Source organism: Marmota flaviventris, unplaced genomic scaffold (assembly GCF_047511675.1).
Source record: "Marmota flaviventris isolate mMarFla1 unplaced genomic scaffold, mMarFla1.hap1 Scaffold_45, whole genome shotgun sequence".
NCBI classification, from domain to species: Eukaryota; Metazoa; Chordata; class Mammalia; order Rodentia; family Sciuridae; genus Marmota; species Marmota flaviventris.
Genome location: NW_027288277.1, coordinates 28,814 through 100,902, shown reverse-complemented (window position 1 = coordinate 100,902; position 72,089 = coordinate 28,814).

Genomic DNA, 72,089 nt, shown 5'->3' with positions numbered 1-72,089 from the left:
CAGGTATTAAAGAAGCAATGGTGAAATGAGCAATCATAGTAGCTATTTTCAGGAATATCCCAGTTTAGTCAAATTGGAAAGACAAATAAATAAAACCATGTTATACCAGTTGAAATGGGTTTCAAATAAGAAGTATACAAGTGACACTGGAGAATAGAGAGTAATTGAGTTTAATTATTTACTTAGCAGAGAAGTGATAGCCAATTAAATCTTCAAAATATGAATAGATATACACATGGTAGGGGAAATATGCTGTGTTCTGAATAACAACACAGGATGATGGCTGGGGTTCTGGCTCAGTGGTAGAGTGCTTGCCTAGCATATGTGAGGCCCTGAGTTTGATCTCCAGCACCACATAAAAATAAATAAACAAAATAAAGGTATTGTGTCCATCTACAACTAAAAATATATTTTAAAAAAACCCAAAACACCAGTTGATTTTCAAATGCTGATTAGCCTTAATACCTATACTCAATAAATTTTTTAAAATAGTACCTGTTTGCAATATACTATGGCATATTTTAAAATGATTATTTTTAGGGGAATATTTTGAGACTATGAAATAAGTACTATTTTATAGTGTTATCAAAGCTAGTAAATACTTGATTACCATGTTGGTACTACTACCTACATTGCACATGAATGTACAGTAGAATAAAAGGATAAGTGTTCTTATCTTACCTTAGATAATTGTCCTTGTAAATCTCCATGCCCCTGTAAAGTTTTCCATGCCCTAACCGCATCTACAGCAATTTGTGCGTATACGCCAGGATCATATTCAATTTGTTGCCACTGACCCTCATAAGGACCTTTTCCTAAATAACATATCTAGATTTCTTTGAGGGTAACCAGCTGCTGCATTTCGCCTAGCTGTCTCCATGCAAAATTCCTCATTGGCAACCTTCCATAACAACTATTGTCCTCCATTTAGCACAGATCGACACATTAGCCCAATCTGCTGGCGTCATGTCTAAGTTGGTGGATTCGACCATGCTCACAGTGAAGGGTGCTTGCAGCCCATAGGTTGTTACAGCCTCCTTTAATTGCTTTACTGTTTTGAAATCTAAAGCATGGTGAATTCGTTGCCCTCCTGCCTGCTCAAGTACAGGACATGCTAATCTTTGGGGTCCTGCCTCAGGATTCCGTCCATCAACTACCGGAGTTGAGGGCCACTCAGCTGTAGATGGAGCTGTTGGTTGAATTATGCCCTCTGGTGATAGAACAGAGTTAGTAGCAGCCTCCTGTTGTAATTCCCCACCTGATGGTTGTTTTTCCTCTAAGCTTTCTTTCTTCAAATTTTCCTCTGTCTGACTAGCTCGAGAGACCTTCTCTTTTGCTTGACCTAACATGTTTTCTACCATAGTCTGGACCTCTAACAATTTACTTAACAGTCTTTCGGTTTGTTTTTTACTAGTTTCTAATCTACTATAAAGGTAACACAACCCAATAAGATAGCATAAAACAAAACCAAAACAGAATGAAACAAAAACGGAACAAAGAATAGTTGTATCAATTTTCTCTTTCTCAGGGCCGAACAACTTCAAACCTTGAGCCAACCATTTTTCCCAGTTTGCCTGAGAAAATTCTAGGGATAGGCAGCTTGAAACAAAAACAAAATAAATCAAAACAAGAACACATTGTTTTTTGAAATGGTTACCCATTTTGTCGCCTTCCCTCAGGGGCAAGCAATTTTACTCACCTCCAAGCTTCAGGTGTTCCCCGTACGGGCCACCAAATGCCGCAGTCTGGCTAGGCACAAAATCACGAGCCACTCAAGCAGAAACAAACTTTATTTTTTGAAACTGCCGCCAATGTTCTGTACGCCCCTGGGAAGATCGCAGATCTACCCACGCAGCATTCTCCCGGAACCCCCAGAGAAAGTTCCTCCCCCAGAACTCCCTCCTACTGTACTTCCCCAACCAATGGGAACTCTCCAGGAGTCCCGTAGCAAGCAGAGGTGAATAGCAGGAGTCCAATATCCATATGAATGCAAATCTTAACATAATCATATCATCTCAATGGCTAGCTGGCGTCACCTTTCAACCAAAAATGCCATGCATCATATACTTGGCTGACTCTTAGCATGCAGTCAAGGGGAGAAATAAAGAATGTCCACGTGCTTCTGCCCCTTTCAATGCTTTCTTCACTCAAATTACTCAATATAATCTCACAATTATATTGACAAGAAAATGACAATCCTTAATGCTAGGCACTCCAATAGACATAATCAATACACAGAAAAAATTCTAGATTAATTAATTCACAACAAACAATTCTAGATTAATTCTAAGCACTGCAAAACACACTTAATCATGACAGGTTAGTGACAGACATTCCCTCTTTGTGCTAAGTTCAAAGGTCTTAAGTCTTAGGCTTTGAGTGCAGCAGATACACATTCACTCAGACCACGGTGACCAGGTGATCAGGTCTGGAACCAAGGCAGGATTTTCCTGGCATGGAGTGGATGATCCCTTGAGTTGTAGGGAGAAGATTGGTCATAGGCAGAAATTTCCTCTCTCACCAAGGTCCAGAGGAGATGGCAGAGTTTGAGAGTGGTGAGGATCATGCAGAGGCTCAGGAAGGATGACATGTGATGGGATGTCAGGTCCTCACCAGGCTCTCCAGCTTGAGTGCTTCCTTGTTTTGGCTGGCTGAATCCCTGTTCATTTGCTCTATCATTTATACTAGATTTTGGGGGGTTTTGACCCCCCTTTGAATCCTAATCAGCTACCACCGGATTTCTCAGTGACATCATTTACCCTGGAGTCAGAAACAACTGGTCTGGTGGTCTCCACCCTGATCTTCTTCCTTTCCCCTCCTATCAGGTGTGGAGGCCATACTGGAGGGCTCTATGGGTGTGCCTTGTGAAACTGCAGGTTTCAAGCTGGAGTTTTCTAAAATGGAGTTGCTTAGACTCAGGCCTAAGGCCTTCCTAACATAAAAAAAAAGCCAACTATAGAGCTGGGATTGTAGCTCAGTGGTATAGTGCTTGCCTAGCCTGTGTGAGGCACTTAGTTTGATTCTCAGCACTGCACATAGATAAAAATCCATTGACAATTAAAATAATATTTTTAAAAGCTGTTTTCAAGCCAAGATAGGCTTTCAAGAAAAGCAGATCATACCAGCACCTTGATCTTGAACTTTTAGACTCCAAAACTGTCAAAAAATAAATGCATGTCATTTAAATAAACCAGTCTATGGTATTTTGTTCAAGTAGCCTGAACTGACAAAGAAATAGTATAAACCAACAATTTCACTATGCTAACCAATTCCTGGTTATGCTACAAGAGAAATGAGTGCTTACCTTCAAAACAACAGCTGTAGCAGAAGATCCACTTCAAATTTATTTATAATACTTAACAACTAGAAAGGATGAAAAATATAAGAAAGTTAGAATGAGTGAACACTTTGTGCTGGATTCATGTGATAAAATACTACTGGCCAATGAACAAGAACAGAGTGCTGTGTCACATGAAAACACAGATGGATCTCCTGGACTGAGGATCTGTCCAGAGAAAGATCCAGACTCTGAAGACAACCTGGAATCTCCCCCCCCCCCATTGATATGAAGGGGAAATCAAGCAAACTAGTGCATCATGACAGAGTTCAGTATTGTGGGTAATTTGGGAAGTGACTATTTAAAAAGGCACAAGGACCATTCCAAAGTTCTGGAAATATTCCATACTTTCTAGCAGGCACATCACATATACACGCACAATTACATGTATGTTCATTCCGAAGGTGTGTGAAATCCAATGAAAAGAAAAATAACAGGAAGGAAGGACTCTATGCTCTATCATCCCCAAGCCAGTGACTCGATCCATATTAACAAGTACTATATTCCCACAATGACCCAAGGGAATGAGTTTGTGTATGCTGGGCACCCAGGAGAGCACTTATTCTAGAGAAAGGGGTCTCAATAGTTATTACATGCGCTCAGCATTCCAGCTTTGCCTCCTGAGCCTTGGTGCTTTCCATCCCCCACCCCCACAGTGCCCTGTGACTTCAGCTATTGTGATGCAAACACCAAGGGAGTGGGAAGCAGCCTGAGAGCCAAGGAGACAGCACCTAGGAGAGGTCACTCACTGGTCAGCAGGCCATCTCCACATTCAGGGGCAGGAGGGGGGACTTGGAGGAGGAGGCAGGGGAACCTGTCTTGGGTTGGTGTGGTGCTGGCAACAGCTGGCCCTCTTAGAAGAGCTCCCTCCATGGGGACATTGTAAGCTGCCCTCAAGAGGCTCCTAAGGCCAGCCTTCTTTGTCTCCACAGCCTCCCATGCCCTTCTCCTACATATTGACTGGTTTTATTTTGTCTGTAGTAGAGAGAGGAGGCAGGGAGCCTGGAATGAAAAGACCTCTGAAGAATATCTAGTAAATCGGCATCAGGTAGGAAGGGGTCCCATTACTTCAAGACACCCTCAGGGGTAGCTGTGCTCCCTTGGGCAGCAGGCGTCAGTTTATCCTGGGGGTTGAGGGTCTGGTGTGAATGCCCCCAAGAACACTGTCTTGAGTGGATCATCCCTCCCAAGACACTGACCGCCAGTTAGTTGGGCTGTTTGCTCTGGTGTCTGAGAGAGGATGGAGCACCCCCTGGATCCTCTCCTCTCCTGTGTCCAGGTTCCTGCAGAGAGTCACAGACTTCTTTCTGGGTCTGGAGCTGGAGCGGTGATGTCCAGGACAGAAGCTACAAGGTAAGGGGCACAGAAGCCTGTTGTGGGAGGGTCTGATGCTTTATATTTTCCTCTTAGGGTCCAAGGCAACGTATCAGCCTACAGCAGGTAAAGGGGAGACCTGCTTATGGTCACACCCAGGTAGAGGGATGGAAGGTGTTTGGGGAGGGCTAGGCAGGGCTCTTGTCTCCAGAAGCTGAGTAGGAGGACCCTGGCCTCCTGACCTCTCTCCGCAGCAGGCTGAGTGCACTTCATCCCCTGCTTCCTGGTTCATTCTGTGGCTCAGAGGCCAGGTAAGTGGCTCTGGAAGAGGAAGTCCCAGGAGTGATAAGGAGGATGTTGCTTGGAGGTCTTTCTCTCCCAGAAGAATCACAACACAGGCTGCTTACAAGGAACTGGACATCTTACCCTCCCGGAAAACCAGGAGGTAAGGAGCTTAGTCCTGTCTTCCCAGATGTACTCAGGTCAGTTGAGGAGACACTCCCTCTGGGAGAAGAAGGAGGGCAGTGGTGTTGGTCTGTCCAGGTGTTTGGAGAAAGTGATGGCCACTCTCAGGCTGAAAGCACCTCCTCGCACACAGGTCTTTGATGTCAATATGTGAGCAAGTGTGAACACATGCCCAGGATGCACAGTTGGTGAGAAGTGACCACTATGGCCATTGTGTTTGTTTCTTTCCCTCTACCTGCTATGGGAAGGAATGTAGGGAGGTGAGGCCGCTCAGACCTGGAGGGCATGGTAAGGGCTATTTCAACTGTTAATTTTTCCATTGATTCTGTGTGTGATTCTTTATGGGAGCTAGGAAGAGCCTGAGACAGAAGATGCAAGAGGGGAGGACCTTGGAGCATCTGGGGGATGGCAGGCCTTGCTCTCTTTGCCACAGGAAGTGCACCGTCCCTCCCTGGGTTTGGAATGGACAAGAGCCTGCTGTCCTCACCTGGAGGAGTCTTCCTACTGCATAGCAGGTTGGAGCTCTTTATGCATTTTTCCTGCAATTTCAGCAGCTCTCCACCACTTCAACCCAGCCTCATGGAAATTTGGCTGTGACCTGCAGACAGGAGATGGCTTTTCTCCATCTCTTCACACACCTAGTCATGCCCCACACGTGCTTACTGCCCATCCACCTGTGGCCAGATTTGGTGAGCTCCCTGCCTTCTCCAGGTTTAGCTGACCTGCTTGGGTTGTGCTGCTACTATCTGGCAGCCCAGGGACTCTGACCAAGCCCCTGTCCCTAGGGTCTGCTTTCTCAGAAACAACTCTGCTTCCTCTCTGTAGGAGACTTGGCACAGGAGAGGGAGATGCAGAGGCTGGACCTATCAGGCCAGGGAGCTACCTTCTGGAGACTTCAATCAGAAGGGGTAGGGAGTTTTCAACTCTAGATTTCCAAAAGTGTTCTGCTTGGGTCCCTTTGGTGACCACGGGGACTTGAAAACCCTCATCAGTCCTGGGGGATGTTCTGGTTACTCCAAAGAACTGTGAAGGTCATTGGGTGCCACAAAATATTTGTCATCAGGACCAAAAGGCCTCAAAAGCTCAGTGTGACTGTTGTGTGTCCACCAGGTTCACTGGAAACATGGCTCCTCTCAGCCCCTTTGCTGATTCTGGGTTGAAGGTATTTAATTCCTCCCTCTCTCCAGGTACAGTTTACAAACAGGCATGGAGAACCCAGCAGCAAGAAGATTTCCCTGATATTATTTTTGGGTGCAGGCACAGGACTGGGGATGGAACCCAGCGATGCTTTACCTCTGATCTACATTCCTCGTCCTTTTCACTTTTTATGGAGACAGGGTCTTGCTAAGTTGCTAAGGCTGGTCTGGAACTTGCAATCTGCCTTCTTCAGCCTCCTGAGAAGCTGAGATTACAGGCGTGTGTCACCAAGCCCATCGGGAAGTTGGCTCTGAAAGCCATAAAGGGCTGTTGATCCTCAGGGAGTTGGGATGCAGGTGAGAGCATGAAAACTTGGATGAACAGCTTCCCTTTCTACAGACGCAGACGGTCAGTCTTCATAAAGTAATAAGAACACATGTCATTTTGTGCTACTAATAAATGCCTCATTTGTCCACCATGGCTAATATTTAGGAATTCTTATTACTTAGTCTGGGGACTACACTCTGGACATTTCTGGTGTCCTTCATTTTGTGCCTTGAGGAAAAGTTTCCCTCTGAGTTGATACTCTGACTACTACTGCTGCACACACACACACACACACACACACACACACATACACACACACACACAGAGAGAGAGAGAGAGAGAGAGAGAGGGAGAGGGAGAGATTGATTTTGTTGTAGTTGTTGCTCTGTGGTGGGGGGGATCAAACCCAGGGCCATGTAGGTGCCAGGCCTCACTCTGCCACAGCTACTCTGTGCTGGTGCACTTATTTTTAAAATTTCTAGGTCTTGATTATCCCCACAGGCTTTACTTGCATGTTTGCTGTGACAACGGATGGTCCTACCAGCAGGAGGCAAGGAACACAGGTGAGTCTGTCTACAGGTTGCAAAAGGTCCATGTAAGATCTTTCATGTTTGTAAGGAACACTGAGAACGTGTGTCCACGTGCAGCTCTGAAAGGGATGGGGAACGTGTTGTGTTCCTTTTGGGTACCATGGATCACTCACAGGAATTTGATGCAGGCCTATATGTTGCAGGATTTGTCCCCATGACCCAGATGTAAATCTGATGAAAACAGATCTTCCCTCAAGTCACCTGGAGTCAGGTAGGGGAGAGAAAGGCTGGAATAAAGAGGTGAAATGAAAGGAGCAGGTGGCAGAGACAGAGGTAAGTGTCCCTCTCTTCCCACCCCCAAGGGTATGTGAGAACTTCCGACCTGGCTTCCTAACCAGTTATAGGGAGGCCATTACCTCCCTGACAGGTCACCCAGTTCCACTTGGGCAATGTAGGGAGGTCTTTCTGGTCTTCACACTGGTAGAACAGAGTAGAAATAGGGCTTATCTCATCAGTCTAATGTGGTAATTAGGGTGTTAGATCAGGATGTTTGCCATGAGAAATGGGTGTCCCTGTCAGCTCTGAGAGGGACCGTGGCCTTTCCTGCACCGACATGTGAAGTGCATCTCAGGAATAAACAAGGAAAGTCAGAGAGACCGATGGGAACAAGATGGAAGGACGTTTGGGGGAGACGACTTCTCTGGAGGAGAGGAGCTGGTGGGTGATGGTTCTGGCCACCCATTTTCCTGATGCTCACTTCTTCCCCTTCAGGTTCCTAGAGTTTCACCTCCCAACCCCCATGAAGAATCACAGGTATTCCCTGGTGGGGAAAGAGGTTCTGGATCCTCCACACATCCACTTGATTTTCTGAGGCACTTGGTGAGGGTGGAGCCAGGGAGTGGGAAGAGATGGAGGCACAGGCCACCCTCTGCCTCCTTGTGTCCCCATGAGGTGTCAGGCAAGCAGTGAGGGTGGCCATTGTGTGGGCTGGGGTGTGATGCCCCTAGGGTCCTGCAACCTCCCGGTTCCAATGACTGTAGTATGGCAACAGCTTGTGTGGATTCCTCCTTCTTCACTCCGTCTCTGCTCCCCAAAATCCCCTCTGATGCAGGGACAGGGAGAAGATGTGAGACCTGCCAGGTAGGTGCTGCAGGGCTCAAATCTGCCAGCTCACATTCCTGTCCTGCGACCTCCCGCCTGCCCATCTAGTCAGCAGATGGAAGCCTGCCATTTGTGAATTCTGTGAGCCCTGGTTGTTTTTTTCTTCTCTTTCCCAGTAAGGGTGGCTGAAGTTAGGGTGCTAGGACTAGATGATCTTTAGGACAAGTAGCCCTCTCCCTTGACCCACAGTGGCAACACGTAGAGAAACATCAGTGTTTCAAGCAGTCGGCTGGAAAGCACACTGGGAACTTAGCAATATTTGGTCAGCAAACACCCAAGGCTCCTTTCAACCCTAAGAAGGTGAGTGGAAGTTTAGTCCAACCCCGAGCATTCAAATAAATGCAGAAAGAGCAACCTGTGGCTCACAGCTATAATTGTGAAGGTCATCTGTTCCTGGGTAAAATCGATTCTGAATTATCTTAGATCTTTGCTACACCTAGCCTTTCAGCACTGTGAACTGTGAGGCTTCCCTTTCAATGTCCTGAGAAGGGCATGGAAACTAAAGTCACAACACTGAAGGGCAGTTGGTGGGCTGCAGTAACTGTGGTTCCGACTGCACCTGTATACCTGTGAGCACACCTTTGGCAATGGGCCTTTTTCTCCTCCTCCAGTCAGGCCTGGAATTCATTTCCCCACGTACTGACCCTGAGTGGCTCTATGTGACTCCTTTTGGAATAGTGTGTTTGAGGCATGTCATTGGTCACCTTCCTAGGGCCTGCCAGGGAAGATGGCTTTTCTTAGTTTCTGCCCTTGTTCTGTCAGCACGTGGAGCTCTCTGTGCTATGAAGAATTCCAGAGTGAAAGTTCAAGTGCAGGGAGAGACCCGCCAGCCTGGCTGTTCCTGCCTTTCCTTCTGGGATCTGATATTCTAATGAGATGGGCTTCTGAGTCCAGCCCACATTCCCTGACTGCAATGGCATGAGAGAGCTCAGGTTGGTCCAGCAGGGCTTTGTGTGATCCTCAGGTGAGCACAGGTAGCCCACTTGTGGTCCTCAGGTGAGACTACTTGTTTTCTTCAATGTGCTCAATTACATTTCACTTCTCTCAGCTTTTGTTATTCATCTACAAATGTGATAAAGCAAAGATGACCCAAATAGACTACTTAAAATAGAGGAATAAGAGAATTTGCAGAAATATGCATCAGCTCTAGGTTCATACCTGGTATATCATCAACTCTACTTCATTTATTTAGCTTAGGAAAGTTACATGGCCAAGGCCAGCATTAAAGAATGTAAAAGTGGTTCTGCTTAGAATGAAAGAACACTGTAAATTTCCACACAGTGCTGGGACTGGGGTTGTGGCTCAGTAGTAGAGAACTTGCATAGCATTTTTGAGGCACTGGGTTCAGTCCTCAGCACCACGTAAAAATAAATAAATAAAATAAAGATATTGTGTCCATCTACAACTAAAAGATTATTTTTTAAAAATTCCACAAACTGATAAGATAATTGAGTGAGGAATGAAATATTGGTGACAGGAATATTATATGAGCATTGCCAGTACTTGTCTTATGAAAAATAGACAACTGTTTTAAATTATTAAAATTCATTTTTATACATACACCTTTTAGGTTAAAATACCATTATTAATATTGCATCTATACTTTAAACATGTGCTGTATGTTAAACAATGCATTCATTACCTCAATTAACACAGTAACATTCTGAAGAAGGTTTTACTACTCTTATTTAAGAAAAAAATGAAAAGGATATATAATTAACAATTACGTTTTTAAAATTTTATTCTAAGCTATGTCTGGCTACATTCAAACCTGATGTTTTTCAAAAAAGGATAAACTGGCTAGATGTGGTGGTGCATGTTTGCAATCCTAGCAGCTTGGGAGGCTGAGGCAGGAGGATTGCAAGTTCAAGGCCAGTCTCAGTAATGTAGTAAGGCCCCAAACAACTTAGCAAGACCTGTCTCAAGATAAAAAAAAATTAAAAGGACTGAGTATGTGGCTCATAACTCCTGGGCTCATTTCCCAGTATCTAAACAACCAACCAACCAAAAAGCAAAAGAATAAATGGTTATTAAGCCAATTTTACTTAGTTTATTCTTTTTTGAAAATATGTTAGATTCTCTACATCATATTTTCTTTGATCCTATGGAAGTTCAAATATGCAAAATAATGACAGTCATCATTCAGATTCACATTCAACTTTATTGATGACTTTCCGTTCTCACTGCATATGTTGCAGGCGTTTTCATTCTGGGAATGACATTATTTGTAGAGGAAAGAATTACTAACAACTGCAAAGCTATTGAGTATTTCTCATGTGTCCCTCTGGTCTCATTCCTATTTAGATGTGTGTAGGGACTATAGAATCAGAGCTATCTCTACCCCCATTATTTCAGGTACGTGTGGGAAAATAATGGGCTTTGTGCATGTGAATCCCACATGCAATTTTGAAAAATTACTCCCTTGTTCATATTTCTGCAAGACTAAAATGAGATGCCCAAGGTACATGTTCACAGTGTTTAACATCTGGTCAGTTTCTTGTGCTGCCTCTTATTTCAATAAAATACTTGGAATCTTTCCAATTGCAGTCACATCAATTCCCAGAATCCTTGTAAAAGTTTACTTATAAGTGTAGGATTGAAAGATTAAAATGAAATGCAGTATGTAAGCAAAACATTATTACAGTGGTGGCTGGTGGCAAGCATTTGTGGCAACTTAAACTAGTCTGCTGTTCTAATCACAGTGTAGCCATTTATTTAATTTCCCTTTTCCTGTGAGGAAATATACTCCAACCCACTTATTGATGCTTATGCCATGTTAGTCATTATGTTAGGCAATGGAAGAAAAGATGAATAAGAATTGATCCTTGCCCTTGAGGAACTCATAAACAGAGACAGCCACTGTGGAAACTTTTACAAGGATAACTATGATCAGAGCTATAACAGAGATATAAAAATACTTCTATGAATACCTAAAGAAGCAAGACATGAAGAGATGTAATGAGTTAGGTTTTGAAGCCTGAATAGTATTTTTATATAATACAGAAAATGATCATTCATGAGCAACAAATGAAATTATATTAGGCAAAAATGTTAAGGGGAAAAAATGTGTGGGCACAGGAGCATGGACCAATCCAAGGGACAAGGAGTACTTGCAGGGATGAAGTAGAGATTAATAAATAGGTTTGTAGTGGTTCAGTAGTGGGGGGATTAAGCACCTTATTAGTGAATGTGAACTCTTTTATTATATTAATTTTTTTTATTTGTTCACATACACCTAACAGTTAAAATAATTGAACTATAATCCCAGTTCCAATATATGCATACATATTGATACACTACAGTTAGCCATCATTATTCATGGAGATTGGTTCCAGGATCCCTGTGTATGCCAAAACATGTGGATAATCAAGTCCTTTGTTTATAATGATACAGTACTTAAATTGTCTTATTAAATATGTAGAGAAATGGACTGTGAACTGAAGAAATAATAAACCATTTGAAAGCTATTAATCTGTCAAAATATTTATCTTGAAATTATTGAGAAACTATAATTAATAGACTTCATTGTTATAACTTTTCTGAATCATTGTAGAATGATCTATAATACGGCAATTCAAAAGACTAGTAAAAGTTCATTTCTATATGTTTGTTTTAAGTGCTGATACGCCTGAAGAAAGAATTCAGAGATATATGGAGCTCTATTAAAAAAAGCATGTCATGGAATACATTTTTTATTACAAAATACCAGTTGTATAAATTGTGCAAATTGTTTTTGCTGACAATTACCAAATTGATGCTTGAAATACTATTGCTGAAAATAATATTAATTAGAAAAGCTACATTATTATATTTTAAGACTTTATTTGAAAACCATTGCAGCTATTTGCTTAGAATATACAACTATTTAATTTTTTAATGTATAGAGATAAGTTATATAAGCAGCATATTTATATTGTTTTGACAAAATGAAAGATAAATCACATGAATATTTCAAACATCCATTTTTGGAATGTTCTTTCAATAACATAAGTTTCCTTTAAAAGGACTTTATAATTTACTCATTAAAATGTTAACAAGTCACTATTTGGAAATTCAGATGGGTATAAGGTTCTCACAGGAAAGAATTATCAGTTTTGATATTTTGATGTTTTAAATTTGTGCTTCAATATCATTATTATCTATGATCTGTGGTCTATTTCCATTAATATCTTTATGTCCTTTTTCTACTTTGTGACATGTTAATTCTTATTAGATAAAATAATCTTAAAGTATAGTCAACAGAACATAAGTAAACACAATGGGTAGCATGTGATGACTGAGAATAAAGTTTATGGAACCACCCACTTTTCCCTTAGGTTATCTTGACATTCACAAACAGAAGGAAGTTATTTGTATGTCATTGTAGACTATTACCAATGAATGGATTAATTAAAAGCAATGCTTTTTTTAGTTTTCCTTAAATAAGATTTCTGGATAATATTCTAATATTTTGTAATAGACTACCTTTGTGCTGTATGAACAAGTGCTATTTGATCCACAAAGCTCAAGATCCCACAATTGAAAATGATTTATAAAGTAAGATCAAAAACATGTACACTGCAGGATTTACCAAAGCATTGGCATTGTCACTTTCTGAAGAAGCTGCCACAGTTTTGTCAGAAGAAAAAGGACAACTTGTTAATACCTATCTAAATCGTGAGTCCAGAGTTTCTTGCATCCATTATTAAGTGGGCCTAGTCTCTCTTGGATAAATTGGAAAATAATGGGTTATAGGAGAAAGAAAAAAGTACCTTAAGTCAGGGATCATTGATTACCTAGCCGTCAGCAAAAGAGTTAATACAATGAAAGTAGGAGGAAGCACATTCTGTGAAGCTTGGTAACAATAACCATCAGTAATACTACAGAAAAGGAGTTTAGTACCATGAATGCCAGGACTCAATCATATTTTTAGATATATGTTTTTCAAAGAAAGGCAAAGTACCTGTGTTTGAGTGTGAATCAAAAAGTTAAAATTGTAACTAATTGTTGCAGGCCCAAATGGAAATAGCATAATTCCTAAACATGCCTTTGTGAAGTAAGGGGTCAATTATAGGTGTTGTTTGGCCAGGTAATCCAGAAATATTTGGAGTCTTCCAGTGGATTAAGAAACAAACAAACAAACAAGAAGAATATTTCTTTCTGTCCTTCAGGTGATTATTGTTTAGTGGGGCTAAAAACTTGCACACATTGTTACAAATATTGAATGTCTCACCTCTAACTGGTGGGAAAGTGATTTCAGATAAATCTTGAAAAATGAAGTGGTGTGGATCTTAAAAAACAAACAAACAAACAAAGAAAAAAAAACTTACACAGTAGACATGAAGGGGGGGAAGTATATGCTTGTTTCACCCATTTAAAAACACAGTGTGTTTAGAAAATGGTGAAATATGTTGTGTGGTTGAAATGTAAGCATGTTTTTATAAATAAGTATGGAAAGATGCTACTAAAATATGGTTTTGTAGGCTAGACTATGGATACCCTTGTATATTCAACTGACACTTAATTATCCTACCTTATTCTATAGCCTTCTTCTAGGAAAAGACCCTGACTTATAACAGGTGATATATGTAATGTTCAACAATACTGCCAGGTGTGGAGGCAATGCCTATAATCCCAGTCTTTCATGAGGCTGAGGCAGGAGGATTGCAAGTTCCAGGTCAGCCTCAGCAATTTAGCAAGGCCCTAAGCAACTCTTTGACTCTAAATAAAAAAATAAAAAGGACTGGGGATGTGGCTCAGTTGTTAAGTATCCCTGGGTTCAATCCCGGGGAGGGGGGGGACAAAACAAAACAAACAAACAAAAATAGTGTTCATCAAATGAAAGGTACTGCCTTTAATTAGTATAATGATTTTGATTAACATTCTACTCAGTCATTTAATTGGATTCTATTTTATCTAGTCATGACTATTAGATAAATGGTCTATGAGAATATATAGATTTTGAAACAGCAAAAATTCAGTTATATTGGCTTCCTCAAGCATCACTCCTAGTCTTCTGCCTCTAGGACTTTCTAGGACATTGTATAGCAACATATTATTGACTATCATCTGTCATTAACAACAGACATCAAAATCAGACAGATTTATTAACATTTTTTTTCCTTTTACTTACTACCAGCATTAAAGAACTTATTTTCTTATGCAATTAATCATAATACTGATATTATACTATAGCCTGCTTGGTTACTTCTTCTGTGATTGAAAAGTGATTTTATGACCTAACACACTACTCCACCTTTCTCAGTGGGCCAACTTTGTATAATAATTACATGTCATACTCAGCACCTATTATATTTTGTTATAACTATTAAAGAGTTTTCCCTTATATGAAGCCTTGTCATCTTTTCAAGGGTGAGTTAAAGGTAAATCCACCCAACATGAACCAGGCCTCTGGCCATAAATGATTAGATCAAGTATAAGTAGCTAGCTAAATATATTCTTGTGAATTTGAAATATAGTGTAAAATTTAGTTTCTCTTGAGGAAGATGAAAAAATCACCTGATTACTTGTGAGTAGCTTATCACTATATTTTATGTCCAGTGTCTTTACTGTTTCAAAACAGAAATAACCTGCTTGCCACTAGAGTTTATATAACACACACACACACACACACACACACACACACACACACACTCATTGTACATAGAGATAAGACTAGAAAGGCAATTTTGAAAATCTAGAGGGCATTTCAATTTGTTTCCAGTCCTTGAAACTTAACTCTATTCAAGAACCTTGAGATCCACAAATTCATTCCATAGCCTTATATTTCATATCCCTATTTAGCTCAAATCAATGCAAAAAAGCTTCTGTTATTTACTACATAAATACTAGATAGTATCAATTTGTTTATACTTCTTATCAGGGACCTTAATTAAATGTCTACTTTTTCAATTTTAGTTTTAACTGATCCATAATAGCATAGAATTATACATATTAATAGGGCAAACATATAATGTTTGGTGATACATGTATACATTTGGTAATATTTAAGTCAGGTTAAACATATCTATCTCTTTAAACATTTATCACTTATTTTGAGTGAAAATGTTCAAAGTCCCTTCTTCTATTGTTTTGAAATATATACTGCGTTACTACTATACATAGTCACTCTACTGTGCCATAACACATGAGAACTTCTTGCTACCAATTCTAACTTCACAATCATTATAAGCTCTACTTTTTATACAGTCTTGTAATCTAGATGCAGGATATCACTTAAACTAACACCAGTAACCATTTATAGAAGTAATATTTTTAGTATAGTGATCATGTTTCCCTGAATTACAAACATTATGTATTTAATATATATCAAAGTCAAATATTATGGTTTGAACATTCATAGGATATATTTTTAAACTAACCATGAAGTGAAATAATCCAGACTCATAAAGTCAAGGGTTGAATATTTTTTCTCATATGTATATTCTAGACAGAAGAAAAAGGAAAAAAAATAATTTCATGAAAATATAAAGATCAATAGAGTAGAGGAAGGGGATCCACAGGGAAGTAATAGAGGAGGGCATAGGGAAATACTGGGGGAATTATGCTTGTACATAGATATAAAATTATAATGCACTAATTGAAATAATACTAAAAACAACAATAGTAGTATACATGAGATCAGTAGAGTAAAACAAGTGGATAGGGGAAGGATCAGGGGAGAGGAAGGGGTAGTACTGCGGAATGAGATTGATCATGTTATGTTATGTGGACTTTAAAATGTGGCACAACAAATTTTACTATTATGTATAATTATAATGCAATAATAAAATAACTAAAATATAATAAACTTTTTAGCCATGAGCACTTGAAATCTAATTTTTACACATTTCAATTAGTGAACTACTTTCCTCGACTGACATGGATAGTGTTGATTGTTTTACCAGGAATTCTAGTAAGAATATCCACATTTCTGAAACTCCATGTTCTGAATGCATTTTCTTTGCTTTCAATTCCAGTTATAATGGCATTATAGCAAGGCTAAAAAATAGTGCCATCCATGATTTCTTTGCTTACATAAATTATTAAGAAAGGTACTGGCAATATTTTATCTGAATACTTGGCTACATAACAGAAACACTTGGACTAAACTACAATGTTGAGCAAAGTTCACTCCCTCAACACCATTTCTCCTCCACATTCTTACACATAGAGTTAAAATAATGAAAAAGGAAAACAAAAACAATACTTTAAAGTACAGATTAAATGTCAAACTATGTATTCACTATGAATTTTTTAAAAGAAACAGATTATATTTCATAGCTATATTGTCTGAGACATCAGATTGCTGTTGTAGATCACACTTGATTTTTCTGGCTTTTGATCTTTACCATCTACCAGCTGGACTCTAACAATTTTGTATCCTACTGTGTAGAATTTGATTGCCCACAGATCTATAAAATTGCAGTGTTATTAGGTAGCAAGCAAAACTATTTTCTTGTGATGACCAACAGAGGAAAGGTTTAAAAAACAACCTTTAGCTATGGCCTCTGCTGAAATGAATGGATTTTATATTGTACATATACAGGGAGACCCTTTATCAACCTTGATGAATTTGGATGGAGGATCACAAGCCTCCATCCTTTGTGGTATACCACTAAATATTTCCAACTGTATTATGGAACAAATTGCCCCCATAATATTTATCTCAACTTAAGTTCTCAAAGTAAAGTTTATTTTATTTTAATAAAATGTTAAAGCTATCTATTTATTTTACAGGAGTACAGGGGATTGAACCCAGAGGTACTTTACCACTGAGACACATCCCCAGCTTTTTTTTAAATTTGAGACAGAACCTTGCTAAGAATTGGTGAGGCTCATCTGGAAAAAACTAAGGATTGATACACAAGTATTTGTGTTTTATTTCCTTGAGTAGTTGACATTTAAATAGAGATGAAGGGGAAGAGTAGGGGTAAAGGGTAAGCCAAAGTAAATAAGTATTATATAAGGATGTATATTATTAGGAATTAAAGAAGATGATGACAAAGCAAAGAAAGTCATGAAAAGGAAGGTGGTATGAAGGACATTCTAGATGGAAAAGTGTGAGTGAAACCAGGGAATCTGAATATCATAGTGTATATTGCACAACAGAAAGTAAGTTGATCTAGTTTGTGCTTAAGGCATAAGAGGAATCAGGGCTGGTCTAAAGAACTTACCCATTAGTACATGAGGATGAATTAGAAGGAATACTACTTACATATGATGTGTCTAACACACTGCATATGAGGCCCAAAGTCACAGACATTTTTGTGTGTACACAGACACACACACACACACACACACACACACACAGTAGCTTATGGATGTTCCTGGAATATTATTGTAGACAATACAAACTGCCCCCATTGCAGTTTTTCATTCAGACAAGTTCCTAGGGACATGAATCATTCTAGGGAGTCAGTCTCCTGTTTTAGCATGTAAAACAACAGTTGTGTTCCCAAAATGCAGCAACATTTCAAACAAGTGTCTTTTAATTATATGGAAGAGGGGGCCTAGCTTGATCAGCATTCCGTTCTTCCTAGGATTCAAATATGCTTAGGCACATCTGGAGGACAGGTGAGGCAAGCCCACAGGGTCTATATGTAGGATAGACGGAATCACTTTTTGGAAAAGAAAGTTTGTTTTGAATGAAGAGGATGTCAAATCTACATGGTTTTAGTACCTTTTTCTTTAGTCATCCAACAGAGGATACTTCTGAGTATAGTTTAGTCTCTATTTTTCATTCTCAGGACTCAGCTTCACATGTTTTCTTATGATCTGCTTCCTAGTGAGGCAGGCGGTCTGCAATTAAAACAGAAAATCTGTCTAATTTAACCCTCTATAATGTTACAGTGCAAGGCTGAACTACTATGGGATATTATGACTCAAAATAATAAGAAAAAGGGCCTTATCGATGGATATTCCTTATGATATTAAAATGATACAAATCATAAAGTCATGAGATGTCAAACAATGCTCTAATGTTTTGAAGGGACTTCAGAAATATGCAACCTGTGTTTCTCAAATTTACACAATTATAGTATTACTATATGTCAAGATTTTGCAAATTGGGGTCTATGGAATCCTGGAAATCCACAGATATATTCTTAATGGGCTACCAGTTTTCTACAATAAGTTTTTATTTGTTGTCTTTCCAATTTATGTATAAACTGTAAAAATAATGTCATCATATTCCAGACCACCTGGATAAAATGAACTAAGCATTGTCATATAATTTTATTAACTACATGTTTTAATTGTAGGCTAATGAAAATGTGAGATAGATTAAATATGCAAACAATGTATTTGAAACTGATGAGAGCAATACTATTATATCACACAGTCCACATGAAAATTTCACACTAATTTAAATGGAGAAAACTTGTAAAAATTGAGTTGCCCCAAGACACAAGGTGAGATAGCCATGTTGAATACTCATGAAGAAATTGTAGTGTAGCAGTAGTCATTACTATGTTCAATTGGTAAGGACTGATGTATTCATTAGGATGTATAACCTTTTACATAAATTTAATATTATAAATTTGCATTTTGGTGCATGAATGTTTTTATTTACTTGGTAAATATGTTCAAATTGTATAGGTATATAAGACCTATGAGGATGTGTTTATTAGATTTCCGATAGTGCACATTTAACTAGTCATTACAAAAATTTTAAGAGTCAACACCTGAAATGTTTTTCACTCATTTATATCCAAATATTTTTCAGTTTTGGGAAAAACCAAAACAAAAGTGTTTTGTACTCTTCTGAGAGATATATTAAGTATTTCAGAACCATCTAAGGCATGGCCAATGTCTTGGCACCACTAACTCCAGAGTAAGACTAGACAAACTTTATGTTCTCTAATTATGCCACTGTAATTAAAAAAAAAAAATTAAGAGACATGAGTGAATAATGCCAACTAATTTAAAATTGAGATTGAACTGAGGAATTTTCATAAGAACAACTTTTAATGTTGTTTTAATTTCTTTTTGGATCATATTCAGATATAACACATATCTATAAATAAGGCCTTGTGCTATATGCTGTCAAACCTAAGAGAAAGATGTATTCTTGCTTTGTATATGACTAAAAGAAGGATCAGAGGAATTAAGTCATCCAAGGGTCATAGAGTAAGGGGTATGATTGACACTTATTTACAAGTCTTCTGACCCCAAGTCCCTTGATCTTTCCACTTATCATACCAGATCCTTCTGAATTTACTTCTTTGTTCTATCTAAAATTCACTTTTTTATAAACAAGTGAACTTTGCCCATATTCTTAGTAAAGAATATGATCTTTAATTAGACGTCAGTGACCTACTGCATGACTTGAGCTTTGAGATATTCTAGTTTCTCAAATAAGTTCACATTTATCTTGACTTTTTAAACTTTTATTATTAAATGTACATAGTTCAAATACTATAAGATAGTTAAAATATGCACCTTCCAAGTTTAAGTACAGAAATATTTTAGTCAGCTTTTATGAATTTTACATGCTTTTTTTTTGTACTGGCTAATTGAACCCAGGGGTGCTTAAACAGTGAGCAACACCCTCAGCCCTTTTTATTTTTTATTTGGAGACAGGATCTCACTAAGTTGCTTACGGCTTCACTATATTGCTGAGGCTGGTTTTGAACTTGTGATCCTCCTGCCTCAGCCTACAGAGCCACTGGTATTTTAGGCAAGCACCACTGTGTCAAGCTCTCCAATTCTCTGGGGTCTTTTAAAAGGATGGCTTACTTGAGTTGCAAATTACCAGACTTTTTCAAGATGGTAACAGAGTTTATATTTTTTTCCTTATTTTGTCATTGATTGAAATAATTTATGTAACAATGTCAACAGATCTGACAAGTTTAACTGGAAATTGCAATCAAAATCGTGCCTAAAATATTAAAATTGTCAACTTTTATACAATAAACTGTCACAATTCAGTAAGATGGAAGGAAAGGCAAATACTTTCTTGAGGAGAAAATCAAGGCTAAAAAGATTAAAGAATAAGAAATTACTCTGAATTTTCAAACATTTATAGAAGTAACTTCTTATCAAGGCCCCCATCCCTCCTATGTAATTTTAATTGAAACCCTTCATCTTAGACCTATTTTAGCCCAGTATTTGAAATTCTAAAGTGAAAGATCCTAAACTTTTTATTTCCATCAAAGATATCTCATGGAGGGTATGGGCAATTGAACTAAGAGGTGCTTGACCACTGAGCCACATCCCCAGCCTTATTTTGTATTTTACTTTGAGAGACAGACAGGGTCTCACTGAGTTGCTTAGTGCCTCACTAAATTGCTGAGGCTGGCTTTGAACTTGTGATCCTCCTGCCTCAGCCTTCCAAGCCCCTGGGAAGCAAAGACTTTTTTAAAAATGTCATTTGTTTCTATTACTTGAATTTTAGGGATGTGAATATCTTATAAAATTAATGTTGAGTTGTCATCCTTCATAATATAAAATATATGCAGCATGTTATAGAAATAATTCTGAGGAAAATAATATGGAGATGAATAGAAACTTTTAATTCATAATCCTACATTTAAAGAGAAAATATATTAAACATATTGAGTGAATTTTTAATAGGCACACTTCTTTTGAGTGAGTGTGAGACAATATGATTAATTAGAATACTTTAATACAGAGAGCAACAAAGACACAGGTATCCTTTTTTTAAAGCAAAGTTAAACATTTTCAAAATATCTCTGATATCATTTGCTAAAGCTATATATCATGTGAGGGAAGAAACAGGTTGTGATGAATTTCAAACATTTTAGTGAACTTGTACATTTTTAAGTGGGCCATGAACTTGAAATACATCACTTTTAAAAAATCACTTTGTGGGACCACTCTGAAAAAGTAGAATAAAACCACTCCATGTATAAGATAATAAACTGCATTTTTCTCTTTTTATATGTGTTGAGGAGTTAACAGCCTCCAACTCCTGCCACATATTCATGCCCTGCTGCATATGAATGGGGAAATAAGCACTCCCACAGATACTTACAGGAATGTAAATTGACACAACATTTTGGATAGTAATATGGAATACCTCTTACATGTGGCAAAAATTTACACATGGCCACTCATCTATGAAACTTACTCTAAACTATAGGAACAATGGATAGAAAAAAATGGCAAGGGGGCATTTGTTAAATATGCATACTCAAAGAAACCAAATATTGCCCAAGGCTTAAAAAACTATTTCAGGTAAGCTAAGATTGTTTATGGCTAAATGGTAAAACTTTCTATGTTTATTATACTTCCACTTCTCCTTTCCATGGATGAAAATTTTTTTAATATCTTTTATTTTTATTTTTACGTGGTGCTGAGGATCGATCCCAGTGCCTCATGCATGGTAGGCAAGTGCTCTACCTCTGAGCCACAACCCCAGCCTCATGGATAAAATCTTAACATAAAAAATTATGTAGCATTATGGATGCAGAGGAAGGGAATCTGGATCAAAAGTTATCTTGTTCTATGGGCACCTACCAGCCCCTTTATAAGATATAGCTCACTTCTGGTTTAGGGGCATGACACTCTGTTAGCAGCTGTTGAAATGCCTATAGTTAATATATAACCTACAGTGTTTTCTCTTGGTAGAGTAATGTGCAGGGGTTTCTAGAAGAATATCTAGCCAATTATTTTGCTGACGAGGCTTCTCTTCATGATTCGTTGGTGTTGCTTATACTGTGAATTATTCCATATATTTCATCTACTCTTTAGCTTTGGGATATTAATCTTGAAGTCTTTGCAATTTTGATCCCAAGGAACAATACTAACTTAATTCTAATATGCTGCCAGGGCATGATAGTGCATGCCTTCAATCCCAGCCACTCAGGAGGATGAGGCAGGAGGATCACAAGTTCAAAGCCAGCCTCAGCAATATAGCAAGACTCTGTCTCAAAAGGGGGGAAAAAAAAGACTGGATTGTAGCTCAATGGTAAAGCATCCTTGAGTCCAATCCCCAATAACAATAAACAAACAAACAATCCTTATTAGGCTATTTTCTTTCCCCAGTTCCTGATGGGAGCCTCTAGACCTGTTTCATATCTGATGAAAATTGTGACAAACCCTCTCCATTATCAAATATATAATATCACAATTCCTACTCTACTACAACCACTCCAAGTTTGTTTGGGGAGCTACTTTTTTCAAATTGCTATAGGGGAAAGTATATATATTTAAAAAGCCCTATGCTTTAAGCTTCTCTTTCTTTTAGAAATTTATCAGTAATGCTGTTTTGTCTCCCTCTTTTCATCCCACCCCCTCTGCTTAATCCCAGGACAAGGATTTCTGGGATGGGAACACTGATCATTATTTAGATGATGTAGGCACTGTTTTTATCCTCTTTGGCTCCTGTCATATTTCTCCCAGCATAGAGAAGTTTTATTCCCATTCCTCTATAACAGGAACTTTCCTTAAGTCACAATCACTGTCCTCTCTACATTGCAGATTATGGTAAATATCTGTGCTCAAATGGAAGGTGTGTTCTTCATATGTACAGGAAAGTTTTCAATTTTACAAAGCCTTTTTCTTTCTCAAAAAAAATCATGGTAAGAGCTGGGGCTGTAATTCAGTGGTTGAACACTCACCTAGTACATGTGAGGCACTGGCTTTGATCATTAGTCATTAGAAATATTTAATTATATATCTAGTCACAGATAAAAATGTCCAAAATAGTGTTAATACAAAAAGCAGTTTCAGGAACTGGAGCTGTGGGTCAGTGTTAGCAATGTGTGAGGCACTGGATTCGATCCTCAGCACCACATAAACAAAGTAAAAATTCATTGGCAACTAAAACATATTTTTTAAAAAGCAATTTTCATACAATGAATATAATATTCATTAGACTACATATCTTTTTGGATACTATTATCGGGGATTTTCAGTTTTCTTATCATATTTCTTATAATCATTGCATTTTTTTAAATTTTTTATTGTTGGCTGTTCAAAACATTACATAGTTCTTGATATATCATATTTCACACTTTGATTCAAGTGGGTTATGAGCTCCCATTTTTACCCCATATACAGATTGCAGAATTACATCAGTTACACATCCATTGATTTACATATTGCCATACTAGTGTCTGTTGTGTTCTGCTGCCTTTCCTAACCTCTACTACCCCCCTCCCCTCCCCTCCCCTCCCCTCTTCTCTCTCTGCCCCCTCTACTGACATTCATTTGTCCCCCTTGTATTATTTTTCCCTTTCCCCTCACTTCCTCTTGTATGTACTTTTGTATAACTCTGAGGGTCTCCTTCCATTTCCATGCAATTTCCCTTCTCTCTCCCTTTCCCTCCCACCTCTCATCCCTGTTTAATATTAACCTTCTTCTCATGCTCTTCGACCCTACTCTGTTCTTAGTTACTCTCCTTATACCAAAGAAGACATTTGGCATTTGTTTTTTAGGGATTGGCTAGCTTCACTTAGCATAATCTGCTCTAATGCCATCCATTTCCCTGTAAATTCTATGATTTTGTCATTTTTTAATGCAGAGTAATACTCCATTGTGTATAAATGCCACATTTTTTTATCCATTCATCTATTGAAGGGCAGTTCTAAGAGGAAAATTCATTGCTTGGAGTTCATTCCTTAAAAAAAGAAAATACCAACAAATAAATGATCTCATACTTCATCTCAAAATCCTAGAAAAAGAAGAGCAAAACAACAGCAAAAGAAGTAGAAGGCAAGAAATAATTAAAATCAGAGCTGAAATTAATGAAATCGAAACAAAAGAAACAATTGAAAAAATTGACAAAACTAAAAGTTGGTTCTTTGAAAAAATAAACAAAATTGACAGACCCTTAGCCATGCTAGCAAAGAGAAGAAGAGAGAGAACTCAAATTACCAGCATACGGGATGAAAAAGGCAATATCACAACAGACACTTCAGATATACAGAAGATAATCAAAAATTATTTTGAATCCTTATACTCCAATAAATTAGAAGATAGTGAAGGCATCAATAAATTTCTTAAGTCATATGATCTGCCCAGATTGAGTCAGGAGGATATAGACAACCTAAACAGACCAATATCAATTGAGGAAATAGAAGAAACCATCAAAAGACTACCAACTAAGAAAAGCCCAGGACCGGATGGGTATACAGCAGAGTTTTACAAAACCTTTAAAGAGGAACTAATACCAATACTTTTCAAGCTACTTCGGGAAATAGAAAAAGAGGGAGAACTTCCAAATTCATTCTACGAGGCCAACATCACCCTGATACCTAAACCAGACAAAGACACTTCAAAGAAAGAAAACTACAGACCAATATCTCTAATGAACCTAGATGCAAAAATCCTCAATAAAATTCTGGCGAATCGGATAATCATTGCATTTTTAATAAAGAAAAAATATAGATACAAAGATGTAACTAAATATATCTTAAACCAACAAGCAGTGTCTCACCAGTAAAATACTAGTGATATTCTTATTAAAAAAGAAAAAGAATGAAAAATTGTAAGGCTCATATTTACTTTAATATCATTCAGAATGCATTAGATGTTGCAGTGAGAAATGCAATGAAATTAGAAGACAGAATTACTATAAAGGTAGAAAATAAATTATTAGTATTGATAAATGACACATTTGGTTATAATTCTATATAACAGACAAACTGTTATAACTAAAAAGATTTCAAAAATGTGATGTTTTAAAACAAGAATATAAAAATCATTGGCTATCCAGTAAAATAGTAAGCAATTATCAAACAAATAAGTCACTCATATATCAATAGAATATACAAACAACCAAGTAATAAAGTTAGGAAAAAATGAAAAAGCTTTAGGATAGAAAATGATGTTTTACAGAGAAATATAAATGGTTGAAGACAAAAATATAAAACCTTTTTTATGACCAGATGAGAATTTGTTGTTGGAAAGATGTCAGTTTAAAAATTAAAGAACATTTGAATTGTTTCCAAATGACTTTAAAGATTAAATGTGCTTTGTATGGGCTGGGGATATGGCTCAAGCGGTAGTGTGCTCGCCTGGCATGCGTGCGGCCCGGGTTGGATCCTCAGCACCACATAAAAACAAAGATGTTGTGTCCGCCGAAAACTAAAAAATAAATATTAAAAAAATTCTCTCTCTCTCTTAAAAAAATTAAATGTGCTTGCAAATAAAATCAGAGTTTCATATATGAACATATAAAAAAATAAATCAACCTTGAAATTATGTCAAGTCTTTTTAGGTATACATGTTCTTGTGCTTGAATGTGTCTCATTAAATCTCAGGTTTACCAATGTGACAGAATAAAAGATGGAATCTTTAAGAGGTGATTAGTCAATGAGGGCTCCTTCCTCACTAAAAGAATTAATGACCTTGTACAGTAGAATCATACAGCATGTGGCTAGCTTTTTCTTCAGCTTTTCTGCCATGTGTTCACATAGAGGTCCACCCCTCTGTAAGAGGAAACATCACCATACAACAAAAGCCAAAGTTGCCTTGAGCTTGGAATTTACAGTCTTCTGAAAAATGAGAAATTAATCTTCCTTAAAAATTACCCCATCTCAGGTGCTTTGTTAGTGCAGCACAAAAGGAACTGAAACATATTTTCTCAAAGTATACAGAAAGGGTCTGGGCAACATTCTAGGGCTGTATATGTACATATTTGAGTCAACAGGAAGAGCAAGGAAATTTAATTAAGCCAAAGTTGCTTAATATTATGGCATAAAACATAAAATACCATGAAGTCCTATAGATTTACTAAGCAATGTTTTTTTGAGTTTTATTTTTATTTGTTTTAATTGTGCATGACAGTACAATGATCTTGACATATCATACATTTGAATCAAATGGGGTATAATTTCTCATTTTTCTGAGTGTACAGGTTGCAGAATCACATTGGTCATGCAGTCACATATATACATACAGCAATACTAGTGTCTATTTTATTCTGCTGTCCTTCCTATTCCCCCCTTCCCCCCCCTCCCATCACTTCTCTCTATCCAATCTAATGTGACACACTACTTTTTTTTTTCCCTCACATTTTCATACATGTATTTTGTATAGTGATGAGGGTCTCCTTCCATTTCCATGCAATTCCCCTTCTCCCTCCCTTTCCCTCCCACCTCTCTTCCCTATTTATTGGTAATCTTCTTCTCATGCTTTTCCTCCCTATCCCATTCTGAGTCACCCCCCCCCATTATATCAGAGAAGACATTCGGCCTTTGATTTTTAGGGATTGGCTAACTTCACTTAGCATAATCTGCTCTAATGCCATCCATTTCCCTGCAAATGCCATGATCTTGTTAATTTTTAGTGCTGAGTAATATTCCATTGTGTATAAATGCCACATTTTTTTAATCCATTCACCCATTGAAGGGCATATAGATTGGTTCCATAGTCTAGCTATTGTGAATTATGCTGCTATAAACATTGATGTGGCTGTGTCCCTGTAGTATGCTCTTTTTAGGTCTTTTGGGTATAATTCAAAACAAATATTTCCACTCATTTCTCACAAAATGCACCTTATAACTATAAAGAATAAAATTTATAATTTGGTACTTCAGATGTCAAAGACAAAGCTAGCATTAAAAAATGCCCAATTCTATGTATTAGAAACTAAATGAAATGCAAAAATAAAGGGGAGGAGAAAATAGGGGAAGTAAAATATTTTTACGTAAAATGTTACATTTATTTAAATAAATATTGCTTGATGAAAGATCTAGAATTATATTCTTATAGACACAAAGAATTGGTTAGTATTTATGTAACAGACTTTAGGAAAAAACTTAGGACTGAAAGAACTTCAAGCAACAGAGACTCAAAAATAAGTAATTAAAAAAGAATAAATATGAATGATAAATGCTAAATAAAGTATTTTAATATGTATTAAATAAAGTATTAAATGATTTATTTAATTGAAGTAAAGTATTATTAAATTATGTGATATAGGTTTATAAAACAAAAGACTAAATCTTTCATGAAAAAGAAAGAAATTATGTCAATAATTCTTAGGGGGCTGAAACTCTAAACAAGGTCTTTACAGGTTTGGCCCTATATAACTTAATTCAACTCCTTTTCTCTCATCTCTCCTTTACACACAGGCACAGTGAAGTTGATTATCAAGTAACAAAATTCCACAGCTATGGAGGGCCTAGTATTCATTTGTAACATAAATAATAAAATTAAGTTCTGTGGGATGCCATTTACATCTATTATCTCATTTGACTTACACAAAAATCTTATTACAAGAAAAATATTGATTATCTTAATTATTTATTACTAATTTATCTGTCTTAATTTTCTATCTGATTTCAATGCTTCAAATATTAATCACTATTTTCTATTTTATTTTTAAAATCAAAATTTAATATGGTCTTTTATATTGGTATATTTCATAAAATCATGGTCCTATTATATGATTAACTATTACAAACCTGTAAAATAATATTTATGAATATATATATTACATAAGAATTCTTATCATGTTGATCTATTAAAATAAGAGGAAACCTATTTTATGAAAAGCTCTTTCTATACATATGATTAGAAGTAATTATATCAAAAGTCAACATATATTTCAATATTTTTCCTATGACTATGAAATTATTTAAAAATTTTAAGTATTCACTATTTCTACTTGAAATGCAGAAATAAAACACATCCCCAAATTAGCAATTTCACTTAAGAAAAATCTATAGAAACCCAACATGTGGGATATTTTATTAAATAATAGGGTGTTAAAATTTCTGCTTTCACCCATTAGGTACTAAGAGAAGCAGGAATTCCCCTCTTTCTATGGAAAACTAGAAAACCAGACAAAATACATGAATCAAAGGTTTTAAGAAACTGCTCATCAAGTGGAGCACGGGACTATGATCCCTGACCAGGATTAAAAAAAAAAAAAGTGACCCATTCTATGGGCCTAGCCTGGTTTCTAAAGGCATGTGCTATCATAACACACAGACAAAAGTAAGAAGCTAGAGTATTGTGGCTTTCCTAAATTAAGAGGACAACTACTGGGGCCAGGGTTGAGGCTCAGTGGTAGAGCGCTTGCGTAGCATGTGAGGCACTGGATTAAATTCTCACAACTAAATAATAATAATTTAATAATAATAATATCAATAACAATAATAGGTGGCTAGAATTTATGGATGGAATATTGGAGAGAAAGGAGCTACACAGAGGGAAACCATAGAAATCTGCAGAAAAGACTCCTTGATTTTATGGTTAAGTGATAATCTGCCTATGTGTAGCAGGAAAATTCAAAAGGCAATATAAAATACTACTGATAAAGAGTAGACTGGATCATTTCACAGGCTCATTGATGGTGGAACCTTATTTGATTTCCCATTAACCAGAGTGGAGAAAACTTGCAATATGTCAGACATAAGAAGGATCTTAACAAGTGTCACATGTTAAGAGTAAGGATATTTAGTCTAAGAACAAAGGCAGTATATTAGACCTTGCATAACAAAAATTAAAACCAAGCCCTAAATGAATCAAATTGAACCGCAAGTAATTTAACACCCAACAAAAACCCAGTACTCTTTAAAGGAATATGACAAAATAAATAAACTAACAACATAAAATCTGCAATGTATGTTATTTAATAAAATTGATTAGTTAGGCATGGTGGCACAAAACTGTAGTCTCAGCAACTCAGGAGGCTGAGGCAGGAGAATCATAGGTTCAAAACCAGCCTCAGCAATTTATCGAGGCTGTAAGCAACCTATCGAGACTCTGTTTCAAAATGAAAAAAATAAAATATAAAAGGAGTGAAGATGCGGCTCAGTGGTTAATCACCCTTGGGTTTAATCCTTGATACAAAAAAGAAAAAAAAAAATCTGACTAGAAACTAGTAGAAAAATCAAATAATAGAAAGAGAGAGAAAAATGCAATTAGTGAATAACACTTTAAAACAGCCATTATAAATCTCATTAATGTACACAAATGTATAAAAGAAAGAATGAGTAGAAAAATATAGGATGTAATAAAACAGCCAAATGGAACTTCTAGAGACAAATGCAATAGATGATATTAAACATCACTGTATGCAATTAATAGTAGATTAGATACTCCAGAAGAATGGTGAACTTGAAGAAATAGATACTCTTTAAAATAAAGAAACAAGAGAAAAGAAAGCTGAAATAATATCAGCTGGTGTCAAATAAGGTAAGGGGAGGCAGAAAGAAAAATATTTTTAAAAATAATAGGTGAGTCAGAGGTCTCAGTATGTATCCTAAAGATATCAAAAGTATAATAAGGAATATTTATGAACTAGCTTTACCAGTTTATTGGAAAATATAAATAAAATGAACAAACTATTTGAAAGACAGAAATGACCAAAGCTCACTGAAGAATAAATAAAACAATATGACTAATCTTTACCTATTACAAATCTATATTTCCTAGTTTTAAATCTTGACCCAATACGAAATCTACATCCAGATATTTTCATTGGTGAAAGATATTCCATGCTTAATTCTTGGTCCTGGTACAGAAGATAATATTGCTATGAATCAAATATATATATATATATATATATATATATATATATATATATATATATATATATATATGGCAATTCTTTTCAAAATCCTAATAGAGATTGATTTCGATATTAACAAGCTATTTTTAAATTATACATATTTAATATATTATACAACATATTATACATATTATATATAAACAGATTACCTGATTTCAAGTCTTATCATTCCATATGCAAACATTAATTTCCTATCAATCATACTCATTATATTTCAAACCTAAAACTAAGAGATCTGGGGTGTAGATCTGTGGGAGGCTGTGGAAAGAAAGCTTTGTGCTTAGTCCTTAGGCACTGCAAGATAAAAAAAACAAAGCAAAAAAAGACCTGAAACTGATAAGCTATCAAGTTAAAAAAGATAAATTGTATTTTATCACATAATTGTTTTAATCAAGCTCTACTGTTAAAACAATTTAAAAGACAGAAAATGTTTGAAAAATATATATCTGATAAAAATGTGTAGTCAAGATACATAAAGCACTCTTGAAACTCAACAAGACAAAGATAATCTACTTGCTTTTTAAACATGAATTTATTTTATTAGACACTTCACAAGAAAATATACATGAATGGCTATTCAGTACAAGCAAAAATGATCACCACCTATATTCATAGAGAAAATATGTTATAAAGCTACAATAAGATAGTAATATACATATGAGAATTGCTAATATAAAAAAGCCTGACTATACCAAATATTCTTAGAATAAGAAGGATCTGAAAATTTTATACATCTCTAGTGAGAATGTAGAACTATGTGGCAACTTTTTAGTAAGTTAAATAGTTATAATATGAAATTCATTTAAGAGAAATGAAGTTATTTTAATACAAAGATTTGTTCATATTATTTATTCATAATAGCCTCAAATTGAAAACAACCCCAATGCCCATAAAAGATAAATAGATAAAGTGATTTATCCCTATATAGATATACTAATCAGCAATAAAAAGAAAAGTATTATTGATACATATAATCATGGATAATACTCAAATGCAGTATGATGAATAAAAATTCCAGGCAGGGGACTATATACTATTCATTAGAAAATCAGAAAGAGGAAAACTTATTAACAGAGATAAGATCATTGATGGTCAGTTGTTGAAGGTGGAGATAGAGATCAAGTGCAAAGCTGTATAAACAATACCTTGGGAACATGAAAATAGTTATTTTGATTGATTGTGGTAATGGTAAAAAGGATTGTATTTGCAGAAATGCAACCACTGTTAATTAAAATGGATGCAATTATTATGTGTAAGTAGAACTCAATAAAACTGATTCAAAAATGAATTATATACACATAGATTGTGTATATAATTAAATACACATAGATTGTGCCAATTCTATGTGTATTTCAAAGTATCATTAAAATGAAAATAACTTCTTATAAAAACTTTGAAAACTTTCTTATAGTCCCCATGCAGGAAAATTTTATTTTTAAAAATGAGGTTAGAATATAATTCAAAAAATTCCTTAAATTTTGTTTCTTGTTGTGTATGTGTCCAACATTTTCCATGTAATTAGAAAAGTTGTAAAAAATATTTGATTTACTTTATAATGGGACTCAAGTCCATATTCTACCACTTCTGTGGGTTGGGAAACAATTATAAATCTGGATTTCACATTCCTTTTCTGCAAAGCAATATTATTGTTTCAGTACTGGCAAAAGAATTTCTAGTTTGGTCATTGACTCTAGCTTCTCTGGGAATTTACAATGACAGAGTGATTTTGAATGTAAACAAATTGGATTAGAGTTAACAATTGTGCATTTGTAATTAGCACAGTGAAAAATCCATATACAGGTAATTGGGTCATGACTACATTTAAAATGTCAATGGCTAATGGTATTTGACGAAAGATACTGTCTCCTCCAGTATATGTTCCCTTGACCTCTTTTCTGGCCAATTTCCATTCTACTGATAGAAATGAGGGCTAGAGAAAATTCAAAACCATTATTATAGAAGATATTTTTTTCTGAGAATGCACATCTTTGAAAGATATGGTAGTATAAAAAAAGATAATAGTGGGCTGGGGATGTGGCTCAAGTGGTAGCGCACTCGCCTGGCATGCGTGCGGCCCGGGTTTGATCCTCAGCACCACATACAAACAAAGATATTGTGTCTGCTGAAAACTAAAAAATAAATATTAAAAAAATATCTCTCTCTCAAAAAAAAAAGATAATAGCAATTACTTTGGTAGTAAAAATTGACTAGGAGCTCTTTCTAGAATCCAAGAGGATATTACAAAATTATTTTGTCAAATCATTTTCTAGAAATAGTTTTTTCAAAACTGAGATTATGATTTCTTAGCATTCAGATGTTAGTTGTTTTCTTAGGGTGGTATGAAAAGTGTCATGGAAAACTTGAAATTTTCCCTGATCCTGCCTGTATAATTCTTTCTGCTTCTAATCGTATCTCAAACACCAGCTTCTCCATGAAGTTGTTCCTTAGACTATAAGCAGGTAAAGTCTATTTTCCTCCCTAAAATCCTTAGAAGTCACTATCTCTGTATGTTGTGCAATGCTGACTATTTTACCTAAAGTCGAGTTGTTTGTGTAATTTTTTATTTCATTGCAAGCTCCTTGATGACAAATAATGATTCACCCAACCCTCTATTAGCCAAATGACCAAAGAAGGATGATGTAAAATTATAAGACAGTACAGTTATTATCAATACAGGAACTGAGTTCTACCTACTTGGAATTTTGCCCTGGGTAAAACATTTCACCTTTCTGTTCTTCAGATATTTTTAATTCATAAAATTGAAACTCTATCAAAATATTGGTAAACTTTATGAAACATTATTTTTCATATCAGGTTTCGCTAATTGAATGTAAGTTCCCTGAAGGCAGGAACTCATTTTTTTCACCTCTGTATACACTGTGCCCAGAACTGTGGCTGGCATATAGCAGATTTGTAATTATTTATTGAATTATTTAATAAACAAGGATATTAAAACACTGTGAGTGGGCTGGGGCTGTAGTTCAGTGGTAGAGTGCTTGCCTAGCACATGCGAGGCCCTGGGTTTGATCCTCAGCACCACATAAAAATAAATAAAATAAAGGTATTGTGTCCATCTACAACTAAAAAATAAATATTAAAAACAAAACAAATTAAAAAAACCTGTGAGTAATGGCCAACATTGTACACAATAAGTATTCTATAAGTAGAAAAGGCAAATAATGTCAAATGTTTTTTTTTTTTTTTTTTTTTAATTCAATTGAATGGAAATGGCCTCTGCAATGGAACCCACAAGTTCAATTTGGGACAATTTTAGTACCTTAAGGTGAAAACAATTATACTGTAGGGATTAGAAGATCATATGTATATATATATACACATATGTATGTATGTATAAATAATTTATGTGTATAAAATTTCTTTCAAGGTGCTTCTTTTATAAGCATTTCAAAAGTAAAGCATATGAAGTATTTATAATTTTTGTTGTTTTTAGTAAATGTTCCATGAAGTTCTTTTTCTTCCTTTTTTTTCCTGTCAGGATAATGTGTCTAGTTATCACCAAATCTGATCAGAGCTTAAATCTACTTTATGTATGCTCCCCATCCCCACTATAGTGGAAGGATAGGAATACAGGAGGGGATTCTTCAGAGGATGCAGAAGTTGCCACAAATAGCAAGCCTGAACAGTATTGATTTCTTTGAAGTGTCCCTCCTGATGTCTCTTAATAATCAAGCACTGTCGATTGACTACTGCAAATTGAATTTTCCTTGTTGACACTTCAGGTTTTTAATTTTTTAAATGCAGAAACCAGAACAAAATAAATGAGATTTTGCTGCATTTAAAATCAATACCAGTTATATCAGTCATCAAAAGAACACAACACACACACACACACACACACACACACACACACACAGTGTGTCTTATCTCTGTAGTTAGAATTTCTGGTCCCCTGTCTCTACATCTACATGTACTGCATCATCCCCTCTCTCTCTCTGAGGTATGGCCCTACACTTCCCTACTTCTAGAAACCCTCATTTTTCCTTCCATAGCAGACAGTTAATGAATGTTCACCACCTAGTGCCCTGATTTTAGCTCTCCAGCATCCACAAGCAGACATGAGTATCCAAAAATGAACAATTATAAAACAATTTGAATTGTATATTTAACATAATTATATGAAAAATATAAACACCTAATTAATGTGTTAATCACTGTTATTAGTTTAATAATGTTCACAAGGTAGCTGACAGTGACAATGTGGGCTACAGAATTTATAGTTCAAATTTAGAAGGAGAGTGGAAATCCTTTCCTTTACTGATACGTATTATAAGTCCTTCCTTCCCTTCTGTCTGATGGGTTAATTAATGTTACATGCCTGTTTCTGGGCAATTATTGGCAGGCAGAATACCATCTGCTACTTAGTTTACACTAATTAGGATATTCTTATGAAACTGGGCATGGAGTAAATACCTGAACAAATTTGCAGTGAATAAAAAACAGGTTAAACCAAAAGAATTAGGAATCCGAATGATATTATATTTCTCAGCAGCAAAATTGGAAGATAAAACAGGCAGGAATAATAGTTTCAAAACAGTTAAGGTAAACAATTTCTCACATAAAATTCTATCTTCATTCTATGCTGATTGATAAAACATGACATAACAATAAATAAAATTTCAACATTTGAAATTTCAAAAATTTACTTCCTAGGTAAAATTATCATGGATTAATTTGACAATGTGTTCCACCAAAATAAATATTATACCATGAACAAAAGAGAAACAGAATTTAAGAAATAGGGAATCCACATTAGACAGGCACCAAAGAAAGTTCTGGGATAACAACAGTGCAATAGGCCTACAGAATAAGTAGTTAAAATTGGAACAAAATGCTCTAGGGCTTCAGCAAAGAGGACTCTAGGAAAATAAAAAGGATACAACTTTTGTAGATTAAATTTATCTTGTGAAAGAGAAATCTAGAGATTTTTAAATTTCATGAAGGACTAATAAAAAGCAAACAGATGACTAAGAAATAAATGAAGACAGGAATTATTGCCTTTAGGAAAAATAGAATGTTGTATAAGAGGAAATATGGTTGTATTGTAATACCTGATCCTTCAGTGAATAAATTTAATGGAATGATGATAAATAATACACAGATACTATTGGGGCCTCTGAATGGGTACAATAAATAGCCTTTTCTTTGTTTTCTACCTGGATGCTGAACAAATTTAGAAATAAAGAATAGCAGATTAGAAACCAGAATGTCATTATTTATTACTTACAAAAATAGAAGACATAGTTTAATGCAAAAGCAAAATGGATCTCTGACTGAATTCCAGGAAGCTTTCCCCACCAGCCACAGCCAAATAGGATAAGGAAGGCCTCCTCCATAGCAGAGCACAGCTGAAGGGGCATGGTGCACTGATGCTCTCTATGGGCAGCTCATTTGGAAGAGAAGGAAAGGAAAGCTGAATAAAACAATACTCCTTTCTTCAATTTCTTGAATTTCTATTAATACATGTTCTGATTTCTTCATAACTGTTTTCTTACATTTGCATCCTTCATGACCAATATGTTTTATTTTAAGCTCTTTATTATTCAAATTAGTAAATACATAAAATTAGTCAAAATAGATTAGTTAAATCCATGAAATATTATTGCAGCTTCATGGCCAATCTTGTTTCATGTATACTCCCTCTTTGGCTTACTTTGAGAAAATATATTTTAAATGTATTGACCAATTTTCACTGTAATTTTATGTTATTTATTGTATCTGAAAAGAGGAGGTAATTCCTTAAATATGATTATATCCTTGGAGGTAGTATTTCACCTCAAAGAATAGTATAAAAAATTGTCATTTTATACTATGACAAACTATACTATTTTATTAACATTAAGTTCTTCTATTAAATGAAACATGCCAATAACAGTGATTAAGACATTAATTAGGTGTTTATATTTTTATATTATCATGTGTAAATATAATGTTGTTTTTTTTTTTTTTTGTGTGTGTGTGTGTCAGGGATCAAACCCAGGAGCACTTAACACTGAGCCACATCCCCAACATTTATATTTTTATTTAGAGACAGGATGTCACTAAGTTGCTTAGAGCCTTGCTAAATTGCTGAGGCCGACTTTGAACTTGTGATCCTCCTGCCTCAACCACCTGAGCCACTGAGATTACAGGTGTGTGTCACTGCATGCAGCATAATTTAAGGTTTTTGTTTTGTTTTATAGTTTTTCATTTCTGAATATTCATGTCTGCTTCTGAATGCTTGAGAGCTGGAACCGAGGCACTGGGTGGTGAACATTGCTGAACTGTCTGTTATGGAAGAAGAAATGAGGGTTTGTAGAAGTAGGGAGGAGTAGGGCCAATACCTCAGAGAGCAGTGAGGATGCAGTACATGCATATGTAGAGACAAGGGGACCTGTCCTTATCCTTTGCTTGCACAGCAGAAATTCTAATTACAGAGATAAGACACCCAGTGTATATGTAATGTTAATTGTGTTCATTTGATGGCTGATATAACTGGTGTTGATTTTAAATGCAGACTTTAACCAGATGCAGATTTTAACCAGACTTAAGGAGATACACAGGGAGAAGGACGGGGCAGTTAGAAGTGGGGTCTTTAATCACCTCAACCGAGTTACTGATCACACTATTTCTAGAACCTAACCCTACTTCTAAAGTCTCTTTTATTAAGACAATTAATGTAATTATGATTTCAATGGTCTGAGTGAGGATTTTCTTTCTGTTTCAGCCTGAAACATCCTGACTCTCTACAGTATGTTTTAAGATTTTTCTCTTTATCTTTAGTATCCTAAACTTTTGTAATGTCTCATAGATTCAGATAGAATTAGTCATTTTTATTTTTGCTAGGCATTTGCCAGCCCCTTTCACTCTAGAAATTCATATACTTCTATTTTTATGAAATAATTTATTGTGTCTTTGATAATTGCTTCCTTTATTTTCCTGTATTTTCTCATTCTGGACTGCTATCATAAACAGGTGAACAAGTCAGGTGAGTATTATACAATAAGAATTTTTAAGTGACCTCCTAGCAGTTCCATGATGAATTTTTGTCTTCATAAAATTGTATGCAAAATACTGTATTAATGTAAGTCTTCATTTTTCCTGAGAGGGAATCTAAAGCTACTTTTTATTCTTTTATCATTCCCTGAAGATTTAATCCTTGAATGTGACAGAACTGTAAGCTTCCAAGAGACCATAACTTTGAACTGCTGACTGGTTAAAAATGAGGAGGAGGGAGCAAAAGATAAGGTAAGTTCCTATGAGTAGCTCCTGACATTCTGTATGACATGAATGGCTATTAGATTTGCTCCATTTAAAAAAGAAAAAGAGAGTTAAAGGGTTAACCACCTATTTGACTGATTTGAAATGCTGAAGCAAAATATCTCATCTTTTTGTACAGTGAATGGGCAGCTTTGCAGCTGTCAGTGGGATATTATTCACAAAATGAATATGATTTGAGATCTTACTTTAAAGAAAGAAGTGTAAGAATTCTTAATGGAATTAAATTCTCTTTGTGTGCCAAAGTCTCATCTAAGGTTTTATTATGCTGTGAGATGTGTCATACGATAAACAATATTCTATGTATGGCTATGGATTTACTTGAGATTTAATGAAAAAGAGAAAATGAAACTGTTTTAATGGAAAATCTTTGCAATTACTTTCCAAAATAGCTTCTTAAATTGCTCTGTTTTCAGAATATTTTTGGCAACGCAATATATTATGGTAACTACAATAGTAGTTCTAAAAATCCTTAAAATCTTTTACTTTTTCTACCATTTAAAATTAATATTAAGTTAATGCTGGCATCATTCCAAACAAACCATCTTTAAATAGATTTGCTTTATATATTCCTTCTTATATGCTTATTTCATTAAAATGCCATGTTAATGGGCTTGCAGCTGGTTTTATATTGGAACTGCTGTAACAAGAGCTCTGTAGTCATTCCCAGAGCGATTGTATTACAGTATTTATAGAAGAAAGTAACTTCATGAATTATTTTTTTCCTGCATATTCAGTCTCTCTCTCCTTGTCCTGGCATCCTATTCTTCTCAGCTTATAAATATATTCAGGTTCTACCATTTAAAGAAATCCCTTCTAAACTCCATTTCTTCCTCCACTTACTGCTACATCCCTTTCATTGACTCACAGTCCAATTGTTCCAAAAGTATTCTTCTGTATGTCCATCATAAATAAGGGAGCATAAGATGGGTTATAAGATCCAAGATTTCAACCTGGACTGAAGACTGAAGAGCTCAGAGCGGGAGTAGGTAAGAGAGTCAGATTAGCCACTGATGAGTTCTGGGCCTCAGCTTATAAATGTCTGGGTACAAAAATATGAAAATGTGTTCAACATTATTAGACATTAGCAAAATAGAAATGGTAACTGCAGTGAAATACTCCTACACATCTAGTAGAATGTCTATGATTATAAACAAATCCAGCAATATGGAATAGTGGAGAAAATATAGAGCAATCAAAACTTTTATGCTTTGCTGTGGTAATGTAAAATGGTTCAGCAGCTTTGGAAATATAGGAAATTTTATATAAATCTTAAGCATGGTTACTATAGGGTAAGCAATTCCCATCATACACAAGAAATATGAAACCTAATGTATATATAAGACTTGAACATAAGTTTTCATACCAATTGTATTCACAAAACTTAATAATTTGAATGATTAAAATAGCCATTAACATGGGAATGCATGGTTTTTAAAATACAGTTCTATCTAGCAAAAAGAAGGAGTAAATCACTGAGGCATACAAATCATGGAAAAATATCAGAAATGATTTATTAAGACAAGAAAACCACAGAAAAGTGAAGGTGTATTATTTCTATGTATGAATTTTTAGAATGTTCAAAGGTAAGTTACATTAGACTTTACATCAGATTTTAGAGGGAGGATAAAAATAGAATAGACTGAAGAGGCATGACAAAATATTGGTGGTGATGGGAATATTCTGTATTTTGACTGGAATAGGGGTTTGGAATGTTTACATATTTGTCAGAGTTTATAAAACTATGCTAAAAATCCATGGACATTATTGTATGTAAGTTACATATACCAAGTAATATAAAAACCTAATAAAACAAAGCAAACATAAAACTAAATACAACCACCTAGAGAAAGGATTTTAATTCCATACAGGAGACTTCGATATCAATATGAGATAGAAATCAAATAAGGGAAATCTTTGGAGAAGGAGGTGTTTGTAATTGTGTTTGCAAAATGAATTAGGAGAAGAGCTCCTTAACGTTGAAAGTGTGCAGTGGAATTTTGTCTGATTAGGATTGGTCCAAAGACAATGAGAGAAGAGAAATACTGACAAATATAATGGAGAGAAATGGAGACAAGCATCGCCAACAATTTCAAAGAGTTTTTATCTAAAAGAAGCAAACAGAGAAAAGTTGGGAGGGACAAAATCTGGTCTCCGCATTTTTTAAGATAAAAGATTGATATCATATTTGATATTGCAACTGCTATTTATGTTGCAGTGTTTAGTCAGTATTGACAACATGAATAATACTTAATGAATATTTAAATAATAAAGGAAAGAAACTAATATGTGTTACCTGCCTGCAAGAATTGACAGGAGAGCAGAATAAAATTTTGTTTCTGCCTGGGAAAGTGCAATAAGAGCAAGAAGAAAGAGGGTAATTGTGGAAGTAGGAAAAAATAATGGATAACCGAAAGCAAAAGTAAATGACCTGAATTTTACTAGTATTTACTTTTGAACTGTGGTATTGAACTTCAATACTCTAGACTTTATTGTGCATTTTAATTGTCCATTTATAAAACAAGGTTAGCACATAAACCAAGTCCTTACTCAAGGCAGGCTATGCTAATCAATTATGGTACCACTTATGTTTCAAATTGGATAGGGCCTTAACTCATCTCTTCAAGAAGCAATTACCAAACTATTAAGAAGAGCATGAAAAAATAAATTATTTGTCACATCTCTTCTAAAAGTTCCTAGTCCTAGGGCTAAAGTAGCCTCCCATCCTATATATTTCTTTGGAGTATAGTTACATATCATAAAAGACTTTAGGTTCTTAAAAAGTGAAAGGTGAATATGTTCAATATAAATGATTAATTTTGTATTTTTGATGGGTAGACCTGCATCCTGAGCTGATGAGTTCAGATGATTTTTGATTGAAAAAATTAGAAATTACCTATTGATTCATTTCAAAGAACACACTTCTGTTTTCATTGATTCTTCCTATTATTTTCTACATCCTTTTTCCTTTATTTCCACTTTGATATTTGTTATTTCCTCTTTTTCTAGTTTTGTGTTTATATTGCTGTTTTTTTCTTCTAGGCACTTATAGTGCATTAGGTCATTGATATGGACTATTTAACTCTCAATTTCCCTCTAAGCACTCTTTTAGCTGTATCTCATAAGTTTTGCTACATGTACTTTCATTTTCTTGTTTTTAAACATTTTCTAATTTTCCTTGTGATACCTTTTGATCAATTGGTTGTTTCAGAATATGTTGTTTAACTTCCACATTCTTGTAAATTTTCCATTTTTCTGTCATTTATTTCATGTGTCATTTCATTGTGGGTTATCTTTGAATAGATCAACCATTAAGAAAATTATAGCTAAGCTAAAAAGAAGGAAAATATGAATAACTAAAATAAGAACCCATAGACACATACACCCTACCAAAAGTGAACCAAGGGTATGTACAGAACCTAAACTGATCAATATGAAGCAATGGCATTGAAACAGTATTAAACAAACAAACAAACAAACTTCCAACAAAGAAAAGCCCCAGAATTAGATGGATTCCCAGCTGAATTTTACCAGACCTTTAAAAAAATTAATGCCAGTATACCTCAAATTATTTGATGAAATAGAAAGGGAAGGGATACTCCAAATTCATTCTATGAAGCCAGAATCACATTCATACTAAAACCAGATAAGGAACACATCAAGTAAAGAAACACCACAGACCAATATTCCTGATGAACACAGATATAAAAATCTATAATAAAATATTGGGAATTCATATTCAAAACACATGAAGAAGAGTCTACTTAATGATTGAATTGGTTCCATTCTAGGGATGCAAGGAATGTTTAACATATGCAAATCTATGACATAATTCCTTACAAAAATAGAAGGACAAAAATCATATTGTAATTTTATTAGATGTAGAAAAGCCCTTGGACCAAAATCTAGCACCCATTCATGTTAAAAATACTGGAGCAACTATGGGTAGATGGAACTTACTTCAACATTCTAAAAGAAGAATATATATATATCTATATATCTATATATCTATATATCTATATATCTATATATATATATATATATATATATATATATATATATATATATGGAGAGAGAGAGAGAGAGAGAGAGAGAGAGAGAGAGAAACCCAAAACCAACATTATACCAAAAAGAGAAAAAAACTAAGAGAAATTCCTTTAAAATCAGGAACAAGATAAGGATATCCACTCTTACTTCTCCTATTCACTATAGTAGAAATTTTAGCCAGAGCAATTAAGCAAGAGAAGGAATTTAAAGTAATACAATAGGAAAGGATGATGCCAAATTATCAGTTTGCAGATGATGTGATCCTATACTTAGAAGAGCCAAAACAAACAAACAAACAAACAAAAAAACCTCACCAGAAGACTCCTAGAGCTGATAAACACAGCACAAATCAGATACAAAAGCAACATGTAATAATTGCTTTTTGAATATTAAACCAACAATACTTTTCATGGGCTAATCTTTATTTATTCGTGAATTGTTGTCCTTTAATATATTTTTGAACTTGATTTTCTTACCCTTTTTTCTTCTTTTGGTGTTTGGGATCAAACCCAGGGATTTATGAATGCTAAGCAATTGCTCTACCACTGAGCTAAATTACAAGCCCCTTCTTATGTAATTTTAAATGTTCTTTTATTAATTAGGTATATTGGTCTGTAGTGTTTTTTAAATGTCTTTATTATATTTTGATGGAATTATTTCAGCCCCATGCAATTTGCTTATCAGTGACTTCCGTTTCTTTCATTTGGTAGAAATATTTGTGTAAGATTGGTGTTGGTTTTGCCCCCTCCCTTCTGAATTTGTGACACGTTCATCAAGAAAAATCTTCCTTATGATTTTCTTGTTGGAAGGTTTTCAAACTTAATTCAAAATCTTAATAGATATAAAGTTGTAGTATTAAATAATTATCCTTCCCCAATGATTAGATATATTTCTAATACTCAAAACCTATGAATTTTGCCTATTTGCCCGAGCTGGGGAGTATCCTTCAGATCATTGAGGTGAACCTAACATAATCACAATGTTTTTTAGGAGAGGAAATTAGGAAGTGAAGAATCAGTCTTTCTCATTGAAGCTGGACTTTATTTTTAGCTCAATGAAACTTATTTCAGACTTCTGTCATCTAAAACTAAAAGGAAACTATTTTGTCATAGGTTTAGAAGCCCTAATATTAATCATATGGTCATTTATCATATTTATGTCTTCCTAAATAATTTAAGGTCTGGTATTTTGATGCCTCCTGCTTCATTTTTCTCACTAAGGATTGCTTTGACTACTCTTCCCTCTTATTTTTCAAAATGAATTTCATGACTGATTTTTCTACAAAGAACATCATTGGAATTTCTTCAATTTCTTTCTTTAGTGTTCTGTAGTTTTCATTGTAGAGGTCTTTCTTCTCTTGTTAGATTGATTCCCAGGTATTTCATTTATTTTTTTTTTAAAGAAGATGCAGTCTTCTTTTTAAAAAAAAATATTTTTGTTAGTTATTTATAGAGCTTTATTTTATATATTTATATGTGGTGCTGAGAATAAAACCCAGTGCTGCACACATGCTAGGCAAGCACTCTTCCACTGAGCGCCCGCCCCCCCCACAGCCCCAGCCCCAGTTTTTTTAATTTTTGAGGTTATTGTGAGTCTGATCATTTTCCTGATTTCTATTTCACCTGATTCATCATTGGTGTATAGGAATACAATTGATTTATGGATGCTTATTTTATATCCTGCTACTTTGCTGAATTCATTTATGAGTTCTAGAAAGTTTTATGGTGGATATTTTTTGGGCCTTCTAAACATAGGATCATGTCATTAGCAAATAGGGACATTTTGAGCTCTTTTCCTATTTGTGTCCATTTATTTATTTAAGTTGTAGATGGACACAATATATTATTTATTTATTTATTTATTTATTTATTTAATGTGGTTGTGAGGATTGAATGCTGTGCCTCACAAGTTCTAAGCAAGCACTCTAACACTGAGCTACAACCCTTGCCCCTGTATCCATTTAATTTCTTTCTTTTGCCTATTTGCTCTAGCTAGAGTTTCAATAAGTATGCTGAATAGAAATGGTGAAAGAAGTCATCCCTGTTTTCTTCCAGTTTTTAGAGGGAATGTTTTCAATTTTTCTCCATTTAGAATGATGTTGACCTTGGGCTTAGTATGCATAGCTTTTACAATGTTGAGATATGTTCGTATTATCCCTAGTTTTTCTAGTGTTTTGAACATGAAGGGATGCTGTATTTTGTCAAATTCTTTTTCTGTATCTATTGAGATAATCATGTGATTCTTGTCTTTAATCTACTGATGTGGTGAATTACTGATAGGTTGAATTTCAGTGAATTGATTTTTAGCAAATTAGTCTGCTTTCAGAGTTCAGTGACTAGTAAACTATAATTTTTGCTTTAATTTGTATTCAGTAAAATGGCAGAATAAGAGGTCCCCTGCTCAAATACCCCCATAGGAACATTAATTTATAACCATCCTTGGACAAATGTGCCATTGTGTTCTGGTGGCATTATGGAGGAGTCTATTAATTTGCAGAAGAGCCCAAGACCAAGAAATGTTGTTTGTGAGGGCAGGTCACACATAGGTGGGAAATTTGTGGCTGGGTCTCACCTACAGACCTGAAAATGGCTTTGTTTCCTTGTGGACTCAGCTGCAAGTCCTATTGTGCCACCAGAAGTCTCCACCAAGAGACTTGAGGTGAGTCATGCCCACCTGTATCTTGAGTGACTGATACCCTGACCTCAGGCCTAGTTATGGACCATGAAGCATCCCTGTAAGTTAGGTAGATATCCTCTTAGCTAAAGTCTGTGAGTGTATTCTGTGAGTGGATCCATACATCTAGGAATTTACCAGGAGACATATACATCTGTGTCACCAGAACAGGCCTTCAGATCTTGGTCTTCGCTGTGTAACATGAAGCAACCCTGTGACTTTTCAAGTAAATCTCATTCCAAGTCCAGGGCCAGGCCTATTTCTTTAACACCACACCCAGTGACACTAAGATCTCTCCCTGGGAACCAATGGAAGCCACACTTATTTATGTACCTGAAAACAAGCCTTCTGTCTACAGTTCCAACTGGGAAAACTCAGGTGGACTCTTATCCCAGCATAGACAAGGTCATAAAGGGAATCCAGTCCACCCAAGACCAAACAAAATCCATGATGCTGACTGAAGTGGCTAGTAAATGGGCTGCCAATTGTGAAACCTACTTTAAACTTAGTTGTAGCCATATGACCCAGCTCCAACACCACTTGATTGAAACTGGAGATAATCCCATTAGCCAAAAGAAAAAAAAAGTGAAAAATACTGAAAAAAAAACATAAGGGAATTTAGGACACCATCAGGAGTATGAATATGTGAACTATTGGGAGTTTCACAAGGAAAGAGAGAGGCAAGAAGCTTATTAAAAGAACTAATGGCAGAAAATTTCTCAAACCTTGGGAATGGTATGTACATCTACACTTGTGTGAATCACTGAACTCTAAGCAAATTTAACCTAAAGAACAATCCCAGGTTTGTTATAATAAAATTGTCAAAAGTCAAACACAAAGAGAATATTGAAATTTAGCAAGAGAATAGACAGTCACACATGCAGAAAGCCACATATAACTTTCAGAACAATTAAGACATTTTACAACAAAAACCTTGCAGGGTAGTTTGGAGACAGATTATATATTCAAAGTACTAAAAGGAAAAAAAATTGTCAACTAAAAGTACTAAACCAAGAAAATAATTCTTTTAGAAATGAATGACAGCAAGGTAAACAGACCTGTGACAGCCTGGCGGGTCAGGCCCAGTGGCCTGCCAGTGTGGTACACACGTCACCCCAACTGGAGTAGGGGCAGAGCAGATCCTTCTCCCACACCCGGATCAGGCCCTGCCAGTGTGGTGGTCACGTGACCCCAATTGGAGTGGGGGCGGAGCGGAACCGCCACCCGTGCCCGCAGGGTGAGCAGACCAGTGATCAACCTGCAGATCAGGCCCAGGGGTCCACAGGCGGGGTAGGAGGGGCAGGGCAGATCCGCCGCCCGTGCCTCCAAGGTAGGCAGACCTACAACAGACCGGCGGATCAGGCCCAGGAGCCTGCAGGCGTGGTACAAACACCACCCTAATTGGAGTAGTGGCAGATCAGAGTCGCCGCCCGTGCCAGGAACAGGCCCAGCGTCCTGCAGGCGGGGTAGTCACGACACCCCAATTGGAGTAGGGGCAGAGCAGAGCCTCCACCCATGCCCGAAAGGTGGGCAGATCTGCGACCGACCAGCGGGACAGGCCCAGTGGCCTGCCGGTACGACAGACACGTCACCCCATTTGCAGTAGGGGCAGAGTAGAGCCGCCGCCCGCGCCTGCAGGGTAGGCAAACCTGCAACCGACCGGCGGATCAGGCCCGGTGGCCTGCCGGCGTGGTACACTCGTCACCCCAATTGGAGTAGGGGCAGAACAGAGCCTCCGCCAGCTCCCAGAACAGGCCCAGTGACCTGCCGGCGTGGTAGCCACGACACCCCAATTGGAATAAGGAGAGAGCAGAGCCGCCGCCCGAACCTGCAGGAAAGATACACAAGCAGTATGAAAAGACAAGGAAAGAAAGGACCACAAGCAATGCAGGTCAACGCAACTTTAGAAGAGGTAACAGCTGCAGCAGATGGAATGTCAGATAAAGAATTCAGGATATACATGCTTCAGATGATCTGGAGTATCAAGGAAGACATTAAACAGCAAAATCAGACAATGAAAGATCACTTCGACAACGAATTACGCAAACAAATCCAGGAAGCAAAGGATCAACTATACAGGGAGATAGAGGTTATAAAAAACAAACAAACAGAAATCCTAGAAATGCAGGAAGCAATAAACCAACTTAAAAACTCAATGGAGAATACTACCAGCAGAGTAGAACACTTAGAAGATAGAACATCAGACAATGAAGACAAAGTATTTCAACTGGAAAAGAACATAGACAGCTCAGCAAGACTGTTAAGAAACCATGAGCAGAACATCCAAGAAATATGGGATAACATTAAGAGACCAAACTTAAGAGTCATTGGGATACAGGAAGGTACAGAGCTCCAAACCAAAGGAATGAGCAGTCTATTCAATGAAATAATACAAGAAAACTTCCCAGACTTGAAGAATGAGACAGAATCCCAAATCCTAGAAGCCTACAGGACGCCGAATGTGCAAAATCATAAGAGATCCACACCTAGACACATTATAATGAAGATGCCCAACATACAGAATAAGGAGAGAATTTTAAAAGCTACAAGAGAAAGGAAGCAGATTACATTTAGGGGTAAGCCAATCAGGATAACAGCTGATCTTTCAACACAGACTCTGAAAGCTAGAAGATCCTGGAATAACATATTTCAAACACTGAAAGAAAATGGGTTCCAACCAAGAATTGTGTATCCAGCGAAATTAAGCTTCAGGATGGAGGATGAAATTAAAACCTTCCTCGATAAACAAAAGTTTAAAGAATTCGCAGCTAGAAAACCATCTCTTCAAAACATCCTCGCCAAAGCATTACAGGAAGAGGAAATGGAAAATAACAATGAAAACCAACAGTGGGAGGTAGGACAGTAAAGGGGGTGGGGAATAATCAAAGAGGAAAACAAACCATGTTTAGTAACAGAAATAAACAAATATGGCTGGAAGAACAACCCATATCTCAATAATAACCCTAAATGTTAATGGCTTAAACTCACCAATTAAGAGACACAGGCTAGTAGAATGGATCACAAAACAAGACCCAACAATATGCTGCCTACAGGAGACGCATTTGGTAGGAAAAGACATACGTAGGCTGAAGGTGAAAGGTTGGGAAAAATCATATCACTCATATGGACTTCGGAAACAAGCAGGAGTGTCCATACTCATATCAAATAAAATAGATTTCAAGCCAAAGTTAATCAAAAGAGATAAAGAGGGACACTACATACTGCTTAAGGGAACCATACACCAACAAGACATAACAATCATAAATATTTATGCCCCAAACAATGGTGCAGCTATGTTCTTCAAACAAACTCTTCTCAAGTTCAAGAGTCTAATAGACCACCATACCATAATCATGGGAGACTTCAACACACCTCTCTCGCCACTGGACAGATCTTCCAAACAAAAGTTGAATAAGGAAACTATAGAACTCAATAACACTATTAATAACCTAGACCTAATTGACATATATAGAATATACCACCCAACATCAAGCAGTTACACATTTTTCTCAGCAGCACATGGATCCTTCTCAAAAATAGATCATATATTATGTCACAGGGCAACTCTTAGACAATATAAAGGAGTAGAGATACTACCATGCATCTTATCTGATCATAATGGAATGAAACTGAAAATCAACGATAAAAGAAGGAAGGAAAAAGCATACATCACTTGGAGAATGAACAATAGGTTACTGAATGATCAATCGGTTATAGAAGACATCAAGAAGGAAATTAAAAAATTCTTAGAGATAAATGAAAACACAGACACAACATATCGGAATCTATGGGACACATTGAAAGCAGTTCTAAGAGGAAAATTCATTGCTTGGAGTTCATTCCTTAAAAAAAGAAAAAACCAACAAATAAATGATCTCATACTTCATCTCAAAATCCTTGAAAAAGAAGAGCAAAACAACAGCAAAAGAAGTAGAAGGCAAGAAATAATTAAAATCAGAGCTGAAATTAATGAAATCGAAACAAAAGAAACAATTGAAAAAATTGACAAAACTAAAAGTTGGTTCTTTGAAAAAATAAACAAAATCAACAGACCCTTAGCCATGCTAGCGAAGAGAAGAAGAGAGAGAACTCAAATTACCAGCATACGGGATGAAAAATGCAATATCACAACAGACACTTCAGAAATACAGAAGATAATCAGAAATTATTTTGAATCCTTATACTCCAATAAATTAGAAGATAGTGAAGGCATAGATAAATTTCTTAAGTCATATGATCTGCCCAGATTGAGTCAGGAGGATATAGACAACCTAAACAGACCAATATCAATTGAGGAAATAGAAGAAACCATCAAAAGACTACCAACTAAGAAAAGCCCAGGACCGGATGGGTATACAGCAGAGTTTTACAAAACCTTTAAAGAGGAACTAATACCAATACTTTTCAAGCTACTTCGGGAAATAGAAAAAGAGGGAGAACTTCCAAATTCATTCTATGAGGCCAACATCACCCTGATACCTAAACCAGACAAAGACACTTCAAAGAAAGAAAACTACAGACCAATATCTCTAATGAACCTAGATGCAAAAATCCTCAATAAAATTCTGGCGAATCAGATACAAAAACATATCAAAAAAATTGTGCACCATGATCAAGTAGGATTCATCCCTGGGATGCAAGGCTGGTTCAACATACGGAAATCAAAAAATGTTATTCACCACATCAATAGACTTAAAAATAAGAACCATATGATCATCTCGATAGATGCAGAAAAAGCTTTCGACAAAGTACAGCATCCCTTTATGTTCAAAACTCTATAAAAACTAGGGATAACAGGAACATACCTCAATATTGTAAAAGCAATCTATGCTAAGCCTCAGGCTGGCATCATTCTGAATGGAGAAAAATTGAATGCATTCCCTCTAAAATCTGGAACAAGACAGGGATACACTCTCTCTCCACTTCTGTTCAACATAGTTCTCGAAACACTGGCCAGAGCAATTAGACAGACAAAAGAAATTAAAGGCATAAAAATAGGAAAAGAAGAACTTAAATTATCATTATTTGCAGGTGACATGATTCTATACCTAGCAGACCCAAGAGGGTCTACAAAGAAACTATTAGAGCTAATAAATGAATTCAGCAAAGTGGCAGGATATAAAATCAACACGCATAAATCAAAGGCATTCCTGTATATCAGCGACAAATCCTCTGAAATGGAAATGAGGACAACCACTCCATTCACAATATCTTCAAAAAAAAAAAATACTTGGGAATCAACCTAACAAAAGAGCTCAAAGACTTATACAATGAAAACTACAGAACCCTAAAGAGAGAAATAGAAGAAGATCTTAGAAGATGGAAAAATATACCCTGTTCATGGATAGGCAGAACTAACATCATCAAAATGGCGATATTACCAAAAGTTCTCTATAGGTTTAATGCAATGCCAATCAAAATCCCAACGGCATTTCTTATAGAAATAGAGAAAGCAATCATGAAATTCATATGGAAAAATAAAAGACCCAGAATAGCAAAAACAATGCTAAGCAGGAAGTGTGAATCAGGCGGTATAGCGATACCAGACTTCAAACTATACTACAGAGCAATAGTAACAAAAACAGCATGGTACTGGTACCTAAACAGGCGGGTGGACCAATGGTACAGAATAGAGGACACAGAAACCAATCCACAAAACTACAACTACCTTATATTTGATAAAGGGGCTAAAAGCATGCAATGGAGGAAGGATAGCATCTTCAACAAATGGTGCTGGGAAAACTGGAAATCCATATGCAACAAAATGAAACTGAATCCCTTTCTCTCGCCATGCACAAAAGTTAATTCAAAATGGATCAAGGAGCTTGATATCAAATCAGAGATGCGCCGTCTGATAAAAGAAAAAGTTGGCTACGATCTACAGTCGGTGGGGTCGGGCTCCAAATTCCTCAATAGGACACCCATAGCACAAAAGTTAATAACTAGAATCAACAAATGGGACTTACTCAAACTAAAAAGTTTTTTCTTAGCAAAAGAAACAATAAGAGAGGTAAATAGGGAGCCTACATCCTGGGAACAAATCTTTACTCCTCACACTTCAGATAGAGCCCTAATATCCAGAGTATACAAAGAACTCAAAAAATTAGACAATAAGAAAACAAACAACCCAATCAACAAATGGGCCAAGGACCTGAACAGACACTTCTCAGAGGAGGACATACAGTCAATCAACAAGTACATGAAAAAATGCTCAACATCTCTAGCTGTCAGAGAAATGCAAATCAAAACCACCCTAAGATACCATCTCACTCCAGTAAGATTGGCAGCCATTAGGAAGTCAAACAACAACAAGTGCTGGCGAGGATGTGGGGAAAAGGGTACACTTGTACATTGCTGGTGGGACTGCAGATTGGTGCAGCCAATTTGGAAAGCAGTATGGAGATTTCTTGGAAAGCTGGGAATGGAGCCACCATTTGACCCAGCTATTCCCCTTCTTGGTCTATTCCCTAAAGACCTAAAAAGAGCATGCTACAGGGACACTGCTACATCAATGTTCATAGTAGCACAGTTCACAATAGCAAGACTGTGGAACCAACCTAGATGCCCTTCAATAGACGAATGGATAAAAAAATGTGGCATTTATACACAATGGAGTATTACTCTGCATTAAAAAATGACAAAATCATAGAATTTACAGGGAAATGGATGGCATTAGAGCAGATTATGCTAAGTGAAGCTAGCCAATCCCTAAAAAACAAATGCCAAATGTCTTCTTTGATATAAGGAGAGTAACTAAGAACAGTGTAGGGACGAAGAACAGGAGAAGAAGATTAACATTTAACAGGGATGAGAGGTGGGAGGGAAAGGGAGAGAGAAGGAAAATTGCATGGTAATGGAAGGAGACCCTCAGGGTTATACAGTGGAGGAGGTAGAGAGAGAGGAGGGGAGGGGAGGGGAGAGGTGGGGAGGGGGGAGGGGGGAGGATGGGAAAGGCAGTGGAGCACAACAGACACTAGTATGGCAATTTGTAAATCAATGGATGTGTAACTGATGTGATTCTGCAATCTGTGTATGGGGTGAAGGTGGGAGTTCATAACCCACTTGAATCAAAGTGTGGAATATGATATGTCAAGAAATTTGTAATGTTTTGAACAACCCACAATAAAAAATTTAAAAAAAAAAGAAATGAATGACAGAAGATAACATTTGCAGATAAAAAAAATGAGAATTTATCACCACTAGACCTGACTCCTTTAGTAAGGGAGTTCTTCAGTTTGATTAAAAGAATGTAAAGTGCCAAAAATGGAAACATAGGAAAGTATAAAATACACTGATAAATGTAAATACATAATCAATTCAGATTATTCTAGTAGTGCAATTTTAAGTAGTATAGAAATCACTTAAGTCTAAAATGAAAGTTGAAAGACAAAATAGTAAACATAATTATAGCTATAATAATTTCAAATGGATACATGATATATGTGTGATATTAATACCATAAAATGTGGTCTGTGGGATGCCGGGTTTTTGTTCTCACAACAAAAAGCCTCAGGGGTCACTCCAGGGAAAGTGGGCTAACTGGGCTGCATAAAATAAGAGACACAAATACCTTTTTGTTTGGGGTCCTCGCTGTGACGGCTCCTATGACCTTAAGGGTCCACAGGAAGAGAGAGAGCGAGAGCACACACTGACCCCTTTTATATTGAGGAGAAGCTATTCAAATGAAGCAAGGGGTCAGGTTTCAGGGGGCTGAGTCTATCTTCATGATGTCCACTGTCAGCAGGTTGACTGACACCTGGGTAGGCCACACCCAAGGGCACAGTAAGAGAAGGGGACACACACAAGGCACTTCCATGGAAGATTCTATCCTAAACAGGGCAAGGGGTTATATTACAAAGGAACAGGTGAGCATAGCTTCACCCATGGGGCTGTAGCAAGACACACCCATGCCCGAGACACCGACCCTCTAACCCAAGAAGGGTGAGGAAAGCTCTGCCACATTTCTGTGACTGAGTGCCTCAGCACCCAGCTGGGGAGTGTGACTCAGTCACATGCATGCTTGGTCTCCTACAGTGGGAAAAATAGAATTCATATGTAATTGAAGTTAATTTGATAACAGCTTAATAGAATGCTATATTTATTACATATACAACTTCTATGACATACACAATACATAAAGAGAAAGGAATCAAAGCATGTTAATATAAAATAAAAATCACAAAGGACCAGGTGTGGTGGTGCATGCCAATAATCCCAATGGCTTGGGAGGCTAAGGCAGGAGGATTGCCAGTTCAAAGCCAGCTTCAGCAATGGTGAGGCCCTGTCTCTAAATAAAATACAAAATAGGGCTGGGGATGTGGCTCAGTGGTCAAGTGCCCCTGGGTTCAATCTCTGGTACCCACCCACAAAAAAAAAAAAAAGAAAGAAAAACCACAAAGGAATACAAGACAGGCAAAAAGGAACAATGGAATTACAACATAGTCATAAAACAATTAACAAGGTGTTAATAGTACTTATTAGTATCAAAATTACCTTATATAAATATACTAAATTCTGCAGTCAAAAGACATAGCAGCTGAATGAATTAAAAACTAATGATATTCAACAATATGCTTTCCACAAAAGACTTTAGACTTAAGGATAGACATAGGCTAAAAGTGAAGGGATTGGATAAAATATACTATATGCATCTGTTTTAACAAAATGCTCAGGTGTGGTTATATTTATAGTAGGCAAAACTTTTTTTGTCATTTTAAAATAAAAAATGGAACTACTATATGACCCAGAAATCTCACCACTGGTTATATATCTAAAGCAACTGAAATGAGCATGTCATAGAGCTATCTACACTGCTTTTTAAAAATTTTAGCACTTTTATGATAGCTAGCATATAGACTGAAACTGAATTTATATCAATGCATGAATGAATAAAGAAAACATGGTATATGTATTTACAATAAAATATTATTCAGCCATGAAAAGCATGAAATTCTATTATTTGCAATAACACAGGTGGAACTGGAGATAATTGTACTAAATGAAAGAAGCCACACACAGAAAGACAAACATCACATAATCTTCTTTGTAGAATTTGAAAAAGTTCATCTCATGGAAGTATAGAGTAGAATAGTAGTTACTAGAGACTGCAAAGTGAATAGGAGTGGGAATGGGGAGAGGTTAGTCAATGGATAAGTTTCAGGTAGATAGGAGGAATAATTTCTTGTGTTCTATGGCACAGTAGGGTGACTATAATTAACAATAATGAATTATATATTTGAAAATACCTAGAAGAGTATATTTGAAAGTTTTTTCCACAAAAAGTGATACATATTTGAGTTGAGGGATATACAAATTATGCTGATCATTACACAATGTAATATGTATCACAGCATCACTTTGAATCCCATAGATTTGTGCAATTATTATGTCCATTAAAAATTTAAAAAATCATTCCAAGAAGAAGTTCATTATATAATAATAACGAAGTCAATTCATGCTGAGGATATAATAATCATGGATATTTATATATCCAACTTTGAAATACTTAAATATAAAAAAAACAATTATTACAACTGAAGGAAAAATAGACATCAATACAGTAATAGTAGAGTACATTACCCCACTTTCAATAATAAATAGAGAAATGAGACAAATTCTACTTAGAAACAGCAGACCTTCATAACATTGTAAACCAATGGAACTAAGGAATATATATGGAATATTCCATTTCACAACAACAGAACACACATTCTTTTCTAGTCCACATGGAACATTTTGGTGGTTAGATCATGTTGGACCAGAAAACAAGACTTAACAAGTTTAAGAAAATGTTAAATAATACAAAATGTCCTTTTTAACCTCAGTGATACATGAAATCAAAACCAGGAAGAATTTTGGAAAATTCACAAATGTGTTAAAATTAAATAACATAGTTTGGCATAACCAAGTGGTCAAGAAGTAATTGATAAAAAAGTTAAAATTTATCATAAGGATGAATATAGAAAATCAACATACAAAAACTTATGGGACATAGAAAATGCAGTCTTAAGGGGCTGGGGATATGGGTCACTGGTAGAGTGCTTGACTAGCATGTGTGAGACACTGGGTTCAGTCCTTGGCACCACATAAAAATAAGTAAAATAAAGGTCTATTGACAACTAAAAAATATTTTTTAAGAAAGAGGAAAGCATATAGCCATAAATGCATACAGTAGGAAAAAAGATCTCATATAAACAATGTAAATTTATACTTCTGGGAACTAAAAAAATTAAGATGAGAAATAAAATGAAAAGGGTTAAAAGAAAAACCCAAAGAAAAGATAAACAAAATTAAGATACCTTTAGTTATACTGAGAAAAAAAGAAGATTCAAATAAATTTAGAAAGAAAACATTGCAATTGATAACACAGAAATTCAAAGAATTATGAGATACTATCATGAATAATTACATACCAACAAACTGAAATACCTAAGGAAAAATTAATAATTTCATAGAATCATACACTTTTCACAACTGAATCATGAATAAATAAAAAAGTAAGTAAAACAATAATTAATAATAATGAATGAATCAGTAATCAAAATCTTCCCAACAAATAAAAGGACATGACCTGATTGCTTCACTAGGGAACTCTAACAACTATTTAAGTATTAATTATTGCAAACCCTTCATAAACACTTCCAAAATTTGAAGAGGAAGGAAAAATTTCAAGTCATGTTGTAAGGTCAGCATCACCCTCACACCCAAACCAGATAACACTCTAAAGCCATATTGAGAAAGAAAGAATTTGAAGTGATCACACATCCTGATTCAAAATACATTGCAAGGCAATATTAATCAAAACAGTATGGTGCTGGCAAGAAACAGAGTAATGGAGGAGAATTGAGAACTCAGAACTAAATCCATACATAAAATATCAATGAATATTTAACAAAGGCCCCAGGAAACACAATAGGGGAAGGACAACCTGTTAAATAAATGTTGTTTAGAAAACTGGATATCCACAGGTGAAATAATGAAATTAGAAAATCAGCTCTCACCATGTGCAAAAACAAACAAACAAACAAAAAAACAAACAGAAAACCCTCAAAATTATCAAAGGCTTAAATATAAAGTTTCAAACCATAAAAGTCCTAGAAGAAAACATAGGAAAAAATCTCAACACTGGTGTTTGCAATAATCTGTTTGATAACAACAAAAATAAGAATAAATAAATGGGACTAAGTAAAACAAAAAGTTCTACACAGCAAAGGAAACAATAAAATTAAAAAACGACCTGTGATATAAGAAAATATTTGAATATCACGTATATGTAAGGAGATTAATATGATAAACATAAGGAACAAAATAACTAAAAAAATCAAAATCAAATAACCTAATTAAAAAGTTGCCAATAGGCCTGAAAAGATATTTCTCAAAATAAGACATACGAATGATCAACATATATATGAGAAGGTGTTCAACATCACTGATTATGAGGAAGATGCCAATATAAACCACAACAAGATATCACCTCACAGCTATGATGGCTATTACCAAAAAGACAAGAGATAGCAAATACTGGCAAGGGTGTGAAGAAAATGGAACCATCATATACTGTTGGTAGAAATGTAAATGAATACAAACATAGTGGAAAACTCTACAGAGGTTTCTAAATAATAAAAAATATAACTAATATTTGACCCTGTGATCCTACTCCTATTTATCCAAAGAAATGAAATTATTATGTTGGAGAGATATTTGCAATCTATGTTCTGGTACCATTATTCACAATATGGAGTCCACCTAATTGTCCATAAATGAATGATTGAATAAATAAAATATAGTATATATGCAATGGAACATTATTAACCCATACAAAAGAAATTCTGCCATTTGTGACAACATAAATAAACCTTAGTGATATACTGTTAAGAAAAATAAGTCAGACACAGAAAGACATTGCATGATCTCACTTGGATGTGAAATCTAAAAATAATAACCTCAATGAAGCACAGAGTAGAAAAGTGATTATCAGGGTCACTTTAATTTATAAAATGAATAGATTCTTAGGATTTAATGTATAGCATATTGAGTCAAGTTAACAATAATTTAATACTTGCACATAATAAAGTATTCTCACCACAAGTACAAATATACCCAGTAGCAATTATGTAAGGTGATTTTATGTGTTTTATGTGCTAATTAACTCGATTGTTGTAATCATTTCATAATGTATACACTTCATCAAATCATCACATCATAAGCCTTGAATATATATAATTTCTATTAATTATAACTGAGTAAATTGCAAAATATTTTTTTCATTTGTTTATTTGGAAATTTATCTTTGTTTTAATTAATTTTTATTGAACAAAGATTTTTCAAATTATGAATTAAATTTGTGCTTCTTGTAACAAGTGAAACAACACATTACATCTGGATAGCCCAACCTCACATGCCATATTAACCACTGTACTTTTCTCACTGTTCACATGAATACACATATACTTTTGTACACACTTAAGAATCAGAATTATGTACACTTTTATAGCATTTCTAAGAACTCTTTTTGGAAATAAATCTATTAAAATGTCAGGTATAAAGCAGGATAGAATGGCCTAATCTCTGGCTGAATGAGGACCATGTAGGCAATTTAAAGACCTTTAAATACATGGAGCTGAGTCAGAGCCCATGCTGGAAGGCCACCCTAAGGAACCTGTGATAAGCCCTCATACTCACTAATGGAGGTAGAGGGGAGGCCTGCCCTTTCTCTGAGAGAAACCATGTCATATTAGCTTAGTCTTGTCTGTACTGTATATAAAGTTATATAAAGCATAAAAATAAAATGAAGACTTGTGATGTAGAATCAAAAGAAAGTACAATCAGGCTAGGATGTGGCTCAAGCGGTAGCGCGCTTGCCTGGCATGCGTGTGGCCCTGGTTCGATCCTCAGCACCACATACAAAGATGTTGTGTCCGCCGATAACTAAAAAATAAATATTAAAAAATTCTTTCAAAAAAAGAAAAGAAAGTACAATCATTTCAAGCAGGTCACTGATATTCCAGAATATACTGCTTTATCACAACCATTGTCAATATGTGAAAGGTTAATAAAAGTATCATAAAAAATGAAAGAAAAAAGCTATTTCTAGAGAGATCTGGAAACTTGAACTAAATGGAAATAAAATAAAACTGTATCCTCTACAGGTAATATTCCACATGGTTGACTTTGGGGTAGTTTGACAGCTGAAGGAAAAAAAAAATTAAAATACTACTGTGTTGACCAAGCCAAATTCATCTTCAAAATTCCATGCAAGACCTGCTAGTTTGGTACCCCATGACTTAAAAGAAATATATAATGTGAAACAGAAAATTGCACAGCTAAACAAAATGAAATCTCCCCTGTTTCACACATAAAAAAATAGCAAAATGATTAAAGCAATCATCTGTGATATTGATTCTAATTTGGGGCAAGATTAGAGATCAGGAAGTATTGAGATCTTATAAGCAAGTAATACTTTGGTAGAAAAGGCACTTTCTGTTTGAACAAAATGCATTCAAGTTATGCCTTCAGTATTCTTGAGTTATAGAATATTGGGTAGAAGAGCTCAACTTCTCTGCCTTTCCCATATTCCATATATTTCAAAATAGAAATTCTTTTACCATAGTTACTGAATGCCTATAGTATATTTAGAACTATGCTAGGATTTAGGATTCAATAGTAAATTAAAAAATGGGTCAGGGTGGTTCATGCCTGTAGTCCTACCTACTCAGGAGGCTGATTAAGCAGGATCACTTGAGCCCAGAGTTTGAGAGCAGCCTAGGCCACATAGACTCTCTCTCAAACAAACAAAAATCTGAACTACAGAGGTATAGACCCTATGTGGTAGTGGGAGAAATATAAATCTAATAAAAACAAGAGAAGAAAGAAAATAATTACAAGTTGAAGTAAATGTTATGATGAAAACTGACAAGAGATAGATAATACCATGGTGATAAGAGTTTAGGCATATAATACCTGATTTTAAACATACTATAGAGCCATAGTCAGAAAAATAGCACGGATTTGGGATAGAAACAGACAGATATATCTATGGAACAGAATAGAGGACCAAAAAATAAATTTATGCACTTGAGCCATATTCTTGACAAAGATGCTAAAAAATATAAGTTGGAGAAAAAGTAGCCTCTGAAAGAAACGGTTCTTGATAAACCAGATATCCACATGTAGTTTGAAACTAGACCACTGTCCCCTTGAAGAAAAATCGAATAAAATGGATCAAAGATCTTAATGTAATACCTAGAACTCTGTCTGAAAATACTTATAGGGGAAAACATTTCAAGATATTGGCTCAGGCAATGATTTTAATGATAGGACTCCAAACAGACAAGAATAAAAAGCAAAACTGACAATGGATTGCATGAAACTAAAAAGCTTTTTTTTTCCTTTTTCTTCTTTATGTACAGCCAAGAAAGCAATCAATGGAGTAAAGAAAATACCTATAGGGGGAAAATTTTTCCATCTATTCCTCTCACAGAGGATTAATATGTAGAGTCATAAAAAACTTAAAAAAACAAGTAATCCAATCAGTCAATGGGCAAATGATCTGATCAGAAACAAATGAAGTACAGATGGCCAATAAATACTTTATAAAAATGCTCAATTCGTTAGCTATCAGGGAAATGCAAATTTAACTACAATAAAATTCAATCTCCTTTACTTAGTAAAGTTATTATAAAAATTGATAAGTAAATAGCAAATGCTAGCAATGATTGAAAAAAAAATGGAACCCTTATACACTGTTGGTAGTAATGTAAATTAGTACAGCCACTATGGAAAAGAGTATGAAGGCTCTTCAAAAAGCTAAAAAGACACCTACCATATGATTCAGCTATCCCACTCCTGGATGTATATCTAAAATTCAGTGGCATACAAAAGAGATAACTGCACACTCGTGTTTATTGAGGCACTGTTCACAGTATCCAAGATAGAAATCAGCCCAGGTACACATCAACAAATGGACATAATGAAAATATGGTGTATATACACAATAGAGTTTGAATCAACCATAAAGAATGAAATTATAAAATTTCAGGAAAGTGGATGAAATTGTAGAACATCATATTAAGTGAAATAAGTCAGACGCAGACAAGGATTGTATGCTCTTTCTACCAAAAAAAAAAAGTGATCTGAAAGCAGAAGAGGAACCATTCAATTCAATTCAGGAAAAGGAAGTAGTTGGGAGAGGCAAGAGAGAGAGGGTGGACATGATCAATGCATAGTGAATTCATATAGAAAATGTCACAATGAATACCATCAGTTTGTGCAAGTAATGTATGTTATTTTTAAAAACTATAGGCTTTGGATCCCATTCCCACTTTGTCATTGACTGCCTTCATGGCCTTGGATAAATCATGTAACAGCTTCATGGCTTCATTTTCTTTTTTGAAAAGTCATTTTATGCAAATCTTTGTGAGAAACTTGAGAGAATTAAATGAGTTATTAAATGAAAAATTCTTATAATAGTGCCTGGCACATAGTAAGTACTCAATAAAAGTTAATTTTTATTTTTATTACTTACAGAGTTGATGTATGAATTAACAAACTTGTCAGGTAAGAATAAATGTAAAGCAAGGCAAATATGCCATTATTTTCCTTATACCCTGTGCTACAGAAATAGCAAACTAAAATTTGTAAGTCACACCATGCTGTGTCACCTGAGCTTAGAATGCCCTCCTAGTCCCACATTCCTTACATTCAGCCTTCTGAATCATCTTTCCTATTTAGCATCAGTCACCAGCTCCAAAAAGTCATGTCTGTCTCACTTTCCTCCCAGATAGCTTATCACACCTCTTTCTATATACATTCTATACATTACTGAATTTCATGTTCTGACACTGTTTTGTTTCCATGGTTCTCTCCCATAAGAAGCTGTAGAGTATCTCAAAGACACAGACTCAGTTTCATATGCATTTTTCAGTTTCTACAAGATCTGTAGTGGCTAATGCTTAGTAGGTTTTCAAAAATTATTCATTGAATGATTGAGTGGATAAATGAATTTTTTCATTGGCATCTTTCAAACATTTAGCAGTTACTCAAATGAGCAGATGAATTTGTGATGCAATGAAGAAAAAGTATGTAATAAAATTAGGTATGAGAAACAGTACTAAAACTGATTCCTACCTTTTTACAAAAACCATATTTAGTCTCCTTAACAATCCTGTTAGATATTTCCAATTATTATCCACATTTTCAGAAGTACAAAATGAGGCTTGAAGAAGATTAAGCTGATTGTGCCAGATCATATTTATTTAATGTTTTTAAAATTATTTTTGCAATGCTGGGGATTAGACTAAGGTTTTAATGCATGCTGGGCAAATGTTCTACTACTGAGCCACATCCCTAACTACATATAGATAATAAAACCATTTTTGGTTGCTATATACTAATTAAGCTTTTGTTAGCTATAGTGGCATTGTTTTAGAACCATGATATTCAAAATAGATTACGATAAAACAATAATAGAAATATTTTAATGTTTTATGGCTAAATAAACTTGGGAAATACTACACCCTGCTCTTGAAGGATGCACAATACACTTATCACATAACACTTTCAAAAGTTCTATAATAACAGATGTAATTGCTTTTCTTAATACGGCCTAGCCTAACTGACAGAAATTGGCGTTTCATGGAACCAAGTGAGATTCAAAAAAACTGTATTTCTGAGGAATATACTTTGGGCATGTGCTCACGAATCTTTGGAATCAAAGCAAACAGTTTTACATGACCATCTATAAAATGCTCCTTGATTTGAGAATGTTCCTGCCAAACTGGAATCATTTGGATAAATATATAGCTGTATGCAAGGAGAATATCTCAATTTATATGAGATTTTTATATCCATTTTTGAGTGTACTGCTTTCTGTTAAATTTTAAGTGAACATGCAAAGAGGGAAATGACTTTTACCACATTATCTATGTGCTTAGTGACAATGGCAATGCGGTACTTAAGGTAGAATATGCCTCTATCAAAAAAAAGATCCCATCGAGGCTTTTAGCATTCATTATTGTTCAAATTAAACAACTGATATTTATCCGTGCAATGAACTAATTTGTGTTTTAGGATGTTACATATTTTGGAAAAATGATATAAGGAATTAACAATCACTTAGAAAATTCCATTAATGAAGAGAGTGAATTTGTAAAGATGTTATAACTTGGAGATTGTTGAATTTCTTGGCTTCACACTTTCAAATGAATATTGTCATATGATGTCATTGCCTGAGTTTAGTGTTATAACTACATTGCCAGTAAGTACTACTATTTTGGTACTACTACTTTGCATTGAAAATGTGAGAAAGGAGTAGGTGTGGGCTGTATACCTAAATGATGCATTGCTCCAAGAGAAGGTCAAATTCTGGCATACCACATTGTAAAACTTAATATTTGAAAATGTCTGGACAATAGAAAATATAAGCACAAAGACTTAAAGAAAAAAAAACATTGTTTACAGAGATATAAAGCAAGTAATTACAGTCCAGTTTAGATAAACACTCTGTACACATCCCTGGGTACACAGATATACACAAACACACTCAGATCCTTTAGGGAATGAGGTCAGATATAAATAATTAAAATATTCTGAGTGTGGATAAAAGGGAATGGAAAAATATTAAAGCCATCAGATAAGCATCCATACCTGTGGATCATATGGTAAAAGGCAATTGCTAAAGTTTTGCTGAAATTTGCCTCTAACATGATAGTTATCAAAATTGGCTGTGGAAAAATCTAGCTCAGGTGCTATTGGAGACAAATGTTTTACTATAATATTACTTAAATATATACAAAATAAGACTAGCTACTAAGTTATTCTGATAATGCTCGAAGTACTTTAAAGCAAAATACTTGTAATTAAATGATGATAAAATTATAGTATCTATGGAAACAAGAGCACTGCACAAAAGATGATTATGATACTGACTGACACAGCCCCCATAGTTGTGCTTTACAAAGCCCATACTAAAAAGGATGGTGTGACGATTAAGAATCTGATTTTCTCTAAAGTAAGTGGTTATTGTTTCTAAATGGAAGATGATGAACAATTTAAATCTGTTATCTCAGAAGTTACCAAGTGGGGGTATTCAGAAATGAGTAAAAGCATTGTCCTTGTAACTAAATCTAGGTGCTGCTATAATCAACTTTTGTGACTTAGAGGACAGTGACCAATTATGCTAAATGGGTTTCAAGGACTTAAAATAGACTCAACTAATCAAGTCTATTATTATGGTTATTTTGTTTCTTTGTGTTAAATTTTTTGAGTTTTTTATTAGTTGTTTATGGACCTTCATTTTATTCATTTATTTGTATGAACAAACCCAGTGCTTCACACATGAGAGGCAAGCCTCTACTGGTGAGCCACAACCCAGCCCCGTTTTTATATATCCTGGAGATTAATGCCTTATCTGTGGTGCAGGTAGCAAAGATTTTTCTCCCATTCTGTAGGCTCTCTTCATGCTCTTGATGGTTTCCTTTTTTGTGAAGAAGCTTTTTAGTTTGATGTCATCATATTCTTTGATTATTGATTTTTACTTCTTGTGCTTTAGGAGGAAGTCAGTTTCTGAGCTGATATATTGGAGTGTTGTACTTACATTTTCTTATAGCAGGTGAAGGATTTCTAGTCTAATACCTAAGTCCTTGGTCTACTTTGAGTTGAGTTCTTTGCAGCATGAGAGAGAGGGGTTAAATTTGATTTTGTTACATATTGCATTCCAGTTTTCTTAGCACCATTTGTTGAAGAGGCTATCTTTTTTCTCCAATATATGTTTAATGGTGTCTTTGTCTAGTATGAGATACCTATATATTTGTGGGTTTGTTTCTGTGTCATCTATTCTGTTCCATTGGTCTTCTTTCCTGTATTGGTGCCAATATCATGCTGTTTTTGTTACTATAGCTCTATAGTATAATTTAAGGTCTGGAGTTGTGATGCCTCCTGCTTTGCATTTGTAAAGATTGTTTTTGTAAGGATTTATTTATCCTGGGTTTCCTATTTTTCCAAATTAATTTCATGACTGCTTTTTCTTTGTCTATTTAGAATATCATTAAGATTTTGGTGGGAACTGCATTGAATCTCTATAGTGACTTTGGTAGCATATATATTTTAACAATATTAATTTTGCCTATCCACTAACATGGGAGGTCTTTCCAGATCCATGAACATGAGAGGTCTTTCCATCTCCTAAGGTTTTAATTTCTTCTTTAGTATTCTGTAGTTTTCATTGTAGAGGTCTCTCACTTCTTTTGCTAGATTGATTCCCAAGTATTTTAGTTTTGAGGCTATTGTAAATGGGATAGTTTTCCTAATTTCTCTGTTAGCTGATTTGTCGTTGAAGTATATGAACACAATTGATTTATGAGTGTTAATTTTGTCAAATTGATTCTGCATTTCTTCCCATTTCCTGGCCCTCTTCCCTCCCTGCCCCCCTCAATCTCCTACTCTGCTGATCTTCCCTCTGTTTTTATATCAAATCACCTGATTTTCCCCCTAACTTTGCTCTAGATTCCACATATGAAAGAGAACATTCAATTTAGCAAGATGTTCTCTAGTTCTAGTTCCATCCATTTACTGGAAAATACCATACTTTTATTCTTCTTTATGGGTAAGTAAACTATCTCTCTCTCTCTCTCTCTCTCTCTCTCTCTCTCTCTCTCTCTCTCTCTCTCTCACACACACACACACAAACACACACACACACGTGTGTGTGTGTGTGTGTGATATTTTCTTTATCCATTCATCTGTTGAAGGGCATCTAGGTTGGTTTCATAACTTGACTATTGTGAGTTGTAATGGTATGAACATTAATGTGGTTGTATCACTATAGTGAGCTGATTTTAGTACTTCTGGATAAATACCATGGAGTGGGACAGCTGGGTCATATGGTAGTTCCATTATTTCAAGGACTTTCCACTCTGTTTTCTAGAGTGGTTTTACTAATTTGCCATCCCACCAACAATATTTAAATGTACTTTTCTTTTTCTGACAACCTCACCAGCATTTCTTTTTATTCCTATTCTTGATGATTGCCAATCTGATTGAAGTGAGATGAAACCTTAATGTTGCTTTGATTTGTATTCACTTGATTGTTAGAAATGTTGAACTTTTTTTCACATATTTGTTGGCCATTTTTTTCTTCTTTTGAAAAATATTTCTTTAGTTCATTTGCCCATTTATTGATTGGGTTATTTGTTTTTATGGTGTTAAGCTTTTTGAATATGTATTTCCTCTATCAGAGGAATAGTTGACAGCTTGAAAGGTTTTTCTTCTCCCCATTCTGTAGCCTCTCTATTCACATTCCTGTTTCCTTTGCTGTGAAGAACTTTTTAATTTGATGTTGTCTCACTTATTAATTCTTAGTTTTATTTCTCATGCTTTTGGGTCTTGTAAGTCAGTGCTTGTGCCAATATGATGGAATGTTGACCTTGTGTTTTCTTGTAGTAGTTACAAGATTTTAACTCTAATCTTAAGTCTTTGATCCCTTTTGAATTGATTTTTTTTTTCAGGATGAAAGATAGGGATCTAATTTAATTCTTATACACGTGGATATCTAGTTTTCCATGCACCATTTGTCAAAAAGGCTGTCTTTTCCCCAACATATATTTTTGGCATTTTTGTTAAGTATCAGGTGGCTATTAGCATATGGGTTTGTGTTTGTCTCTTCTATTCTATTCATTTGTCTTCATGCCTGTTTTTATGCCAATACCATGCTAGTTTTGCTATTGTAGCTCTGTAGTATAATTTGAGAATCAGGTATTGTGATGCCTTTAAGCATCACTTTTCTTATTGAGAATTGCTTTGGCAATTCTGGGTCTCTTATTCTTCCAAATTAATTTAAGAACTGTTGTTTTATTTTTTATTTTTCAGTTCTGTGAAGAATGTCATTGGTATTTTGATGGAGACTGCATACAATGCATTATTATTAACTCTCATCACTATATGGTGTAATAGGTACAAAGCTTCATTTAGCGGAATATGTTTAGTTTAGAATATATTTTGATCATATATATTACTGGCATTTTGGGCCAGAATTAAAATTTAGTTATATTTAATTCATCTAAAGGTGTTTTTCACCCCATCTTCCAAAACGTTTTGAATTTACTTAATCATTAATCTCTTTCTTGAAGTTGTAACTTTATTGAAAATTCAGTTCTTGAAATGCATATTAAAACATGAATCCGTGATATAAATTAGCTTGTGATTTTATAAGCCTGTTGTATTCACATATGTACATAGGAAAGTTAAGTCAGACTCATTCCATTATCTTTCCTATTTCTATCCCTTCTCCTTCATTCCCCTTTGTATAATCCACTGAACTTTTGTTTTAACCCTCCTCTTCTTATTGTGGGATAGCTTCTGCATATCAGAGAGAACATTTGGCTTTTGTTTTTTGGGCATTGGCTTATTTTACTTAGCATGATATCCTCCAGATCCATCCACTTACCAGGAAATGTCATAAATCTTTGAAGAAGACAGTATATTATGTTACTAATTTGGATTTAATATCCTGGTTAGTTAATTAAGACATAAATTACTTTTAATTAAAAAAAACATAGTAATACCTTTGTCATGAAAACAGAATCCTTACTGTAAAGATTTGTGGATTACCTAGGAAAATTTGTCTTTACAAAAACAGATTTATTGAGGTACAATTAATACATAAAAGCTTCAAATAAAGAATTCAATTGATATGCTTTAGACATTCACATACTATGATACCATCACCATGGTAATAGACTTCAAAAATAAAAAAAGGAAAGAAAAATTGGTTTTACCCCTTGAAATTGTACTTTTTGATATTATCAACCACAATAGCCCAATAGTCAGGATATTTTTCAGTTCTATGCCATTGGATTTATTTTGCTTTGGAAAAGTTTGACCTACACCTGAGCTCACCTACATGCCTGCCATCTTAGTATCTTTGTTTCAACACTGTCATTAATAAATCTCATCTTTTGTATTAACCTGAACCCCCAGAAAGATTTACTGTCACTTCTTCTATGGTGACTTTTCTCATTGATGGGAAAGAAGATAAGATAAAGGCAAGGAAAAAAGTGTGATCCTTATACAAAATAATATCTTAGATTTTTTTCTCATTTTCATTTTTCTCTGAGATGTATTTACAGTTTGTATTTCTGGAAAGACTTTTTCATTACATGATGCATAAACATGAAGAATGTGTAGTGATATCCATTCTGTTTGTGGTTGGTTTGCTTTTTATGCCTATATTTTCTTGCCCTTGGCAAGAAATAAAAGTGATTTTTGCAGTTTTCTTCACTGCCTTTTTATGAGTATAAAAAAGTACTTGTCCTTATTATTTTTCATAGATCTTTTAGTAAAGCTGTTGTCAAATAAAACCTTTCCACTCTGGGTTGTTGATTTTATGGTAACAACCAGAAGGTGGATGATTTTAATCATTTGACATTTTAGGATGAAAGCAAAAAGTAATGGATATCTGCATGTCTTCAAATGTGCACTGTACACCAAAAAAGCAGGATGAATGCATGCCTTGATAAGTACCTGGTGTTTCTTTGTCCACCAAATTTCTTTTGGACCTCCTTAAATAGTTAAAAAAATCTAGGCAGAGACACTGCCATCTGCTATGGCCCACAGCACAGGCAGCCCAGAGTAAATGCCAAGAGTTTTATTGGGATCTTTTTTCTCAATTTGTTACTGCATCTGCTCCCATTCATGGCACTAGATGTCAGCTGATGCAGACAGATAGAGGAAAGTGATTGAAACATATAGATTTCAAATGGCAAAGTGGGAGGCTATCTGAAAGCATTTTATTTCTTTGTATTTGTTTCCTGAAGTCTAATGAACACAGAAGGCAGCAAGGATTGACAAGCAGGAATACTCCAGTGTGAGCTGCCAGAGAGTGCTTACTGCTCTGACTGTTTTATTAGTACCAAGTGGCAGGACCCCAGAGAGAGAATGCCCATCTTCACAACAAGTTGGAATATAATTATCAATGTACTGTCTGCTACTATATATTTTTAGTACATTTTTGTATTCTGTTTGGGTACTCATCCTCATGTGATCAGAATTCACTCAGGAGTTATTTTATTCATTGTCTCCTGTTTTGATGGATGGACATTCACTGTTCTTCAAACTCTGCAATTCAGTTATTACCATTCACATCAGACTCAGAGACATCCAATAAAGAAGGATTATGTGTAGTCTCCAGAGCATAATGAGACAAGAATATATAAGAGTCATGCTACAGATGATATAATTGTATATATAAGAGATATTAGAAATGATGTAAAACTGAAGCATTTGGAAAGATAAAAAAGATGACCACAGAAGAGGTAGGCATACAGTGGATACATTACTTTTTAAAAAATATTTTCAGTTGTAGATGGACTCAGTACCATTATTTTATTTGCTTTTATGTGGTGCTGAGGATAAAACCCAGTGCCTCATACATTCTAGGCTAAGGACTCTACCACTGAGCCACAACCCCAGCCCCAGTGGCCACATTCTTAATGATTCAAAGTGCTATGTTCTGAATTTCATGTTCAAATTCTCTGGGAACATTTTGCATGTGTTTCCAATATTTAATTCAAATTTTACACAAATATACTTGTTTTAAGAGGTGAATATATTAGATATTTTTCATATAATCCTGTGAAACTCAGACAGCTATGGTGATAAATATGCCAACCATAATTCTTTTATTTTTTTTAATCATAAACACTTCAAAAAATTCTTTATATATATATACATTTTCTTCTAGTAGGCACAGGGTCTCTGATCTAATGCCTATGTCCTTGATCTACCTTGAGTTGAGTTTTGTGCAGGGTGAGAGAGAGGGGTTTGGTTTCATTTTGCTGCATATGGATTTCCAATTCTCCCAGCACCACTTGTTGAAGAGGCTGTCTTTTCTCCAATGTATGTTTTTGGTGCCTTTGTCTAGTATGAGATAACTAATGTTGGTATGTATCTATGTATTCTATTCCTTTGGTCTTCATGCCTGCTTTTGTGCCACTACCATGCTGTTTTTGTTACTATAGCTCTGAAGTATAATTTATGGTCTGGTATTGTGATGCCTCCTGAAATTCTTTTCTAAGGAAGAATCATTTCCTTGATGATTTACATATAATGCATTGTTGCATGAATGATACAAACAAACTCATAGTATAAATAGTGATGTCAGGGGCTGAGGTTGTGGCTCAGTGGTAGAGCGCTTGCCTAGTATGTGTGAGGCCCTGGGTTTGATCCTCAGCACCACATAAAAATAAATACAAATAAAGGTGCAATATCTTTGTGTCCAACTACATCTAAAGAATAAATATAAAATGAATAAATAAATAAGTAGTGATGTCAGAACAATAGTCACCCTGTTTTCTTCTCAGCTCAAAGAGGGAGAGAATCAAATCTCTATTATGTTTTATATTAATATGAAGTATATGACTATTGGTTCAACTCCTACATTATACTGGCTATTTATGTTCATACAATGTAAGAAAAAATCTACCCCTAGTAAAGACTAAATCTTTAATCTATCTAAATTTATTTCTTAGGAAGTTAGATGTACTAATGAATGACCCACTACAAATTGATCTCCATTTCTGAAAAACACCTGTGCTGCATCTGAGAGTTGTTCTCATTAGTAAATGGGAAGCTGGTGCATTTTGTGTCATTAGTATCCTAGGAATCACCATAGAAACAGTGATAGATGGTTAAAAGTAAAAAGTTCCAGGGAAGATCTTGTCAACATATGAAATCCATCAACAAGAAAGTCTAACTTAGATGAAAATGGAGAGATGTTAGTGTCTGGGTTACAAAGGAATTATGAAATATGATTCACATCATTAACTTATCCTGTGAAATTATACCTTATTTTATTTATAAGCTTACTATTGGTTAGAAGATAAACACTTTGAAGTAAGCGAGAAACATATTCTTTTTCATGATTTTTTTTTCCATAGTGGTCTTCCATTCTTGCATAGGTAAGTGGATGAAGCCATTACTACCTCCACTTTATAAAATCAAAATACAAATAACAAAAAGTTTAGTGACTTTTCAAGACAATTTATTAATTTTCACCCTGATTTTGTACAGATATATTTAACAAAAATAAAATTAGATATAAATAAGCTATCAGAGAAGTGGTATTCAAAATAGAGAAAAGCAAACATGTTAAGAAAATGACATAAAATATGAGGTTAAAATTTTAGTTAAAATTTCTAAACATACAACTGCTATGGGTAGGACCCATCTTTGACTTTATGCTTTCTAGAATCCACTGCATAAAGGAGAACTTGGTGATTTATTAAAAAACACACACACAGTGTCCATAAATACATAGGATTATATGAAAAATGTATTGTATTCTGGGAATAGAATACAATACACTAACCAACTATTGTAATTCATCTGCTTTGCAATTTATCATATGGGCAGCCCATTGTGTAACATTATATCGAGAGGCAGATATTCTCTCTGCCATGCGGCAGGCATGTGTATGTTATAATCCTACCAGGCACATCACAGAAAAACTAAGAATACTTAGAACAAAAGATCAGTCTTTAGTCCCCTAGCTCGCTCTTTCTGAAGCAGAGTGCCCAAGAAAGCTACATAACCATAACTATTCACATCTGGGCAACCCTCAATATCATATGTCCTCCAAACAGCAAAAAGAAACATTTTGAAATTGTGAGAAAGTTTTCTTATAACATGAGTTTTGTGCATGTTATCTTCTAAATTAATTAGTTTAATTTTCATAAGCTTGTAGATTTCTGGAAACTAGTAAGTCTAATTTTGAATGACTGAGGTAATTAAATAAAATCAATATTATTTATTGATTTTATTTGTCCTACCACATATTCTATTAATTATCTTATCCTACCACATATTCTACTAATTATGAAACTATTTAGAGGTTGGTATCCAGGAGTATACTGTTCAGAGAACATATGAGCAATGTTTTTAACCATGTAGTTTTTAGCTCAGAGTAGTGAAGCTTTAGAAATGCTAGTTAGGGAAGAGTATGGAAATATTTTCTGATTATATTTTCTCTGTTTTGGTCAAATTTAAACAAATTTATCATGCAAAAAACACTCAATACATTCAGTTTCTACTTAATAATTTTGACATTATGAGACAACTGTTGATGAATTAAGGTATTAGAGGTGGGTCAAGATGGCAGCTGAATAAGAAACTCCAGCCCACAAATACACCAGTTTAGACATCTGTTCATTATCTGAGCTAATTTCACAAGAACTGAGGATACCAGATAAGAAATTGTATTGCCTGTTGTTAGTATAATAAGAAAAGATACATTGTAGAAGGTGGGAAGGAAACACTTTCTGGTTTCACTATTTTCTCAATTTCAAGCAGTCTGGAACCTCTCTACTCCACTTGGGACAGGGGCAGGGAATTAAGTCTAGGCCTTGTAATCGTAACTCAGTACCAGGCCAACCATGATAAGATCTAGTGCTGGGAAAAGCCCCACCACACCTCCTATCAAGCCAATATAGACATACTGAACCACTGGAACCACATTAGCCAGGCAGCAAGGATGTTGGGAACAGAATACAAAACCTAGGATAGGACATTGCATTGGAGGACAGACCCAGGCCTGCCATGAGACTCTATACCAGGCAGAAACCAAGGCTTCAATATCCACATCAGAGCTTACAATGAAACTACTAAACCTGCAGTGGCATCAGTTGGATATCTATGCCAGTACAAAAGACTCAGATCTTGACTTGCATCATTATCAGGCTTAGAGTAGCTAGGAATACCCCATCCACTGAGATAATGTAGTTCCCTCCAGCTCTGAGTCTCAGGTGTGACCCACTTTATTGTCAGGTTGGTGGCCAAGGGAGTGTCTCCACTACCCATTGCTCAATCTCAGACAGCACAGTTATCTCCAGGCCAGTGCTCATAGATGGAACCTCTTGACCAGCCCTGGCACCAGGCAGAGTAATTTGCACCCTAATGAGATAGACTTGTGTTTAAGTCTGCATCATCTTCAGTTGTAGTTGTCCAGATGCATCCTCAGAAATACTCAAGTCCTAGAACCTATGAGACTCAGGCAAAACCCAATTTAGTGTCAAACTTTGTGGTTAAGGAACTGCCTTCACCAATATGACCCCAACCTTGGTCACCATAACATGTGGAAGTATTCCATTTCCTGAGTGTAGGTAGTTTGGACATGGCTTTGCCTTGGAAATAAGTACCAGGCTGGTTAAATGGTTAATAAGCCTAACACTAGGTAATGGCCCCCATCCCATGGCCAATGGTGCATGTGGAACTTCTGAAATAGCCCCAGAACCAAGAAGAGAAAATGCAGCCCTAGTCTATTGGACTTCTAGTCCCAAGTGTATTATCTTTGGCTGGTTAAAGTGCTCTTAGGCCATGTGTTCACTTGATCAGTAGGCAAACCATATAGCATTGTGACCTTGGTCCTATCATAGTTTTGTGCCGATCTCAGTGGTCTTTGGGCTTAGGGTTTGACAGAGCTTTGGGGGCATTGATAGCCACAGACAGGTATAAGAACCGGAGACTAATCTATCCTTGGTGATTCCGACAGTGACTGACTCTGGGCATAGTTTGATTGACAGGCACATTTAAAGAGATGCAAGAAGCTCTGGTGTGCTAGTGTATAGTACTATGACTATAGATAACAATAATGGACAGGAAATTTCAAAAATCTAGAAGGAAGAATTTTGAAAGTGTTTACCATATAAAAATTATAGAAATAAGTTTCTTGAAGAAATACACATGTTTAGTCTTATTTAAACTTTATACATGTATACATAATTTAAAATGGCTCATTACCCCATTAATATGTGCTATTTTGTGATTTTTGTATCAGTTAAAAGTAAATTGAATTTTTAAATATAAGTAAAACACACATGCAAATATATGCAGATATACAAGTTTTAAGAGGAGAGAGAAATCAAGGTATAATCTGGAATAAACAAAGAATAGAAATGGATAAGTCAGCTAATAGCCTATGCAAGAAGGGGTTCCAATGAATAATATTGTATCATTTTTTCAAAGATGCAAACAATTTAAGCTACCAAATATCTATTTTCCTAACAACAAATTCTAAGGACATATGGGGGATTCTTATCTGTAACTTCAGTTTTTTAGTAAATATAGTTTCAGTAAATACAGCAACATTTTTCAAAAGGATGCCTCTTAAGCAGATTCTCAAATATAAATAAATAAACCTGAGGGTCACATTAAATAAAATTTCAGTAGAGCTTAGAATACCTGGAGTTGGAAGTCCACAAGATCCTCTAGTACTTTCTCTCAAACTTAAGCTCTTGGCTTTAATAGTATGAGTTTATTTTGGTTGTTTGAAGGGTTTAGTTTGTTGGAAGTGTTGCAGAAGGAA